Genomic DNA, 71,492 nt, shown 5'->3' on the forward strand with positions numbered 1-71,492 from the left:
ACCAGAAGGAGGCTGAACAAGACTGAATCTCAGATTTGTCTCCGAGCCATTCTGCCTACACATTCAAAATATATGCAAATAACCATAATTTGGTGAGCAGAGCAGCTGACATGGGGAGAGGCTGAAGGAATCCCCTTGCCCCCTCCAGATCTGATTTTTCCAGTCGCCCACAATGCTACCAAGGGTATGCACTTGTCAGTTTGGGGAAGTGCTTCAAATGTCCTCTTAGCCCCAGATTGCCCCACTGCTGACAGCAAATTCTTTCATGGACTCTCATCCAGAAAGCAACATGCAAAGTGCATTCATTAATCAATTGATACTGTCTTTTTGGCAGTACCTGCCAAAACCTAAATTGTATATACCCTTTGATCTAACTATCTTTTTCTTGGGATCTATCATACAGAAATTCTTACACATGTGCACAAAGATATTGTACAAGATGTTTACAACATTAATTCTTATAGTAAAACAATGTAAATAAATGAAACATATTCTTAGCAGATAGTTAAATAAATGATAGTGCATCCATACTGTGAAATACTCTGCACCTGTTATTAAAAGAGACAGGATGTGAACACTCACTAAGATAAGCTAATTTAAAAAAGCAAATAGCATGTTAACTGGTATGAAAAATTTCTAGAGACTGATTGCAAAACAATGTGAATATACTTAACACTGCTGAAGGGTACACTTAAAATAATTAAGATGGTAAATTTTAAGTCTATTTCACTACAACTTTTTTAAAAAGTTGCAGAATAATAGGCCTAATGATTCCATTTATACTTGTTATAAGAAATTTCTCATCTGTGTTTACAAGCATATATTTTATGGACAGGCCTTCAGGATTCTTTTTCTTTGTGGCCTTCCACAATTTATGAGAAGCACCTGGTAGTTAAACCCCATGATTGTTAGATCTTCTGATTCAAACAGCTCCTATGTTCAAACTGCAAGACAAGACATGCTACTCTCAAGGCTACGTTCTTGCATCCCCCTCCTCCCTGCTGTTTTGAGAACTTAGGGATAATTCACACCAAGGAGTCTCTATCAGTGATGGCGAAACTTTTGAGCTCGTCGTGTCAGCATTTTGAAAAACCCTAACTTAGCTCTGGTGCCGTGTCCCATATAGAAATTTTTCGATATTTGCAACCATAGTAAAACAAAGATTTATATTTTTGATATTTATTTTATATATTTAAATGCCATTTAACAAAGAAAAAGCAACAAAAAAAATGAGTTCGTGTCACCTCTGACACGCGTGTCAGAGGTTCGCCATCACTGCTCTAGTTAGTAGAAAGTTCCCTCCCCCTTCCCCTTTAAACAAACCTCTTTTGAACTCTTCATAACTTTTGCTCTAAACATGTTTCATAGGCTTGGGGAAAATACTGATAAGACACCTCCCTAGGACATCTGCTGGACTATCTCCTGGAAAGGAAACAAGCTATAACTTTTCAAGACAACCCCCTGAGGTCTGCTCAACTTCAGCCCCAAATCCTCCTTCCTTCCTGGTCACCTTGCAACAGCAGCCATTACTCTTTAAAAGGGAAAGCCACCCTTTGTTACTTGCCCTGTATTGATTAGCAAGACACCAGCCCTTTCCTCCCTTGGAAAGTAAAAATAAACTGCCTCTAATCTCTTCTTTTAGTTGTGAATTCTTTGAGAGCCCACATCATGGGACAAACCCTAACTGATATGTATGTAGATAAATTAAAAGAAAATTTTTGTAAAGTTGGATAAAATCAAACTGCTAACGGAGTTATTTTGGGAGTTGACATAGTTGGGCGTGGTTATGAAGAACTTCCACATTTCACACTGTGTGCATATATAATTGTGTATATATAATCACTTTGATGTTTGAGTTCATGAAATTGCTTGTGTTAATGGTTCTTTAGATGCATTCACCATCCAACAGATACTGAGCACCAGCTGTCATTTTTAGAACGTGAAATCAGATGAGACCAGTCTGGATCTCTCTCTCTTCTTTCTCTTTCTTGCAGACCAGCTCAGAGAATGGCCTGCTCTGGTCCCCCTGTGAGTGGGTGAGTGGGTGAGAGGTAAGGCTAGAGTCTCACTATGAGGGCCTTTTCCTTAGAACAGGTTTCTGACCAGAAAAGGAGACAGCTGAGTACCAGAAACCCATGTCCCCTCCAGGTCTTACTATGAACACCAGCTCGCCATGTACCGCAGGCTCCAGTCACAGCTAACCAAGGTCTGGGACAGACTCAACAGCCTCCAGTCACAGCTAACCAAGGTCTGGGTCAGACTCAGATGAAGTCGTGGTTTCTTTGAAAAGCAAACCTCCAACTGGTGAGTTCAGAACCACAGGTCTCCAAATCAGAGAAGAAGGGCTGGGAGAATTCAGTTCATTTTGAAACTAGAGGCCTCCTACCCCGAGGGAGGAAGCTCTAACTATTTGATGAACCAGAGTCCCACAGCTGTGGGGATTGAGGAAGGACCACGGTCACGTTTCACATGGTCTCAAACAGCAGTGGCCTGAGCTAGCGACCGGCCTGGGCTCAGTCTGGCCAGAGCCCCCCACCTACGGGTCCATTTGCATAACATCTGCCGGTACTTGGCATCACGGGGCCTCAGGAGCACTGCTCCCCTAGGATCAGAGCACCAGCGGTCACACAGCGCCTGAGGGACAGAGCCTGAAGGAGAAGAGGACTTGGGGGGGGGGGGGGGAGAGACATGGCAAAGGGGGAAAGCCAGTCCCAGCATTTCACTTGCAAATCCTGGCAGGGGTATTGGATGGGGTAGGAAAGTTCACTGTCCCTTAGAGCAAGAAAATTATGCAAACAAGGGCATTTGCATGGCAGTTCTGTACCACAAGCTCCAGGGGCTCCCAGCAGCACCGCGCCCCCTGCAGCCCCATCTGGAATCCTACAGGCCAGAGGCTTTGGGCAGGAGCTTCCCTTCGGAGCAAGAACTATTCTCTCCAGTGGATGGATGGGTGTTCCAAGGTAACCCCAGGTTGGAAACGCTGGTGTGCAGAAAATAAAAAAGTGTGGAAGCTGGGGTACAGTACAATGTGTATTTGTAACCGGGAAGCTCCCAAGGGCCTGTGTTTAAGACACTGAGTGGTATAAGGACCGTGAACTGGGGTGATACTCAGAGGGGACAGGAGCAAAGAAGCCCTTGACAACTATTCATCCCGATTTTCCAAAGGACCCCCCTCCAATTTCATGTGATGTCCTTTTCTACAGTGATTTGTAAAATGTATCACTAAATGTGATCTAAGGTGTCATTTCGTAAGGCTTCTTGAAAACTTAATGAACTGAAGAGCGAGGGGGGGGTACCCCTGTGTTCCCAAGGTTTGGTTTTGGGGAAGCAAGCCTGCTGAACGAGGGGAATCCAGGTTAGAGAGGCGGGACAGAGAAAATGGGCAGAAAACGTCGAGAACACCCCCAGGGGGTAAGTCAGATTTCCCACCGACAGAGCTGATGGGTGAAAGGTCAGGCTGGAGAGACAAGCAGACAGCAGTTCCAACCAGAAGACAGATGGGGTGAACCTCTAGAGACCTGGAGGAGGAAGACAACGGCCCTACTTCCCTCATTTTCTACCATCAAAACCATCGCGCCTGGCTCTCCGCCTGAATAGCTCCTCCTTCGGCACCACACACCTGCGGTTCTGAGGCTGGTTCTCCCCGCCTTCTCTCTGGACGGAGCCACCTAAGGGTCAGACCCACTTCGCACTCACCCATGTCACCCCAATGCCCTGGAAGCTGGGTGTTGCACATAGTAGGTGCTCAAGATGAGCTGAATAAGACGCTGGCATCTTTACTCTTGGAGTGTGGGGGAAGTCTTCTCGAGGCCAAAGCGCTGACCCTGCTAGAAGCGTGGCCTCAAAAGGCTCAGGGCACAGCCCTGGCATTGTCACGCATCCACAGTGCTTCCCGCCTCCTCAAGTCCCAGGTGGCTGTTTATCCTCAGGTGCTTGGGTGCGAGGAGGACAGGTATTATCCCCAACAAGGCATGGACATGAGGGCTTCATCTGTAAAATGAGGACACCGGGCCCACTCCTTCTGACCTCACTCATCTCTCCTATTTCAAAGCCTCTAGAGCAGTGGTTCTCAACCTTCGGGCCCTTTAAATACAGTTCCTCATGTTGTGACCCAACCATAAAATTATTTTCGTGGCTACTTCGTCACTGTCATGTTGCTACTGTTATGGATCGTCATGTAAATATCTGATATGCAGGATGGGTCTTAGGCGACCCCTGTGAAAGGGTCGTTCGACCGTTAAAGGGGTCGTGACCCAGAGGTTGAGAGCCGCTGCTCTAGAGCCCTAGGAGGCTGCCCTGGGGCCCCTGGGCTGGGATTGGGCACCCCTCACTGTGTGGAGCAGTTTCAAACGGGTCGATTCAGACCACAAAGTGTGCCCATGCCATGGACGCAGAGAAAGGACCAGGCCTCTCGCTGCTGCACACGCGTTTTGTGTCTTGCTGACTAGGAACCAAGCAGGAACCAGGCCTCACACGTATGCATAGTGCATACATAAGTGCCTGGGTGTGTAGTGAGTTAGTGGGTAGGCCTCTTTACACCAGCCTGATGGATTGGATGCAGGGAGAGGAGAGTTCGATGAATTCACCTCAAGGACCCCCCAGAGCTGGAGCCCGGTGTCCCTTCCAAGTGACTGGCTACTCCCACACTCGGCCAGACTCCCCTTTTGATGGCTGAGGCCCCCAAACTTGGGCTTCAAGAGAAAGAGCTGGCGGGGGGGGGGGGGGGGCTGGATTCCAGGGCTGAGGGCACAGAGGCTGCCCCAAGTGCTCCTACATGCCAACTCCAGCCACTAGGGGAGGGGAGGGGGGGGTGCCCAGCAGGTTTGTTTACATCCGCCAGTAGATGGGACTGCCACCCTTGAATAACTGAATTTCCTTCACACCTTGAGCAGACAGACCTACCCACTCGTCATCCACAGCCCTCCACATTTCCTGCCTCTAACCCAGTCAAAGGAAAACCCCAAATTTACTGTTATTGTTTGCCAACCCAACAGTCTCACCCAAGACTCAGAGACAGGCCCTCAGCATAAGGGCAGGGGCAGAGAGCCCGCCTAGACCACTGGCCCTGTCCAAACCTGGGGTTCCCTGTGCCCTCTGGGCACGGCAGCCCACCTGAGGGTGGGACTCTAACCGTGATAAAGGCCACCTGACACCTAGCACCTTACAAAGAATTTAAATTATCTCCCTGAATTTCTCACAATGGTCACAGGGCATAGGAATGTCACCCCAGTTTCATTGAAGAGGAAACTCTACTCAGTGGAGAGGAATCCAGTCTGTGTCTGCCCTTCCCCCACCCCATCCTTAGCAAGAGGACGTCAGATATTTTTTCCAATTTGATTCCCCTCTGCTTAGCTGTGAGGCTTGGCAGAGCCGTTTTCTTCTCTGAGGTTGTTTGCTCTGAGGTTGCTAGACTACCTCAGAGAGCTTTCATGACTGCGAAGATCAGGGTACTGGGCAACCTGAACTGGTGCTCAGTAGGTGCCTACGGGTGTCCCTAGGCCCTCTTGCATCTCACACCACTTAAGGGTGTTCAAGAACCACGCCCTGTACCCCTGCACCCATCAGGCCACAAACATTCCACGCTCATCCCATCTGGGGGTTTAGCAGAAAGAGGTTAAGTTTCCCCTAGAGAAAGGGAGGGCATCAGGGGGCCAGGCCAGCGTGCATGGGGGAGAGTGGAAAGGCAAGACCCGCTCACCCAGCCATCTTCCCCGAATGCCAACTTCAGGCCCATCCTCACTGGCCACAAAAATGTCCTGAGCTGGGCTCACCCAGAGGAGGAAGCAAAACTCAGTGTGAGCGTGTGGGGCAAGAGGTGAGAGGGCTGAGACGGGCGTGGTGGAGCAGTGGCCCCTGGGCGCCCACATCCCAATCCTTGGACCTGAGTCGCCTTCCATGGACAGAGTGCTCTGCAGGTAGGATTCAGGGTGAGGGCCTCCTGGACTATCTGGGGAGGCCCAATCCCATCACTCGGGTCCTTGGGAGTGGAGACTCCTCCCTGGTTAGGTCAGAGAAGAGTGGTAACAGAGGGTCAGAGATGTGCTGTGCTGGCTTCGAGGATGGAGGAGGCGGCCATGGGCCAGGGAATGAGGAAGCCTCTGGAAGCTGGAAAAGATAAGGCCACAGAATCTCCTGCAGCCTCTGAAGGAATGCAGCTCTGCGGAGACTGGATCTTAGCCAGTGAGATCCTATCAGACCTCCGACCCACAGAGCTATAGATAGCACCTGTGTGCTGTTTTAAGTCATGAAATGTATGATGACAGCAACAGAACACTAATGCAGCCTCCCAGACAGCACCAGCTGACAACGCCCTTCCCCCTCTCCCCCCAAGTCCCTTCTGCCACCCTGCTCCCCCTCCCCCAGTTCCTGTCACTGCTGACACCTTCACAAGCTCAATTTCTCTGGAAGCTAAAGCTGACGCTGGTTCATGTGAGCAGTGGTTTCCAGAGGGATGAGTAGTTTCAAGATGGGACCCAACCCGGCTGTCCTTCCAGGAGTCGTGCAGGGACCACCGCCTGTGCCCATGGGTCTGAATGGAGGAGACGTGATCCACCCATGACCGAGGGTAAGGAGGCCTCCCCTCTGGGCAGGAGACATGGTCTGCGGCTAGAGGCTCTCCAGGCCTTGGGATCCTAAGTTCCAGTCCAAGCCCGTCAGCCCGACCTCCAGCAGGTCCCTTCACCCTCTCCATCATTCACTCACTCACAAAGCAGGGATAGCCACCGGCCTCACCTTCACCTTTCCCCACCCCCCCACACCCCTCCCCCCCTCACACACACACACACACAGCTCCGAGGATCATGAGAACACGTGACACTGTCCGGGATGCACTCACTGTCCGCCTGGGAGAGAGCAGTGTGGCCCCGCCACCCCCCAAGTCATCATGTGATCTCAAGTCCCACTCTGGGCCTCAGCTTTTTATCTGTGAACTGGGAGGAATGGGTCACATGCACCCTGAGGCCCCTTCCAGCTCTGACCTGTTTCTGCCTGACCCCTACCTCCCCCTGCTGGAACCTTCAGGAACTACACCCACCTGCTCCCCTGGTCTCTTTCTGAGGATTTGAACCAAATTACTATCACTCACCCTCTTCTCCCTAGACCCCCACGCCAGTCGGCCTGGCTAGGCTGAGGGTGCCAATGCCTGGCTGTGGCTAAAGAGGTGAAAGAATCGTGTGCCAAGAAGCAACTTGACTCCTGATTCGGTATTTGGCAAAAGGGCATGGGCTCCTCAGCCCTTATTGGCACCTCCACCCTGCTCCAAAGGAGAGCAGCACTATACCCCTGCACCAGACCCACCTGGCCAGGCGTCGACAGAGCAGGCGCTGGCTGCTGCTCGCCCAGAAGGCCCTCCTCTCCTCGTCCCCTCCTGTCCCCTCCATTCAGTCTTTTCCCCTCCCTTCCTATTCCTTCCCCTCCCCTCCTCTCCCAGGACTCCCAGCCCATAGAACCACTCTCCACATGTGGGAAGAGGAGAGGTGGGGGGTCAAGGCCTAAGGCCCATGAAAAAAGAGAAAGAAAACCTTTCCACTATTAAATCTGTTTAGTAAAGACAGTTTCGCTCATACAAAACAACAGTTTACAACAATCTAAGCGCTGGACACACCATCAGACACGGAGGCGCTGCAGGCACTGGAGCCCTCCCCAGGGCAGAGAAGACCTGAGTGCGCCCCTGCCCTGAGGGAGATGAAGACTGAAGTATTACCGCCACCCCACCCCAGCCCAAGGGACCATGGCACGGAGGACCTCTCCCCACGCTGCTCCTCGCTCCTCACTGGCCTGGACACGTGAAGCCAAGCTGTTCGGGGTGGGGGCAGTGGCTAATGGGTCGGGGCAGAGTCGGGGCATCTTTGGTGTGAAGACCCCCCACCCACTAGGCCACACAATGGAAATGTGTGGGAGGCCACAAGGGTGGTGCCTTTGCCCAACACCAGGGCCCAGGGCAAAGCGCAGAAGCTGTGTCCCGTATAAAGTGCCCAGGTTCACCCCGGTGAGCTGAGAGGAGGCCTGCGGAGAAATGGCTAAAAATGTAAGAACAATAAGCAATGGGCGAACAGAGGCAGGAAGGGGAAGCAGAGGTTACTCGGTAGATGAGCGCCTCAGAGGACTAGGACCAGCACTAAGTGAGGAGTGGGGGGTGGGGAGGGGGGTCCAGTCTTCCTGATTTGGGCCAGTGCTAAGTCACTCCTCTCCACCTCCCGGACCAGTTAACAGAGACAGGCACGCAGGCCAGGCTCCGAGTCTGGACAGGCTTCCAGGCACCGTGGCAGGCTCACCACAGGCGGGGCGGGACAGGCCAAGGAGGGAGAAGGTTCCTGAGCCACAGCAGGGCCCTCCTTATGCAGCCCGGCCTGTCCCTGGCCCCACAAATGCGCAGTCCTAGGCACACATGCACGGGCGTGTGTACACACACACACACACACACACACACACTCACTCCTATCCGTCTGGCACACTGGTGATGTCGAGGGATCCAGTAGGAGGTGGTGGCATCCTGGCCCCAGACCTCCATGGCCTTGAGCGCCAGGTGCCTCGGCCAGCGGGGAGCTGAGGCTGTAGTGGGGAAACGGGCAGATGGGACGACACAGGGACACTCCCTACAACAGTTTCCACAAATACCCTTTAACAAGAGGAAGGGGTTTGTGGGGAGGGGGGATGAGGAAAGGACAATAAAAGAAGTTTCATAAAAATCCTAAGTCAAATCATGATAAAACTGCAGACTGAGCACAGGTTCAAGAGCATCTGCTCCCTCCTCTGCACGCCCTCCAGACACCGGCCCTCCCTCCAGCGGCCAGAGCTGAAGGCAGGAGTCAGCCTCTCACGAGGCCCCTGCTCCGCGAGCCGAGGAGAAGGGAGGCAGCAGTGGGCAGCCTGTGTCTTCATTTAAAAAACAGATTCAGGTCGAGAGTTATTGCTTGTCCTCCAGCGGAGAAGGACGGGCTGAGCGGTCAGTGAGCGAGGGCCGCAGCCTCCAGGGCCCGCGCCTTCTTCCGCCTCTTCAGAAGCAGAGGGTTGGAGGCATCTTCTATCTTTTTTATCTTGATCTGCTCGTAGTCGACACGCATTGTGGCCAAGGCACTGGTCATCTCCTCCTGGGGAAGGGGTTCCACCAACAGAGATGTGAGAGACATAAGTAAAGGCAGAGTGAGCCTGGCAGGGGTGGCTCAGTGGTTGGGCATCAACCTACGAACCAGGAGGTCGCGGTTCAAATCCCGGGCAGGTGCTGAGGCTCGATCCCCAGTGGGGGGCGTGCAGGAGGCAGCTGATCGATGATTCTCTCATCATTGGTGTTTCTATTTCTCTCCCTCTACCTTCCTCTCTGAAATCAATAAAAATATATTTAAAAATACAAATAAAGGCAGGATGAGGACAACCAGAGCAGAGAGAAGCGGCAGGCTGGTCAGTAGGTCCAGGACCAAAAGCGGCCTCAGCCCTGGGCTGGGTCAACTGAGTCGCCTCCGCTGCTGCCGCTCTCCGAGAGCCCTCCAGGGGCCCCGCAGGAAGAGTCTGCCCCGGCCAGTCATTGGCTGTGTGACCTTGAACAGGTCACTCCCCTCTCTGGGCCTGTTTCCTCATCTGCAAAATGAGAAGATAGTACCTCTGAGGCCCTTTTAGAGACCCAGGGAATAGAGAGCTTGTAGGAAACAGCCCCCCGAGTTTAGGCCGGAACACAGACTCCTCTGCCCCAACCTGGTCAGGGAAGTGGCTCAGACTCGCTGTTCTTGTTGTAACAGAAACCTCTGGGTGAGAGAATGCAGAACCAAATCCTCCCCGCCAGCACCGCCAGGCACCCTGCGCCCTCTCGGCCCGTGGTTCCTCACCTTGACATCCTCCCACCGCTCCTTGTCCTCCTTCAGGACCCGGCTGGTGTGCAGTGGGGTTTGAGGGACCTTTGTTGATTGCTGAGGGGAGAGAACAGGGTCCAAGTGAAACCTGGGCTGGGCAGAGTCCTGGCTAAGCCCTGCCCCCAGGGACAGTCCCCAGAGACCCAGGTCTCTCTGGCCGCCGGCCGGGCTCACCATGATCCAGGGGTGGTTCATGAACTCCGTGATGGTCATTCTCTGAGTGGGCTCTGTTTTCAGCAGGTTCCGGATGAGCATCTTCACTGTGGGGGGGACACAGGGACACAGAGAGTCAGGGCCCCACTCCCTCTCCTGCTCCTTCCCACACACACGCACACACACACACACATGCACACACACGCACACACACACACGTGAACACACTCGCACGCGCGTGCACGCACGCACACACACATGCACACACTCGCACATATGGCTCTTTACCTTCCTCTGATACTTCTGACCACTCTGGGTTGGGAAACTCATACTGGCCCATTCGGATGCGAGTCTTCATGCCCGGAGAGATGGCAAGGCCATGGTTGGAATAGAAGGGCGGGTACCCACACAGCCTGGGCCGAGGGAAGCAGAGAGAGGGGCAGAGCTGGTGTTATTTGGGGGCCCTGCACCAGGAACAGGATGAGAAGCAGACTTCTTGTAAAGGTCACGGGCAAATGAGGACTCGTTGATTCAGGCACGGTACAGAAATTCAGGACAGGGCCCTGATTCCTACATACCAAGTACCCAAACCACACATTTCCCCGCCCACCGGCTAGTTTCCAACCAGCACTGAGCTCTCAGATCCACTAGCACTGAGGGAGGGGGGCGTGCAGGAGATTCCCAGGGAATCCCCATCCAGAAGGGGAATGCTAACCCTCACCTCTTCCTCTCGATCAGAGAGGAGCAGGCTTCCTCCCACCTCGGCCCAGCCCCGACCTGGGGTCCCTCCCGGCACACTCACAGGATGTACATGATGACACCCAAGGACCACATATCACAGGACTTGTCGTACTTCTCTGGGCCCAGCACTTCTGGAGCTGCAAACCAAAGGTCAGTGTGGATGGGCCTGGCCCTTGAATACGCGGATCTACACCAGTTTCTCTGTAAAAGATGCTCCCAGCCCAGACCATCAGCCCGTCATGACGGGACTGTAGCTGCGGGAGGGAGGGAACAGCCATAACCCAGCCCCGGAGCTGAAGGAGGAGAGCAAAGACCCTCCTCCCAGTGGACCTGAGGACTAGAATCTTAAGATAAGGTAATTCTTGGCAAGAGCCTTTCAGACGCACGATGTCCATTTACTTCGACAAACACATTTGAGAATTTATCCTGTGCCAGTGAGCTGGGCGCCAGAGCCAAATCTGGGTGCCAGACCACTGGGCATCTGATGGAGGTGACAGCTCCTCTCGGGAAAGTGCCCATGTGCACAAAACCCTGCCGCGACCTCAGGTAGTGTCCTAGGACACCCCAACCCCAGCCCATCTCTGACGAGCCCTACTCCATTCAGGTCACATGGAACCAGCGCCACAAAGGGCCAGAGGACACGCCTCTCCTGGGGCCTGTGGCTCCAAGGCCGGAAGAGGAGGGTTTGGCAGAAGTTCAGGGGGAGGACGAGCCTGGCCTTCCCTGGACTTACCCACATAGTAAGGCGTATAACAAGGAGTGGTCAACGAGTTGTGGCTGGTGGTTTCCTTGGCAAAGCCAAAATCGGTGAGTTTCAGGATGGCGTTGGGCCTTTTGGAGGTGTATAAGAGGTTCTCGGGCTACAAAGAGAGGCAGAAAATCAGCACTCCTGCATGAGGGCTATCAGAGATCAAAAGGGTAAAGATGACTTCCCTCCCTCCTCGCCCACAGCCATCTGTCGGGCCCCAGTGATCTGCACACCATCAGCCATGACTAGCTCCCTGCCTTCCCGGAGCTTGAAGATAAGAGGCCAATGACAGACCAGCAGTGAATTCACAGGGCAGAGAACCACAGGTGTGGCTGTGCAGTGCTGCCTGAGGACCACAGGGCTTCCGACTGGGTTTGGGGGTTTGCCCAGAGAGGGCAGGCTCTGTGGAGCAGAGAATAGCACCCTGTCCCACCCTACCCCACCCTGCCGCCAGGAACCAGGCAGCAAGGGGGCGGGCAGGACGACTCTGGCACCCTTTCCATGCGCCCTCAGCAGCATCTGAGTTGGGAGGGGGCGGGGTGATGAACCGCTGGTACCTTGACATCCCGATGAGCGATGTTGATTGAGTGCAAATACTGAATGGCCTCACCGATGCTCTTCATGATTTCTGAAGCTTCTGTGGAGGAGAGGAAAGAAAGTCACACAGTGTGACATTAGGGTTGCAAACTCAGCCACCTGAGCTCAGAGGAGGACGGCAGCCCTGGCAGCGAGTGGGAGGAGGCGGGAGCCTCAGCAGGCCTCACCGAGGGCAGGCACTGCGGAAGGTCCCCTCAGTCACCCGCTGCCCTGCCTGCCCGAGGCCTGTCCCCCAACAGACCCTTTCTACCTCTTTCTGTGAACGCCTGGTCTCCTCGGTCCTGGATCCGGCTGAAGAGTTCTCCACCATCCAAGCTGAAACAAAGCCATGGTCAGGTCTCGGAAACACAACCCACCACTCTCCATCACCCCCCCTCCGCCGAAAAATCCATGAGGGGCCTGGGCAGGGAGTGGGAGGCGGAGCCAGAAACAGATCCGCAGGCTGCTTACCACTCCATGACGATGAGCAGGCACTTCCTCCCCGCGTACAGGTTCTCATAGACGTCCACGATGCGCACGATGTGTGGGCACTGGGAGGCCCGCCAGTGCAGCTCCACCTCGCGCCGGGCCTTGGGGCAGTCCTGCAGCATCTACAAGGCAAACAGCCGCCCGAATAACTGCGCTGTCTCAGGAGGGAGCAGCTGGCTGCTGCTCCACATGGGCCTATTCCAAGGCCCTGCCACATGCCAGCTGGCATCCCACCAATGCACCATAAACTCCCCACTCCCACTGACCCCCTACCAAGCCAGTCTCCTTGGCATTTTCCCTGCAGCTCCTTCTTCTAAATGCCGACTTGGAGCTTTTTAGCTCCCTTGTCTGCTCTAAAAGAAACCCCAAATGACCCCTTGGGGCCTTGACAGTCTACCCAACTAAAGGCATAGAGTCTACTGTAGGAGGCAGGCAGCAGCGAGGCACTGAAAGACGGGGATAAAGAAGGTCTGGGAGCAAGACAGACTGAGGAAACCCAATCCAACATGGAGATGCTCAAGAATTTATAAGCAAATTCCACGACCCCTCAACCCCAGCACACCAAATCCTGAGCAAGTCCTTTCTACCTGTGATACTTCATTCAACCAACAGGTGGCCTCGGGGTCAGCGCAATGTATTTAGAATCCAGGTTCCTACGAGGTCTGCGACCTTGAGCGAGTCATTTACCGCACCAAGCCCCATTCACATCCCCCTTCTTTCATGGACCAGCTGGCCAGGGGCATTAAAGGAGCCTGGATCCCACATGCATCTCATGAGTCTCAGGGGCTGAACCTTGACTAGTCCAAGCCAGTCTCCTTATGTCCAGGCCCTTCACTAGTGACTGGCTTGGGAATAAGCCTAAGACGAATGTCGGCCAAGAACTTTGTAGGAGATCTGCTGAGAGGCCTCTTAAAGGGAGCGCAGGGATCATACATCACCTCTCTCACATATGGCACCTGGGACCGAGGCAGTCACTTGGTGCCACAGGGGAACAGCCTAAGAGGATGAACCAACACACTGAGGAAGACAGCCAGGAGAGGTGGCACCTGCCTGGATCCTTGCTGATACCACCACACGTCCCTCGTGGCTTCTTTGTGGTAAGAGGCATCCTGACACATCCCTTTATAAATGGGGATAAACCTGTTGTGAGGATTAAATGAAAAACCCTGCACAATGCCCAGCAGAGTGCCTGGCAGTGCTCAGTAACAGCAGTCGTCATTCTCATTACAGGATGTCTGCCAAGTGCACAGTGCAGATGCCAAAATAATTAAGATAAGGACCCTCGCAGACTGACCAACCGTGGGAAGTCAAGACTAGCGCTACAGTACACACCCAACTTCTTTGGGCAGTTAGAGGGCTGGGGTGGGAGGAGGCAGCAGGGCTAAGCAGGAACTGGACAGGCAGAAGGGGAGGCTGACAGGAGAGGAAAACAGCGGGAATCAGGGCTGACCAAGAGGGAGCTGGGCTGGGGAGCAACCTAAGGCACCTGCTGCTGGAAAGCGGGTGAGGCTTGGTGAGTAGGATCAGATGGCCAAGATGGAGCGGATGAGAGGGGGCGCTGAAAGGCAAACGCGGGGATTTCCAACAATGAACTAGCACTCCTCTATGCTGTGGTCCATGATATGCTCGGCCTTTTCTAATTTTCCAGTAATCGCCATGTTACAGGGTGAGGAAACTGAGGCTCAAAGAAACTGTGGGTCCCAGGCTCAGATTCGGGGGAAGGCAGAGCCAGGGTTGGAATCCAGGGCGGGTGGGTTGCAAAGCCCACGCCTTTTGTGCTGTAATACACTACACGACTTTCAGAGAAGAGATGGAGGCTGAGACTTGTCAGTCTCAGACCGCCAACCGCAGACGGACTGCAGAGGCAACAGGTGCCCAGTTAGTTCAGTCTTGAGCAGGCTAGAGGCAAGGTCCCCATGGGGTCACACTGTCACCTAGTGGCCATATGAGGACACTGCACAGGCCCTGGGTTCTGCCACCCTCAACTTCATTCATTTGGATGGACCAGGAAAAGAGTGTATTTTCCTTTCCCGAGCTCTATGCGGAGTCGCAGGCGGCACTGGCTGCCTTTATGTGCATGTAGCAATTCCACAAGCGCTCAGTGAGCTCCTACTATGGGCCGCACATTGTGCTGGATGTCAAGACCAAATAGAAGGCTCCTGATCTGAAAGAACTCGGGCTGGGGGTGGGGGACGCACTAGGAAGGTGGACAGAAAATACTTAAAACCCACTGAGATAATGTGCTGTAAGACTGAAAAGTTCAAAGGATTCAGGAGCAATCGTTTTCAGAGCAGCCAACCGGGAAAGACCTCTATCGCCCCCTACAGGCACATAGGAGTTAAGGCTCAAAGAAGAAGAAACCAAGTTGTCAAATTACTCAGAGGCAATATGAGGTCATGGATCAATTTCTGGTTACATCATAACCTTGCAGAGGTCCTTACCTTTCTATGTCTGTTTCGCAGCTGTAAGTTAGGGGGGCTAATCCCCACCTGGCCCCCTGCCTCCTAGAGCCATCGTAAGCAACTAATGCAATACTGCCTCTGAGAGTGTTTTGTTATGGCGCACTCATCCCTGAGCCCACAGCACAGCTGCCACTGCACAGGGGCCTCTCCATCACATCTGTGCTGAGGCTGGAGCACGTGGGTTACCAGCACAAGTCATCAGCAGGACTGTAGGCTGGGTTTCTGTCTGTAGCCCGGTGACCACCCCCTGGGAACCAGCTCCAAGCTCTAACCAACCAGAGATATGCTAAGTGAAGAAGCAACAAGGCCAAACCCAAGAGCACGCCCCCCAGCCCCTCCTGAAATCGGAGCACACACTCCAAGTTCCTTTCCTTCTGCCTTAGAAACATTAGTGTATGTGGCACCAGGCACACTCCATCTCCAGGCTCACACACATTTCTCCAGCTGCAGGGGAGCTGATGGACCTAGTATATAACACACCTGGCCTTGGAATCACACACAATGGGCATCCCAGGTCTGCACGTCCCAGCTTGTGTCAGGGAAACCAACCTACTTTTCTAAAAAGGGTGTCCTCATCTGTCAAACTGGATTCAATTTAACAAAATAAGTACATGGTGGAAAGGGTAGCACTTTTCAATTCTAAGAGAAACATAATCAAATTTTCCCATGAAGACTGGTAACGGACATCCAGGCGCATGCTTATCGGAAGTCCCTGAATGGCTATGAAAACCAACGCAAGCAATGAAAGCAAGACCTTCAGATCAGTCAGGAGGGCAGGCTGGCTGACGTCAGGGCAGAGCCGGGAAGAGCCAAAGAGGCTTGGTGGACAGCTGTGGCGTGCAGAGCGCCTGGAGAGAGGAAATCAAGAATGTGCTAATCTGGAGTACAGGGCTAAGTAAAGAACAGCGGGGAGGCGCCTGAGCTCAGCCAGAGAGAAGGGACAAGGAGAGAAAACAGGATTCCCGAGGTGCTAACAGGGCAACCAGCAGAGATGTGGTGGCAGGTTCAACCAGAAGCCAAGAGGGGACCGGGGAAGGTTCCGCCCCTGGGTGTGAAAAAGGACACAGGCGGCCCCTACAGCCCTGCGGGCCTGAATCTGAAGGGAGAAAGTGTCTTCCCAGTAAAAAGCCATACAGGCTCTTGGGCAAGGAATGCCTGGAAGCCTGTGAAGTATTTTAAGCGCATGCTAAACCTGGAACAGATACCGTGACTTCCCTCCTCGCTCCACATTTGCGTCTGAGATTCTCTTGCACTGCAGGCGAGACTGCTGCCTTGTGCTGCATGGGCCCAGCTGCAAGCCCGCCTACCAGTGTGGCAGGGCCAGGGAGCAGGCCACAGAGTCCATTCCCTGGGGGGACCTCTAGGGTGAGGGTGGCAATAACGGAGATATGGGACCTCTCCCAAAATATGGTTCCCTGCCTTTCTGTCTTTGCCAGAACCCGGAGGGAAGCAGGACGGTCCCACTTATCTCCCCACCAATTTCCCCGCAAGCGTCCACACGGGAAGACTGGAGCGTGGTCAGCATCCCAAGCCGAGCAGAGCCAGGGCAAAGAGAAGCCACAGGCCGGGCCTGAGGCCTGCTCACCAGCGAGGCAGACATGAGGACGGAAGGAAGAAGCCAGCCCTAAGGGGGCATCCCCTGCACAAGCTCCACCACCACTCATCCCTTTGTGCCTCAGTTTCCTATCTGTTAAACCCGAGAGTAAGAGTACCTGTCCACATTCAACCAATGAACACACACGTGTTATGTGAGTGACCCAGAATGGTTCCTGGCACATGGTAAGCACTGCACTAGGGTTTGCGATGGTTATTCTGCCCCCCCCCCCGCCCCACCTCCCCCACTATTAGAGTCCCATTGGGGTGGGCAGCTGGAATCCCACTCCTGCCCACCTCATTTAGGGTGTTAGCACTGGGCAGAGCGGGGGACCCAGAACACCGGGAGGGAAGCAGGCTTTGGCATCCTAGCCCTGAGCTGTCCTGCTCCCTCTCTACACCACCTGAACTGGACAGCTGGGGCGGGCTGTACTGTAATGAGGGAGGAAGCCATCCCTTCCCAAGACTGGCCCGGTGCCAAGAGTGATGCAAAAGTCCATCAGACACTGTGTTGTACAAGGCAGCCTCTGCACGCCCAGCCGGTTAGCAGGCGCATCCCCCAACCTGCCCCACATGGAGAGGGCTGAGGCTGACCTGGATGCTTCTCCAGGTAGGAGAAAGGAGGACCTGAGGAGGCTTGCTGCACGGCGATGGCGCAACCTCAGCACAGAGCAGCCGGACATTGGCAGCCTCAGAGCCAGAGGAGCAGGGGGCCTGCTCCCGGGAGTGCTCTGTGTTACTGGGGTGTCAATAGTTGGAATGGGGAACCCTCACAGCCATGCTGACACCCACCCCAAGAGGAAGCATCCTATTTTATAAATAGCAAAACTCAGGCTCAGAGGCACTAAGCGATTAGTTCAAGGCCTTTCAGCCAGTAGCCCGTGGCAGGGCTGGAATATGAACTCCATTCTCACTGCTCCCAGAGCCTCCTGCCCACCACCCATGGCAAGGCAAAGGGCACAGATCTGTCCAGGGCTATGGTACAACAGCTGAAATGAAAAGTGGGGGCTGAAATGGACATATGCCTTAAAGTGCAAACCTTGGAGCTTGAAATTACTGTTAGAATTTTATCCTCAGGTGCAAATGGAGCTTTAAGGATATGTGTGTGTGTGTGTGTGTGTGTGTATCCCAATAGTTGTTTACCTCACCTAGAAATGGCTAACAAGTTGGGTGCCCAGCAATAGCAAGAGATTTATCTACCAATCTATAATCTTTCAGATGAGGCTTCAGAATAATATGTACTAGAAATGGATTCCTAAGTCTCTATTAGCTTCTCAGTCACCATCGTCATTGTCTATTTTTTTCTTTTGCAGCACAAGTTCCAATCTATAATTTCCTTAAATTTATTTATCAAAAAGTATCTGATAGTAAGTGGAAGAGCAAGTTACAAAGCCTTATGTACAGTCCAGTCCTCTATGTATATTTATTTATATCTGAGCATATATATGCACATAGATATACATAGTATGTGTGTATATCTATAACAGGAAGAGCATTCATACTCTGTAACATGTTGATGGTAATTATATCTTTATTTAATGGTGATTTATAATTAGTACATGTACTTTTTAAAGAGGCAAAGAAGCTTAGCTCTCCAAATTTTAATCAGAGGCTGTCATCCACACCCCTATATGGCCAGGGAGCAGCTCGGGGCTTCCAGGCAGCTCTGCCACGCTACTCGGCCTCACCGAGTCTATGGACCTAGAATCTCGGAGTCCTGAGCAAGAAAGCAGCTCCGGACCTGGAGAGGTGGTAAGGAGAATAGAGTGCAGCTGTTCAATCTCAAAGATCTTTCCGCCTACACCCTGGGAAGCTGGGTCCCCCACAGCCCTGTACTAGTGGAAAGGGAGGTGTGAGCTCACGAGGCCGCAGGACCAGGACACAATGTCCTTACATCGCTTATCACCTCTGCCTCCATCCCTGGACCTGAAGCCAGGGAGGGACATGGGGAGGAGACACAGCATACGCAGTACTCGATCTCACCTTCCCAGAATGCCATTCCTCAGCAAAACCTGGGGCATGCAGGATGTGCCACACGCTGGTGTGGGAGGTGCTGGGATGTAACAGAGAGCATGACAGGAAGGCCTGTGCCCTCCTGGGACTTACACTTTAGTGCGTGAGGTACACAATAAACCAGTGGGTGTGTTTTGTGTGTCGTTTTTAAATTGCACATCGTGCTTTGTGCTGCAAAGAAAATAGGGAGCTGCCACCAAGTCAGCACTGGTGGTGGGGAGTCTCATTCCCCAAATTACAGAGCTTCCCGAAGGCTGGGAGCGTGTCGCAGGTCCCTCTTCATCCAGCCCAGCTCAGGCACACAGGAGATGACAAACAGCTACGTCTTGGTTGAAATGACGATTTCCCTCCACACCTACTGGGGGTGGGAGTGCGCCCCATTCCGGAACCTTGCAAAGCTCAGTGAGGAGCAATGGATGGTCCTCCCCTAGAAACTGGTCTAAACATACATCTCACGGATTTGTTTAACCTCAGAAGGTCACCATAATAAAAGAGACACAGAAGTACATCATTGGGGTCCCTCATATTGCAGATATATCCCCAAACACTTGATTGGAAGGTAAAAGCCTCTGCTTGCTACTGACTTTCATTCATGCGATGGGGGAGGGGGAATCCCCACCCAAAACAAAGCTAAAACTCACAACGGGAAATCCAGTTCCAAAAGCCTTAAACAGCCACGCCACTCTGCCCAGAAGATGAGCAAACCTTTCCTTGGGTCCCCGCCCACAATCTCCAGGACTTCCCGGGGCGGCCACACAGGACGGAGGTTCAACGAACAGGCCAGCGCCTTAAAACTCACACTGTCAATGACAATACTTTTTAAATGTTTGCAACACATGATGGGTAAGAGGCTAACTTAACTCCGGCAAATCAACTGTAAAAGATTAAGGATCCAAAATAAAAGTGAGCAAAGAATTCTTATTTCAAAGACAAAGAAACACAGATGGCCAAATGGAAGATACTCGATGCAACTCATTACAAGAGAATGTTTATAAAGACAATGATCACAATTTCACCAGAATGGCAAGATTTCAAAATGTTTGACCAAAAACATAACAAAATAAAATTCCCGAGTTTATGCAAGATTTGGGAAGGAAAAGGCACTCTCTCATATTATCAGTAGGGAAATAAACTAGTGTATTTTTAGAGGCGTTTGGTCATATGTATCAAAACTGTAAATGTTCAAACCTTGGACCCAGCACCTACCCAGCTAGGAAATCACCCTACAGATGTGTTCCTAAGTGATTTTAATGGCAAAAGGGGAACTGGTAACAACCAGCCTTCCCCTAAGGAGCCAGTGGGATGGATGGTGGAGATGCACGCGCCTCGGGCTGCAGGCCTGTGGGAGGGAGGCCGCCCAGCCTGGGGAGAAGGGGTGTTAACGAAGGGCAAGCAGAGAGAGAACAGGACACACGTTAGCTTCACGCTAATGTTCTAATTTTTTTAATGGAACTGCATACACATTATGTAATTGACTTTTAAGGTATAATCAGAAAGACAACAAAAGGTTAATTAATCACAACAGTGATTAATTATAAATGGTGATAAGATAGCTGACAATTTCCTCTTTAGTGTTTTCCTTTTAATTTCCAAAAATAAAATACCAAACAGAACATAAAATACAATCCCATTTGGGTGTTTCGTTGTCATCGTTGTTTTGCTCGTTTTTTAAGGCAGAGGGAGGAAAGATATATGGACTTGTGGATGCTTAAAAATTTTCCAGAGGAATTTACCCCAAAAAAATATGTTAACAGTGTTAACCACTAGGGTACAGTAGATACTAGAGAGAAGACTGTATCTTTTTTCCCTTTTTCTTTCCATTTTATATCTTTCTATTGTTTAAATATTTACCATCTGCATGCATTTTTAATTAAGTCAAGGGTTTACATTCTAACATGCAGTTTGCCTCAGGCCTTAATTTGACCCCTGACCTGGCAGTGACACAGTTACATGTGCCCCAGTGCAAGCCAACCTTCCTGTAGCGAAGGAGGTGAGCAGGGACGGGGAATCCCACACTGGCCACCGGAAGAAGGGCCTGGTGAACTCTAAGTATGAGGGTAACACAGCTGATGTAAAGGCCTGGCCATCTTCCTGGAGAATTCAACCAAAATATGATGAAAAGCTGGCCGAAGGTCCAAACCACCACTCCTGACTTACACGGCCGTGAGCACCAAACACAGCGGGCACAGGCTCTCCGAGTCTGGGGTGGGAAACTAAAGACTGGAGCGCACAGATAGTTCTGCTTCTTCTCGCAGATGATCATGACTTCGAAAGAGAAAGAGGAATTTCCATGTATTCTGCACCGCATGTGTCAGGTGCACTTTATATACAGAAAGTAAGTGATATGCCAGCCTCCTAAGGACTCTGAAACAGTCGACTGCTGGCTCCACATACAGGTGTGACCACCAAGCCCAGTGAAGTTACCTGCCCAAGGCCCCCTGCTGAAAAGTGACAGGGCCAGACTCACACCCAGTTCAGCCTCTAACCTCCCAGTTCTTTTCTTTTGTTTTCACTACAAAGGAGGCTTTGCCAAACCCTGAGCTGCTAACATCAGTTTACTGTTGCCCTGTCCCACGCTCCTAAATGTCTCCCCTGCCTGCTGTGTCCACCGGCCTCTCCCCAGTTACCTGTGAATCTGTAAGCCCAGCACAGAGCTCGGTGCAAAAGACGAAAAGGGCAGACTGCACCTCAGAACAAAGTTACGGGTGGGGCCTGCAACAGTATCCGAGGCATGGCTCCCTAGGACACAGGGCAGATGGGGGAAGAAGGAAGCACACTGAACTCTCCAGTTGGCTTTACGCTAAAACCTGAGTGGCAGGAAGAAAAATGCCACATTCTCTGTAGTATCTAGGTATGACTTTTGAAAATCCAGAGATGGAGAAACTACCAAGAGAAATTAAGTCGGAAGGGGGTCAGGAACATTGCTTCTGGCCTACGCAGCCTCCATCAATTTGACCTCGTACAACCGCTAAAAGCAAATTTAAATTTTTAATTGGGAATGACAAACGCCATCTCACCTTCATCACCCCAACGTAAGGAATAAGATTCCTGCCAAGTACTGGTATACCTAATAATGGGAGGTGAGAAAGTGGAGGAAGAGAAGGCGGTATACACACGCACACACAGACACACACTCACCTATGCATACCCACCACCCCTGAAAATAATTCCACAGTTCCACTCGCCTGAGAGTGAAGGCTAGCCGAGTGAGGACAGAAGGCAAAAGAACCGTAAGTGGTAACATATGGGAGAATAATACATGGTCAAGCAAAAGACATACACCAATCTTCCCTACACAGTTAGCAAAAAGGCCCAGACACAAGACAGAGCTGCCCAGCGTGGACACAAGGACATCTGAGAAAGAGATGTCCTGCCTTGCTTTACTAAGAGTTTACCACTCACACAGCCAACGATGCAAGGAAGGGAACTACAACCCTAAACCCAATTCTGACCAGGGAGCAAAGTCTAGTCAACTGTGTAAAAAACAAACAAACAAACAAAAACCCACCACCAACAACAAAAACCCACAAAAATAAAATAACTTTAGTTCACAAAAACAATAATAAGAATACAATAGGAAGTAACCTTGTCATATTAGAGTTAGAAGGAGAGAAGAAAAAACCTGGGGACAAAAACAATTGGTTAGCCTAGACTTCCAGATGTTCACACAAAGGAACAGATGAACAGGGAAATCCCAAAAGGGAATGCATTTTGAAAAATATGCCCTGATCTTTAACACGTGGATTGTGACCATCTAAAGCACATAATCCCGAAAAAGAAACCAGAAGCAGAAAAAGAAAGAAAGAAAAGAAACCAGAAGCAGACACCCCAGATGGCAAGGCCACAGCACAGGCAGCTCTGATGAGCTCCGAGATTAAAGGATGCATCCAAAGACATGAGCAAACTGCCTGTAACCAGGACAGACCCAAGAGAGTGGCTCATGACACAGAATGAGCAGAGCTCGTAGACATGCAGGAACCACAGGAAGAGGGCCTCAACCCTATATGCAAAGCTGAAAGAACCAAGGAAGAAGCGGGCCCCTCACAGAGACAGATTTGGGGGAATGTTCACCTCCAACATGCTCCACTCTTTTTAACGACGAAGGAGAAGGCTCTTCAGACGGGAACAGGCTCCACATGTACACACACATTCAAGGGAAATCTCAAATCCAAGCGAGACCAACTTATAATAATCACCTGAGGATGACTGAGTTAAAAGAGGCCAATCTTAGAAGAATCACAGAAAGAATCTGCAGGTGGTTCCAGAACCACGGTTGGTTCTGAGATGGGCAATGCCCTGCTTTGGGGCAGCATGTGATTCCTCAGCATTCACTGTGCTCCAGGCACCAGACTAAACACTTGGGCATTCCAGGAGGTCACGGCTTAGTCAAGGAAACAGGAACAATATGTAAAAAGAATTGCTGATAAGAAGGACTGCTCAACTTCACATCTGCCTCTGGCGAAGCTCTGGAACAGATCATGAATTGGACCATCACCAACTGGACCATCATGACCTAGCCTGGGTTCCCTGTGAAGCCATGCACACTAGTCTGACTACCATCTTTAGCAGGGTTACTCAGTTGAAGGCCAAGGGTCGGATCCATTGGGGCTTTGACGTCTATAAAAGTAAATAACTCCTGCCAGACCTTTGGGATGACAAAGAAAAAGGGGGTGCGATGACAAAGCATTTTGAAAATACTTGCAATTGTTATAAATGACCAATAACAATGTTATTTAATGGATCTAGGACAGGCTGAACATGCACCAAAGTGAACTCACTGCTCCCCTCACTTGCTCCCCAGTCTCGGTCAATGACAATGACATCACCATCTAGCCAGGCTGTCAGATATAAATCTTGAATCAGTCATCCTCAGCCTCTCTCACTCCCACACCCACTGAAGCAATCTTGGAAAGATCTCTCACTCCCATCTCCCCTTTTCTGCCACTTGCTTGGTTCCCTTTGCTCTTGCGCGTTTTCTAACTGGTTTCTAGATGGTACGCGTCTGTTACAACACATCCTGGGTCAACTACCGAAAAGGAAAATCTGAGTAGGACATTTTCTTCCTTAAACATGTCCATTGGCTAACAGGATAAAACCCAAACTCCTTCATGTGGTCTTCCTCAGCTCCCAGCCATAATATCTGTGCCTTCACCTCCCAACACACCCCCCCTCTACTTGAGCTACACTGGACTTCAGGGTCCTCAAACAAGCCAAGTCTTTGCATCTTTCAAGAACCAAGGCACTGTCACCTCCTCTGTGAAGCCTCCCTGACAGTGACTTCCAGGCAGAGTCAGCCCCTCTGTCCTCGCCTCGCACAGGACTCTTGTAAAACTCCTACTCTGGCACTCACGAGCATATTTACAAGACTGTTCCTCCCCTGCTGGACAGACTGTGCCCCTGGGAGGCTGGAACTGTCTTATTCACTTTTTGATTCCCAACCCCAGGCCCGAACATGGCATCGGGACATACTCAATATTTGCTTGTTGGCTAAACCCAGAGAAAACCTCCAGTGACAAACCAAGAAATGCCATCCTTGGCTTTGCCTAACAGTTAACCAACAAGTTGGTTGAAGGCAGAATAGACAGCAAGCTAATCAAACTTGCAAGTGACAAAAAAAAAAACAACAAACATCCAGTGAGTAAAAATGTGGGCTATAACTAACCCCCAAACAAGGTCATATGTTAGGTTCAAAAAGATAATCTACAAGAGCTTGTGATGAAAGACCTTTCTCAAGTCAGATCCAGGTCACACAGAGGGTGAGTGAGAGCAAAGGTCCTGCCGCCAGCCGCCTGTTGCGTCCCAGCTCCTCCAATGAGCTCACCGTGGGAACCTGAAGTGCCCTAACCTGCTTAGACCTCCTGTTTACTCGAAGATAACACAGAGATAACAGTACCTACTTCACAGGGTTGCTGTTTAGCTAATACTACTACTACTACTACTACTACTACTACTAAAAATAATAATAATAATGGATTTGCCATTAGAATTGTGCCTAGCTCAATAAACTCTACTACTATTTTTCTCTGCTGTTGTTTTGTTGTTGAAAGATACTTCTAAGAAAAGATGAGCTGTAAATCATTGTGGTTAAAAGCAAGGGCCTGGAATTAGACCGTCTCAAGTTCAAATGCCAGCTCTGAGCTTAGTAACTGCCTGACCTTAGGCAGGTATTTCACTTTTTCGTCACTGTCTTCATACATTAAATGGAGCTAATGATAGTATCTGTCAGAGATTTACTACAGCAGTCTTTCAAATGGGGGAAAAAGTGGAGATAAACTAAATATCCATTACTAGAAAAGGGTTAAGTAAATTATGGTATATCCATAATGGTGCATAAAATAATATGCAATTATAAAAAAGAATGAGGTAGATCTATATATACTGAGATCAAAATTTCTCCAAAAAACTATATTCTTTTTTTTTTAATGTTTTTGTTGCCCTGGTGATCTAATCGTCAATAAGGAAAAATAACACTGTTCCATGACCTTGAAAAATTATTGCCAAAACATTAAAAACTCTCTTACTGTCAGTTATAATGAAGGGAATGAAAAAAAACAGTAAAACTAATATTTACCTAGTACACTGTGATAAAAAAAATATTAGAGACACTGAGAATGAGTTTTATTTCTTTGTAAAAACGTTATCCAGTGTGAAGAGCGCTTGCCTTGCCACCTGCGATGCAGATGGAGCATCATTTCTGTGTCTGCAGACTGTCACACTCCTTTCTCAGTTTGGATCAGTTTCCAACGTTTCCTCCTTTGCACTTTTACTGTTGCAAAATAACCTCCAAGAGTGTCCTCAACATGAAGTTTTTTCCCAATGTCACTTCCTCTGGGATTACTTCATCTTTCCCGTCACAACCACTCAAGTCAATGAGTTTGCCTTCACTGAGTTCCTCTGGCTGCATACGTAGTCTTTCTCTTTTTTTAATATTTTTTTATTATTGATTTTAGAGAGAGGAGGGAGAGAGGGGGAAGGGGGAAAGACAGACAGACAGACAGACATCAGCTGCCTCCTGCACATACCCCGACTGGGGATTGAGTCCGAAACCTGAGTATGTGCCCTGACCGGAAATCAAACCAGTGACCTTTCAGTACATAGAAGATGCTTAACCAACGGAGCCACACCGGCCAGGGCTGCATATATAGTCTTGAACGGTGGCAATGTCAACATTCCTACAATCAGTTATTTATTCTATAATTTCATTTATGCTCAGTTCAAATTTCACTTCCAGCATTACCACTTTCCATTTCTTGGCTGACATTTCATCTTTTTGGCCAAGTCCCTCTTCTGATTATCTAATTTTATAAAATGTCACCTGAGTTTACCACTGGGAGACAAGGAGGCAGCACAACCGCACACTTTCCTGTCTATATGTGAAGTCAACAACACATGGGGAGTGGCCCGCCGCAGACTCTGAAAGAAGGAACATGAATGGTCGCTGGTCATCCCAAACATCGTATATTCATGGTGATTTGTGGACTGAAGAGTCAGCAGCAAAAGTTTGTGCTCCAAGCAATCAGTGGGGTAATACACCACGGCAACTGGACTTTAAGCCATCATGTTGAGGGACTGGTGCTATGTAACTAAACTGACGACTGAAATTCATGCATACTGGAACCACAAAAACCAAGGACTGTCTGTACAAAGGACATAATACACAAGTACATCCACTAAAGAATAACACTGGGAAGAGCTATATTACTTAAATTCTTTTCACTAAGGTTTACATCTTTTATTTTTTAACGTATTTTTATTGACTTCAGAGAAAGAGAGAAAATCCATGATGAAAGAGAATCATTGATCGGCTGCCTCCTGCACGCTCCCCACTGGGGATCAAGCCCGCAACCCGGGCATATGACCTGATCAGGAACCGAACCGTGACCTCCTGGTTCATAGGTGGGTGCTCAACCACTGAGCCACGCTGGCCGGGCTAAGGTTTACATCTTAGGAATGGTTCTCAGCCTGAGATGACTTTCCCCCCCAGTCTGGAGACATTTTTGATCGTTGCAACTTGGGGGTCTCAAGAGGGTTGTAACTACGGTCTGCTGGGCAGAGGCCAGGGATGCTCCTAATTCCTAAAAAGCACAAGACGATCCGCCACAACAAAGAATTATCTGGTCCAAAATGCAACATGCTGAAGCTGACAAACCCTATTTTAAACCAAACGGCTTACATTAAGCTATTTTTAACAGTACCTTCCTTATAAGGTGATGGCAATGATTAAGTGAGGTCATGGCAAGTATCAGTAAATAATATTGCTATTATTTATTAATTAATGCAATAAATGCCATTAATATTAGAGGGTCTAGATGACTTCATGCTGAATAAGTATCTTAATACCACCTCAGACTTGTGCTATTTTTTTTTTTTACAAACATTAACTCATTAATGCCAGAGTTCGCATTAATGGCTGCCAAAAAGTTCGCATCACCTTCAACTCCCTGACAGACCAAGTACCTGGATCAAGATAGGAATCCAGACCCAACCACACTCTCAGACCACATCTAGAATCCAGTGCTCACTTCCGGGCAACACATCTGAAAAATTCCAAAGGATCATGACCAGGATGCAGGAGGTCTGAGAATCATGTCACACGAGGAAGGGTTCGATAAACTGGGACAATTAGCTTGAAGAAGAGAAACCCTGAAGGAGTAATTCCAGACCGGGATGTAATAACAGTTCTGAAATTCTACGGGACGGTCAGAGAGAAGAGAGCTCACTTAGACTTGTCCTACTGGTTCCCCACGGTACAGACTACAAGGAGCTGACCCCAAGAGCAGGGGCCTGGAAGGGAGAGCTCTCAACTCCTGGGAACATTCCAGCAGAGGCTGTCAGGTGGGCTCACCAGGAAGTCCTACACTGAGTAAGAGAATAGTCAAGGTGGGCAGTAGGCACTTTCTAACACAGCCGTGGGCAAACTATGGCCCACGGGCCGGATCCGGCCCATTTGAAATGAATAAAACTAAAAAAAAAAAAGACCGTACCCTTTTATGTAATGATGTTGACTTTGAATTTATATTAGTTCACACAAACACTCCATCCATGCTTTTGTTCCGGCCCTCCGGTCCAGTTTAAGAACCCATTGTGGCCCTCGAGTCAAAAAGTTTGCCCACCCCTGTTCTAACACCATCTTGGGTCCAGAATTTGAGAGGGTAGCAGGGCAGAGAGTCGGGAACAAGAAGTAACAGTCTCCTTTGACCCACCAATCCCACTTCTAGGTATTGACCCAAGAGAAAATAGTAAGTCCACAAAGACTTGTGCAAGAATGTTCATAAGAGCTTTATTCGTCATAGCCGAAAGCTGGAAATACTCCAACTGTCCACCAACAGGAAAATGGACAAGCAAATTATATCACATCCAACAACAGAATACTACTCGGTATAAAAAGAAGCAAACGACCTATACAGGGAACCATGTGGACGGCCCTTACACAGAAGAGTTGATACTAATTGATCCATTTATATGACATTCCAGAACAGGTCAAACTAATGTGCAAGAACACCAGAACTGTGATTGCCTGGGAAGGAGCATGGCGGAGCTTACGAGGGTAATGAAAATGTCTATTCTATATCTTGGCAGAGGTTTGGGTTGCACAGATGGAAGCACTTATCAGAACTCATAACTGATACACTTAAAACTTGAGCATTTCACTTTATATAAATCTTAGCGCGCGCACAAAAATGCATGAACAAATATTGAATTCTAATTAAAAGCTATGCACAATGAAATGTTTAGGGTGAAGTGTACTGATGTCTGCAACTTACACCCCAAAAATAAGATATGCTGATAGCCGAATAGGGAGATGGGAAGATGGAGCAAGATATGACAACGCAAGGGGAGTAAAATGCTCATGGCAGAATCTGGTGGTTGGCATATGAGTGTTCCCCACACAAGGCTTTCAAGTTTGCTGCATATCTGACGTGTTTTATAATCAAGAGGGGGAGGTACGAGAGGAGTAACAGCCAGTAGGGAGCACAAGGAGAAGAGGAGGTGGCTGGGAGGTCACGGGAGGAGGGCAGGGAAAGAAGGGGGACCATCTCAGCCAATACAGCAGCCTCTCCAGGGCAGAACTGCAAGCTGCAAGAGGCCTGGCTGACCTGGCAACAGGCGATTTTAGCCAGGATGGAGCACACGTGAGGTTGGTGCTCAGACCTTTGTGGTTGTAGTTCTTGTTCCCATGGGACCTGCTCCATCACTACCCTACTCTGTGCCCAGGACAAGACTCCGCCCCTCTCTGGCCTTGGTACCTTCCCCTGGACTGAAGGGACCAGTTTAGAGGATCCTTAAAGAGCTTTCCAGCTCTGACAGTCTACGCTCACTGCATCTGCGCAAACCACATTTCCAGACAAGAGCCAAAGGATGCAGAGATGCAGTTACAGCTTCAGCGAGCTCTAGCCAGTGTCCTACACACAACGGCACGGAGCTTGCTGTTGTGTCAGTATGTCTTCAAAGAAAGGGACTGGGTACAGCCAGCTCTCAAGTATCCGCATGTGGATTATCCAACTATAGAGCAGCAAACACTGAATCAATGAGCAGAAGTGCCCTCCCCCTAACATACAGCAGGTTTCTGGGACACAGAACATTATGGAAGCCCAAGAAAATTAAGGAGATAAAAATGCACTGATAGTTTAAAAAATCCAATTTCAATGATTTTTATATTATCTACTCCACTATCTCTCCCTCCCCGACCCCCAATGGCATGGATAATTTAAACTGAATTGCATGCATCCTGTTGGTCTTTCTGTGCTCTGATCTATCTACTCTGTAGTTCTCTACCCCAAGGGACATGCATCCTAGAGTATACCAAGTGATAGAAGGCTATGCCAGAAAGCGAGCCAACCAGTTCTAATGCCCATTCTGCAATTAACTTGCCGAGCACCTGCAGACAAGCCACTTGCGCTGCCCCCTCCTCTGGAAAATCTAACATATGCCTAGCCCACCTGAGGTCTAAGGTTTCTTCCAACTCTAAATTCTTCGACATCATTCTCTCCCCCTGGGTAAGTAAAATAGCCATGAAATTTGTTTAGTTTTCAAAAACAAACTTATAGATACAGACAACAGAATGGCGGTTACCAGAGAAGAAGGGGTAAAGGGAGGGTAAATCCCTTTACCCAATATGAAATTGTTATATGGAATTATAATGTTGTATCCCTGAAATGTTTAATGTTATCAACCAATGTTACTTCAATAAGCTTAATTTTAAAATTTGTTTAGCTTTTATATATTCTACTAGAGGCCCAATGCACAAAATTTGTGCAAGAGTCAGCCTTCCTTCCCCTGGGCGGCACCAGCTTCCCCTGGCACCCGGGACCCGGGCTTCCCTCTGGCATCTGGGACCCAGGCTTCCCTCGCAGCCCCGACTTCGCCTGAAAGGACGTCTGGTCTAATTAGCATATTACACTTTTATTATAGATAGCCCTTCTGTGTATAAGATCACCTTTAAACTTGCAATCTAGATGGGTCCAACATGACCCTCATTTTAGGCGCATGGGAACCAAGGTTCAGGAAGTGTAGGATGCTTGCCAAGGGTCCACAGCTGGTCAGCGGCACCGTGAGGGCCAAAACCCAGGCCCCTGAGTAGACCACGCAAATTCCTTGGAAAAGTCCTGGGGACCTTGGGAGCCGTAGGGAGCCCCTCCTATATTTCAGTGCCTGTAACCATCCCCTCTTTCTCTGCCTCACCCATTCAAGAGTCTACGGCTCCTGTCCTCAGATCTTAAAGGGGAGAGGAATATGTGTGTTTCTCAAACCAAAGACCATTACCTCACAAGCCAAAAGCAACTTCTGGCAGAACTTCCTTCCCAGCATTCTCTGGGGGGGGGGGGGGGGGGGAGGGCCCCACCTTTGGGTAAGAAAGAATTCCCAGAATGGCTGACTTGTCTACAAGTGCCCTGAATGCACTCCCGGCAGTGGTGATGCATCCCTGGCTGATGGGGAAGGAGGGAGTCATCCCTGCTCCTCCCCGACTCCAGGTCCCCACCTCCACCCTTACCCAACATCCACCTCAGTGAGCTCAGAGCTTCCTGGCAAGGACTCCCTGGCCTGGGGGCCACAGCAAGTCCTCAGGGGTCAGAGCTGCTGGTCCCTCCTGGGACGCTGGAGCCTGGGAGTCTGCAAACACAGCTCCAGTTGGCAACAGCAGCTAATAATACTCCTGCTTCCCAAACCAAACCCTGGTCGGTCCACCCAGACTTCCTGCTCAAGGGGGACTGGCGGACTGAAGGCCGGATCTGCCCTTTCTACTGACCCAGGCAATGATCGGAGGGGTTGGGTGTGCTCCCCTCCCTTCTGAGTGGCACCGGCTGCAGTGGCTGAGGCCGTGGCTGAGGCCGTGGCTGAGGCCGTGGCTGTGGCTGAGGAAAGGCAGAGAGAAGCCAGAGGAGCTGAGAGGTGACAGACAGCTCACCCTAGTTCCTGAGGACAGACTAATACCCCTCCCTTTGGGAAGGTCAAAAGAGAAAAGGCGGCGTAACAAAACATACATACATGCACACATACAAAGATAGGAAATCCTGGGCGTGTTTTCATGACACTGATGCCTGCTCACACTGGAAGCGTGTGCTCCCCAGCGAGAGTGGCTGATTCCCACCCACATTCTCACGTGTTCCCCAGTGGCCAATTTCCTTAGAAGTCACCGTGACGTCCTGGCACAGCTGTGCCGGGCGGGCGTGAGGCCTGCAACAGGCTCGGGGATTCCCTGGGCCTGAGCCTGCTCCAAGTGAAGGACCCAGTGGGCCCTCCCAGGCCTTTCTCAGGGGGCTGGCCATCTGGGGGACCAATCGTCCATACCCACCTCCCGTCTCCAATGTCCTGACAACAATTCTACCCAGGACTCTCAAATTTTAAAACTCCACAAACTGTAGTAAACCCACATCAAAACTTGAACTCTTAAACTTAAACCAAAATACCTTCATCCCCATTCCCTGAGTGATGGAGAGCCAAGTGCCCTTCCACCCTGGCTCACCTTTCTCCAGAGACCCTTTGGCTGGGAAAGAAGGGAGAAAACACCCTGCCCCCCTGTTTCTCCCTGGCTGCCACCTCCAGGTTCAACACAATCTCCCCCACTGGACAGGGGAATGCAGAGATAAGGGAGCTAAATCTTGCTCCCCTCCACGGCCAGGATTAGCGAGCAGCTGCCCTTGGGATCACCAGCCCCTCCCTTCTGACACGGGGGAGCTCTCAGTAGCCTGGGTCTCAAGCAGGGTTGCCGCTTACTGCTTGTTCACCCCCCACGCTGCAAACTGCCACTTCCCAGGCATGACAGATGTAGCTGCTATTCAGTATTATTCAGTATGTTCAAGTCAGGACAAAAGCCTCCTGCAGAAGCACAAAGCCAGCAGGGATGCAGCCAAGGCCAACTTCAATAGAAGCCACCTGCCAGGGGCCCTTCTCTGCCACACCCCCCAGCATTCACACACACACACACACACACACACACACACACACGCACACCCTCTTTTAAGCCTCTCAAACCTGTGTTGACCTGCAGTCAGGTGAATTCTCTGAACCACTGGACAGTTATTCTAGAGCAGGGGGATTGTACTGCCATTTCTCAGACCTTTTCTGTAGGATGTTAACAACTGATAAGCCAAAAAAGGGGGTCCTGTATATGCCACAAGCACTAGGTTATACAAAGTCAAATAGATTCTTTTACTACAGGACTTCTCAGAGCCTTTAAAATGTTAAAGTGCACTGCAGAATGTTTTCCAGATCTACCTGATCACAGAGCACCTCAGAACTTGCATTCCACCAACACAGTCCAAGACTGCACTGTCTTTCCTCCATGTTCACCAACTCTTGGTACATTGCTCTTCTACCATGTGGAGCAAATAAGAAATACTTCTCCCCTCAGTAAGCTTCCAGTGAACAGATGAATGAACAGGTTCATGAGCGCACACACACTGGTGGTATCCTCACCACTCAAATCAACCGGAGTGAAGTTTCTGCCAGGACCATCGGAACTTCATACAAGATACTCAACTTCTGCACACACTCCAGACAACCTCAGCTATGAATCGCCTGTGCTATGTCACCAAGGACAAGGGTTCTGTCCCAGAGGAGCCAGCTGGTTCATTCCCTCACCAAGTCTCCCCCTAGGCTTCCCCACTGTTTTGCATTTGGCCAGAAGGGTAACTGGGTGACCGCAGTCGATGTACACACCTGTGGTCGGGGAGAGGTCGCCGCCATAAATGTCACACAGGGTCTGAGTGAGCTCAGGCAGCAGTACCACTAATTCCAACAGAGAAACCTAGAAGGAGTACAGGCTGACCAAGCTTGACCAGCGAAGATTCTCACTCAACCCTCCTCCCATCAGGGCCAGACACCAGTGGGCAGGTAACAATGACACTCAGATACGGCATCGATCAGCAGTTCTCAACCTGTGGGTCGCGACCCCTTTGGCGGTCAAACGACCCTTTCACAGGGGTCGCCTAAGACCATCCTGCCTATCAGATATTTACATGACGATTCATCACAGTAGCAACATTACAGTTATGAAGTAGCCACAAAAATAATTTTATGGTTGGGTCACAACATGAGGAACTGTATTTAAAGGGCCAGAAGGTGGAGAACCACTGGCATCGATGGTCAACATTTCCCAGGGTCCAGGCTTTGCATATTCAAGCTACATCTCTCAGGCATCTCTTATATCTGATGGTAGGCCCCCACCTCCAAAAAAGTTGTTTCTCAGACTGACTTTCCTTTGGGTTGGAAATAGGCGTGTGCCGGAGTGTACTTGGGGAAGACCCTTCGGCAGCCTGTTTTCCTACCACGGGCTCCCTAGTCTTTGGGAATGAAGGAGACTCTGGAAGGGTGTCCCCCGCTGACCTCTGCAGAGAGAGGCAGGGCCCCCACAGGAAGTCTCTGCCTCTCGCGCAGCTGCCCTTGCTCTGCAGCCACGGCCTGTTCCTGGCACACAGTGAGATTTCTTAGAACACCTTCAGCAGAGAGGGAGGCTGTGGTTAGCGTCCGGGCACCACCAAGAGGCCGGGGAATTCCTCCTGCTCTGGTTCTGACCTGAGGGGAGGCGGCCTGATGTCAGCTCTCCTCCCACCCAGCAGCATCGGAAGAAAACAAGATGGCATTCCACCAGGCAGCACCCAACTACCTCTACTCATCGCCGCACACAAACTGTGTGCTTCACCGCCTTGGGAAACAGCCCCGTTGATTCCTACTGAATTTCTCTTCTTGTCCACCTGGCAAAAATTAGTCACCCTATAGGAACCGGGAGTGAAAGGGAACATGGACAGTCCTGTCCTGTCCAGACAAGCCCCTCCCTAGTCCCCACGCAGCCCCAGGCCCCACCCCAGAGAGAGAAGCACAAGTCTCTTTCCCGGCCGCGGCTCCCACCACCCAGCCTCTTCCCCTGGACGTCTCAGGGCCAGAGAATCCTTTGCTTTCACTCATTATCCCACTCGCCTCCTCTAACTGGGGGAAGGGCAGGTTGGGTTTGGATGTAGCTGCTTCTGCAGCTGACACTTTAATTCTTGATTTTAAAAACTTTATTGTTTAAACACCAGTTTGCCTTTGAGGCAGCCAAGGCCCCATGCCTGCTTGTTAATTATCAGCTGCTAAACAGCACTTTTCTCGTCACTTTCTCATCAGAGCTGATGAGGCGGAGGCCACTGGGGATACAATGCTGGTGCTGGAAAGGGGCCCGGTGGCAGTCTCATCAGAGTGCCAAAGCAGCAAACAGGAAGGACCCTGACCCACTCCTGTGGGCAGGCGCTGCACCCCAGCTGAACACCCAGGCCTGCACTGGCACCGGGAGATCCCAGCAAGCCAGGCCTTGGCCTCAGGAGCTCAGAGTCCAGCAGGAGAGGACATGAGAGTGACTGAAGTCACATGCATGGCAGTCGTACAGCGAGTATCAACACCACTAGGATAAGAAAGGCAGTTAGATATCCTGCCTAGAGTGGAGGGTGAAACCTAAGCCTTGAAGGACAGCTCAGTGCTCCGAGGACATAAAAGGATGCACAAATGGAAGGCCCAGGAGGCGATGGGAGCCTAGAACACACTGCGGAGGGGGCAGCAGGCATCTCCTGGCAGGGCGAGCGTTTGTGCGCAATGAGGTAGAGGTGGAAAGGAAGGCCAACGCCAGCTTACTTGAATACCATGTTTAGAAGTCGGAGCCCTTCGCTGGGAGGGGAGGCTACTAAGGTCTCTAAACAGAAGTGGAGTTTATGGTCCTATCTGACTGGGAAGGATGGTGGAGTCTCTGAAGGAAACCAGACCAGTGCCCTTGAAAAGCAAGTGCTGGGAAGAGAATCAGGGCCTCTCTCCCAGGAGTGGCAGGCACATGTGCTCCCCAGCAGACGGACACTCCTTGGTGCTCCCTGTCAGGGTCCACGAGAGGTGCACCTTTCTCCATCTCTCGGCCAGGCCTGACCGTCAGGAGGAGCCTGGGGGTGGGGTCCCATCTCTGCATCTCTTGAGAGCCCGTGGCAGGCTGTGCGCTCTGAAAATGTGCCGTGACACCGGGTGGCAGGGAGAGCACACGGCTGTGCCCAAGCATCTGTGAGGCTCGGGAACAACAGTGAGCGATGAGCGATATTACAAGAGCTGGAAACTAAATCTGGAACTTAATAAACATGGATCTTTAACAAGAGGAATTTTTGTGATGGTAAGTTTCTAAAAAGAAGGAAGCTCCCCATCACTGAAGGGATTTAAGCATAGGTTCCATAGATCAGAGGCGGCCAAACCCTGATCATTGTCAGGTAAAAATACACCTTCCTGAATACCACCCTGTAGAGTCTTGAACTCAATTAACATACAAAGAGTGGAGCCCAGAATCTGTATTTTCAAATGTTTGCCAAGGAGATGTTGACAATCGTCCTGGTTTGGGAGTCACTGGGCTAGATGGCCACCGGCCATACACGAGACAAACTAAATACTATTTACGGTCCCTTTCTCTCGATCCTCTGGCCTGAACCTCAAAATCACCCTCAGGCTCTTCTACAAATCCCGCTCCAGCTCAGGGAAGCCTTTCCCACGTGCAGAACGATCTCCTTCAGAGTCAGCACTAAGAGCCTTCCAAGATGATGGAATGTTCTCTGCCTGTGCTGCCCAAAACGGTGACGACCGAGCATCTGAAAGGTGGCTAGTGCCACAGAGGTACTAATTTCATTTTATTTCACTTTAAATAGCCACATGTGGCTATAGTTACCATATTGGCCAGTGCAGCTTCTGTGAACGCCCGTCCACATTCACTGTGGGGTCCAGGCAAATGCGCACATCCTGACTCCATTCCCTCCACCACCGCGGCCTGGAGCTCATCTCAGCCTGAGGAGACCACCTGACGACAGGGAGATGCAATGCAAAGCGAACAGCAGGAAGGGGGAGCTCTGTGTCGGCTGTGCCAGAGGAAGCAGGTAAGAGAACAAAGAGCCTGAACAGAAGCTCAGCCCCGGGGGCTTGGTCCTGCTCTGCCAATGAAGCAGTAACACCAGGAGCCCCCGCAGCCATCACCACAGCTTCCTTGCAGCAAGCAGACCAGACCTCATCCTCAGGGACCGCCTCGTCCCCCAGGGCACAAAAGCTGGGGTCTCAAAGCAGGTTTGCACTGACCCTTTTTGGCTGTACTGGGGCATAGAAATCCAAGAGAGAGGAAAGGAATCTCACCAGAGAAAGTTCCAGACCTCAAAAGTTTTCATCAGGGAACTATATCGTCTGAACACTTCCAAACACAACTGGCTCCCTGCCCAGGTACAGCACAAAGGCCAGATTCAAACCTGACCGAGGACTCCAGATTCACATGTGTGGTCTCCAGCCTGGACTCCTGCCTCCCACTTCTCAGGCCCCTTCCCCAGCATCTGCCGAGACACGTGCTCTGAAGTGTCTACCAAAGAGGGAGGTTCTCTGAGCCGAGAGACAAGGACCTCCTCAACCTTCTGCGACGCCAAGTGAACCCAGACCGACGCGGCAGCAAGTGCAGCCGGGTGGGCGTCATAGTTAAACGGCTGTCACTGTCCAGGAGACGCAGCCTGTCTCACCTGGAGGACAGCAGACAAGATGCGTCTCAAGGCTCCCTGGGCCCAGGCCACGGACGCTTTCTCTTTGGGGAGGCAGCTGGCCTGCTGCAGAGGCCGTCCTCGGAGGAGAGGGACACGGGAAAGCACGCAGCGGGAGGAGGGCTGGAAGAGAGGCGAGGGACAGAACGCACTGTGGGGGCGGGCCATAACCATCCATCAAAGACTAGGTACTTTTGCTGAAGTTTACTGGAAGTTTTCCCCTCTTTCTTGCTCTATAAAAAGAAAGAAAGAAGAAGAAAAAACAACATGTTGCAACTTCCTTTGTCACCGCACATGCTCAGGAAAAAACAGGCCCGACCCATTGCTTCACTTTCCCATCTGCACTAACGGTCAATCGCCCCATCCTGAGCCCCCACTTCTGCTCGCCCAGCTCCTGAGAGACAGGAGCGGAGAGCCTTCTGGCACCTGCCTGCCTCCTGCCACTCCTCCACCCGGGAGGTGAACACACAAAGGATGTGACTCTTCAGAGCAAGAGAGAAGCCCTGCGAGGGCCCAAAGGGGAGTAAAAGTTTACCCTGCCACTGGGTCAGCCTGGCCATTTCCTGTCACTGCCCCCTCCCACCCTGGCTCTGAGCAATGGCAGGCAACACCCCATCCCAGCATGTCCTATCAGCGGAAGACCCATGGGGAGACAAGCCACAAGGTGAGAGCTCCCAGTGACGTGCCTCTGTGCCTCTGTTGGCCTAACTTTTGTCCGCACGATCTCCTGGGTGTCACAGGGGTGAGTCCACGAAGTGTCCCTGTCAGTGCCAGGCTAAAGTGATCCCACCTCTCACCCCTCCAGCCTCAGGGAGCCATCCCAAGACTCTGTATCCTTCGTGGCCAGTCTGTTGCCTGTCTCATCACTTCCCAACACCACCTCCCTGAACTTCTTTCTTCGTGTGTAAAACCTGGAACTGACCACCTGGCCTACCTACCAGAGGTAAAGTCAGCCCTCAGCGCTGTCGGTGGTAGGTTCTGCGACTTTAAGTGAAACAATGGATAATGAAACCAATTTTAGCGTAGGCTGATATATAAACAAGAGCTCAGCTCCACAGCAGCATCTTATCAATGTCATGATGGAACGACGTGATTATTCGAGGACCTGCTGTAGGAACGACGTGATTATTCGAGGACCTGCTGTACCCCTGTCAGCGTGTCAAGTGGGAGTCTGTGTGAAGGGCACAGCTCCGATTTAGGAGGCAGTCTTCTTCACTCCTCTCGTTCCTTATACACACACGTAGGTGTTCTCTCCTCCTCTAAACTCTAACTTCCCAAAGGCAGGGCCTACATTTATCACTGTAGCAATGTGCACAAAATAAGCATCCATAAATGTTTGATGGTAAAACATCAATTGCTAGGTCAACTAAGTACTGAATTATAACGCAGCCACGGAGGAACTATTAGAGGCAGTTCTACAAGCTGTAAGGAGCCCCTTTTAGAGTTAGATACTTCCATCAGTAGCAGCCTCAGGGCTCTGGACTGGCTGTGTTGTCTGCCTGCAGACCCTCCCCCTCCAAATATTTCCAAGGCTCACTCAAATGTCACCTCTGTAGTGAAGCCCGGCCTGAGCCCCTATTTAAAATGTCAGCACGAGACACACACACACACACACATACACACACTCTCTCTCTCTCTCTCTCTCTCTCTCTCTCTCTCTCTCTCTCTTTCTCTCTCTCTCTCTCTCTCCCCCAGCATTCCAGGGCCTCCTCCTCTGCTTTATCTTCTCCTTTATACCTATCACCATCCAATAAGCTGTACCACTGAACTGACTGGTGTGTACGTCTCTCTCTGCTAGAGGATAAGCTCCATGCAGGTAGGATTTGTATTCTGTTTTGTTTTTCTGGCCTGTTTGGTACAGTGATATATGCCCAGAGCCTAAAATAATTCTTAGTAGGTGCTCAATAAATAATTGCTAATGAGTGAATTATTCTGAATGTTTCCTCAAGACTTTTACTTTGTAGTATTATTTTTAAGGATGAGCAACAGAGTGTAAGTAAAACACCTACCACAATGCCTGATACGTAGTATCTGCTCAATAAAGCCTTGTTATTCATCTGGGAAGCCTTTTACAGTGTTGCTAAACTTTCAATAGTGATCTAATGAGGCAGAAGACAGAAGGCTGTTATATGTATCCAAGTCAACCTGCTGTTCTGATCTATCCTTAGGGAGGGAGGCTGTAAAAGTCAGTCTTGGCTCTGCTAATTGATTTTCTTGAGTATAAGTTGCTTTGGCTCTCAGAGGGCTAAAAGACACATAAGGCAAATCCTGCTTAGAATAGTGGGAGGTCTAGTCTAAGCTGCTAGAAATCAACCCCCATTATTCAAAAAATTCCTCTCATCTCAAATAGCAGAAGAATTAAGGGAGCCCATTCTAGGCCAATCCTGCCATCTGAGCCTCCTGATGGCCAGTCAGCAGGGAAGACAGGAGGCAGGCAAGGAGGAGAACACGTGTGTAAACACTGCTGAATGGTGAATGAATAAAACTACTACAGCCAGGAGGAGGTGAAAGAACCGTGGCCTGCAGGCAGCAGCACAGAGAGGGGGGCTCCCAGGCCCCAGGCTCCCTGGAACCTGGCTGATCACCTCTTTCACAGCATCTGGTTGTCTTCCCAGTAGTGGGGTTGCAACAATAACTGAAGAAAGCTCTTCAATTTGGGGTCCTTCCGGATCAAGTCTCGGTCCTTTCATTTACAAATGAGGAAACGGAGTGGGCCCAGACAGGTCCTAGGACTTCCTGAGGACAGATCTCTCAGTTCTGTTTCCCCTGGAAATCTGGGGCATGGAGTTGAGGTGGCCCCACAAGGTCCAAACCTCTAATCTCAGTCCCGGCAACGTGGTGTGGACCGCTGGTCCTCTTGCAACACACGGAAAGGCCAGCAGACAGATCACTGTGGACTGCATCTGTGTGTCTCTGCTGTGTCTGAAGCTAGCTAAGAGATGCCAAGAGCTGAGGGAAAGCTGGCAAGCTCCACAGCTGTTCCTCCCTTGGTCTAAGTTTCCTGAGAGGCAGAAGGGTTCATCTCCACAGCCGAACAGGAAAAGGAGGGGCTCTGGAACAAGGAGGAGAGGAGAAGAGGCATCAATGGGAAATGGGGTCAGGGCCCTTACAAGAACGAGAACTCTGTTAGCAGAAGCAGAAGGTGCCAGCTTGAGTCAGCAGATCCGAGTGGGTGGAGGGAAGAAATGCCCAGAAGTCTCTTCTGAGAGTGGCTTTTTAGTGGACAGGAGGAATAACAGGGACAGACACTCCCGGGGACCTTAATATACACCAGAGTCAGTCACACAGAGTCCGGCCTAATATTGTCCTTTTCCCAGAACCTCCTCTTCAGCCCTGAGGATCGGGACTAGTACCTTATATTTGTGTAGGGAGCATCCACTGTTAGTCAGTTATCACGCCTTTATTAGGCAGCAGGTATAATGCTCAGAGCCAAAGTCCTCTATGAATTTAATAATGGCATTCAGTCACCACATGGAAATAAGAGGATACAAAAGTAATGAAGAGGGAGGTCTTCAAGGAATGCAGAATCCCATGTCTAGCGGAGCCCCTTGCACATGGAGAAAGACATTGAACACGTGCAATAAAGGTTTCCAGTGTCCTGGTCAGGTTGGCAGGGAGGGGTGGGGGACCCGCTTCCGGAGTGAAAGGCTTCGGGAAAGCAGCAGCATCACGAAGCTAGGGAGAGAATAGGGAGATACAGATGGGGCTGGGGCACAGAGGCAAATGAGCTACAGATGGACAGATGGGATACACACTATGACAAAGGGGAGGGGCTAGGGAAGAGAGTCCTATTAAGGAAACAGCATAGGTAAGCCCCTTAATTTTTTTTTTTTAAATCGAGGTCAGATCAGGGAAGGATTTGGAAATCTCCTGTATTCTTCAGGCAAAGGGAACCCACTGAAGGGTTTAAGCTGGGAAGCTACATGATCAGAGCTGGGCTTTCAGCAAACTAATCCTCCATGTACCCCAAGGAATTGAGGGTCAAAACCTTCCTTCCATGGCTGAGGGTCCCCACCCCCACCCCACTATTCTCTATTCCATCTTTCTCCAATTACATTTCAAACCCAGCTTTGTGCTCTTTTGAAAGCAATGAAGGCAAGGTAACCAAAATAACTATGAAATCAGGGGACACATGCAAGGGGCACCCATGCCCCTCTTCTTCCTCCCTAAGAGCACAGCCCGGGGTAGGGGACACGCAGAGCATGAAGTCCCTGAGAATCCCACAGGCTCTGTGAAAAGAATGCGATGCTTGTGAGCCTGGCAGCCAGAGGGAATAGTATAAACCTAAGCCTTTACAAAGCAGGCTACTACACATGCTCAGTGAGTCCCTGTGGCCTTCCGATCTAGGTGCTGTAAGGAGAGAGGTGCTGTAAGGAGAGAGGGCGGAAGGTACAAGATGACCCCTTGCTGCCCTCACCAGCACAACAGAGCACAGAGCTCCGAGCTCTAAGACACACAGTCTCTTCCCCCGTCACCTGCATTCCTGGAATGCTCTAAGTTCCACACGTGGCCTCAAAGGCACAGGGCTACCCTCTCCCTGCCCAGCCCCACGGCCCTAGAGCTCTGGAGATTCCTCACTTAGAGGGGATTCCCTCCCAGGTTCCTGGAGGCCGGCCTTCAGAACCTACCAGCCTTCCTCTAAGAATTACAGCCCCCAGGAAAGGAGGCCCAGGCCTGGGGTAGGGAGGAAAGAGGAGAGGAACAGCACCGCTACCCAAGGACAGGGGCTCCGTCTGTCAGAGTTAAAAATAAACTCTTAGCAATTTACACCCAACTCCTCCTCTACAGAGGCCAATGGGCCTTGGCAAACAGATCTCTCCCTGCGGAGGAAAGGCGGACAGACAGGAGGAGGCAGACATGGAGACACGGTCTGGCCATGTAACTCTAGCTGAAGGCAAAAGTCCTACCTTGGCTTCTGTCACTCTCCCCACTCAACCTTCTCCCAAATAAACCCTCATCTCAGAACACAGACACAGACCCTCCCCCTCCTGTGCTATGGTTAGCACCAACACCTGTCCAAGGATTAGAAAAATCAGAAAGAAGAGAATTCCCAAGGCAAACATTCTGCCCAGTATCCACCTACCCGTTGAACAGGTGTCCCAGCCACCTGAGCCCCTTTCCTCACCTCCTGCTCTAGGTCCCCAGGACCCATGGGTGCCAAGGGAAGAGGTCACCTTGATGGACCTCAATGGAACAGATCACCAATCCCCATTACCACCGTCAGGAGGAAGATGAGACCCATGCTCTCTGGAACCCCTGCAGGTGGCTGCGCTGGGAGAGCCAGGAGGTCACGGCCTGACGCAGGAAGGGGGCCCAGCCACGGCCTCTATTCTTGGAAGCTAAGGAGATGAGGTCACACTTGTGAATGTGGTAACTGGAAGCCCCAGCGCTGCAGAGGTGGAGAGTATCGCTTAGCAACGGTCAGGAGTCCTGGGGCAGGTAGCAGGCTCAGTCCAGGGCAGCAGTGAGGGCTGGGGACAGCCACAGGCAGGCCTCTCCGCCTCATCCCCACACACCTGCTGGCAGGGAGCTGTTTGCAGGTGGAGCTTGGAGGGAGCCAGAGCTATAGGCAAACAGCGGAGAGTCTGATGAACTCTGATGAACTCGTCCACCCGCCTCCGTGTCTCACCCTTCCCCTAGTGGGGAGCAAGCAAGGCGGCTCCCCAGAGCCCTTGTGCACATGCATACAGCTCGCTACCTGGACAAGCACCAGCCACGGCTCACTCCCAGCATTCAGACCACGGTCTGCTCCCAAACTACCTACCCAGCTCAGGCTGGGAGCCAAGCGGCAAATGGGGAGGACGAGAGTGACAAGAGAGAAGTTCAGCGTGGCAGGAAGAGCTGGGACAGACACCAGGGCCTGGCATGAGGGTAGACTGCAGCAGTGGCAGGTTTATTTTTAGCTGCTGGGACAGAGGGGCTGAATCCAGGGCCAGAGTCCTGGTTGCCTTGGAACAATATGGATAATCATAATGGCAGCCAAGTGACCAACTCAGTCACCTGCCTGAGGAAGCGGAGGGGTGCAGAAGGAGCCCCCAGGAACACAAAGCTGGAAGAGCTGGCAGGTGTATTGCCAGCAGGAGACCTCCCCTCCCCAATCTGAGACTAGGAAGAGTTCACCTCTGCTTCCGGTTCAAAAGAAGCATCTTCATAGAGAAAAGCTAAACAGAGAGAAGGCCTGGCCAGAGCAGTTCCCTTGGTTCCCTTCATCTTTTCTGAGACAAATAAAGCTTCCAAGGGTGGCCATGAAGCTGAGCCTTTGGTCACCACTCTGCACCTCAGACAAGTCCTGGAGGGCACCAGAGACGCCTGGAAACACCCCTTAAAAGTAAGATACCCTTCCTTCTAGCTCTTCGGGAAGCTCGGGTTCCTAGTGGAACAAACACACAGCCCGGCTGGTCTGGGGAGGAAGATCAGTTACAGACAGGGACTGACCTTGAGGCCATGTCCCAGCCTCTCCTACCTGCTGGATGGCGCAGTGGCACACAAAGGTGTTTTCTGGGTCAGAGAATGAAGATCCCAAGAATTCTGTACTGCCCGGCTGAGCACAACCTCATCGCCTTTCCACTGTGTCTCTTCTTCCTCCCACCAAACCTGATGGCCCCGCACACAGGACCCAACAGTCCAGAGCTCCAGGCCTGAAACTACTGCTTAGCCTTGAACACAACTCACCAGGCACCCGCCTCTCCTCTTCCTTCTTCAGACTCCTGATCTCACTCTTACCCAGTCCTTCGGGAAGGAGTGGCAACTGAATGTAAATCCCAACTTCCCATCAGCTCTGGGAATCAGTCTCCAACTCTCACCTCAGAACAGGCCTAGTCCCTGCTGTATCTCTGAGTGAAACAGAAGACACACATATGGATGGACGCAGCCACCCGGAGGCAAAGCCTGGCAGGACACTGTGCTAGATTACAGCCTCACTCCCTCCCTCAGCAGGTGCCCCTGCACCACCCATCACAGAGCCATGTTTGGCCCCATGACTTCAAATGGGAAAAGGGTTTCAGACAGGAAGAAAAAAAATTCCCTTCTCCACCAGCGCACAACGATCCTTCTGATGTCAAGGAAGTGGATTCACACCCCATGGACTTACACAGCCCATCCTCTCTAACTGAAACACGTCTGAGTGTTCACACGGCCAGGTATGGGTCCCTTTACCAGCTGCTCAGTGAGGGTAACTAACTGGACACAGGCTGTCCTATCAAAAAGGCATCCATGCTGGCCCACATACTGCTGACGGCCCGGCATGTCAGCAAGCTATCCTGCCCGCCCTCAGCCTCTTCTTCCAGGGCAGCCGTCCACTGTCCCACAATGCCAAGTGCTCAAGGAGCCACTGACAGCCTGCCTGATACGCTGAGGCCTGGAAAGTTTAACTGACCTGCTCAAGGTCACATAACTAGCTAGCAGGACACAAAGACGAAGTCTATTTTTTCCCCCTTCCTAAGCTAGCACATAACCCATCACAATGGGCTCATCTCTGGATATTTCCATCCATACATACCTTAAATATAAAATATCAGTATTCCCCTAAAAACTAGGAGATCTGATTTGGTGTGCATCAAGCTGCCACAGCTGTGGTCCCTTCTCTTTACCAGTGTCCCATTTATAAGGTGACCTGCGTTGAAAGATCCCAGTGACTGTCAGTGGAGCTCGGTTTTGCACTGTCAGGTCTACAACCCCAGCAATACTGCCTTTAGCTGGTCAAGCAGAGGTCCCAAGACCTGGCTCTTACCCTGACACCAGGTAAGACCTTGGACATACCACTCAATCCTTGTGGACTGGTCCAGCCTCTTCCTCCATGGGATGGAACGAGTCAAGGAAGATGACAGGGCAGTCAGCTCTAAGGTGCTTCAAGGTATGGGTCCCTTCAGCACTGGGCCTTAAATCATTACCAAGAGTGGCTGCAGCCCCTTCAAACACAAAGAACAATTCTGCTCTGGCCTGCCCGCCCACCCACTCTGGGGCACCTAGGAAAACGCAGTATAGGGAGGAGGGGAAAGAGAGCTCACTGGGCCCTTGGAAGGGCATGAAGAGGAGAGGGAGCAGGAAAGGAAGGCTCTGCCACAGACATGAAACCACGGGGAGCATCCTGGGTCAGACCAAGGGGGGATGGGGTGAGGGCACCTGGGAATCGTGCAAGGGCTCAGAATCAGATGCCCGTGCTGTCCTCCCCTCTGTGGCTGACATTCCTCCTGACACAGACTCCATAATGAGCAGAGCTTTGGCCCCTCCCCCAACCCAGGATTGGGCCAGGGATTAAGTCTGCCTCCAGCAGTCCTGAAGCTTGGCTCCTCCAGGCCTCACCCTGAATCCCCTGCACCTGCTTCTTAAGTGAAACCATCACCTGATGGCCCAACTCCTCCGATCCCAAGCAGTCAACACATGGTCATCACGGATACCAATCCCTCCACCCTCCTGAAGCGGAGCCCCTACATTTCCCAGACACCCACCAACACCTGGTCCCGAGGCCTGGGGCTTTGCTCCACCCTCCTCCTTCCATAAGCCCCTGATCCCAGACCTCAGCTGAAGATTATGTTCAAGCTCCACCAAAGCCCAGAATTCACAAGTGAAAAAGGACCATGAGTCAACCAGCTTTGGTCCTGCTCAGTGGATGCCAAGCGCCCTGCTGCAGTCTACAGGGGCCAGAGCCCCAGGAGAGGGACAGGGCCTCTGAAAACTGCCCTCGAAAAAAGCCCCAAGCCCCAACCTGAGCAATTCCTAACCTTTCTTTATAACATCCTGCTCACTTACTTCATGACCCTCAAACACTTTAAAACCTGCTTTTAATAACAAGATGGCGCTTAGGTTCAATTCTGAGATACCAGCCCCACTTGCTCCCTACCATCTGGACCTTCTGCTCTCCCCTCAACTCCACTACCCAGAGCCAACATCACCATCACCTCCTGCAGGTCTACTCCTTCCGATCCTCAGCTCTTCCGATCCTCAGATTCCCGATCCTCACAGATTCCCGATCCTCACAGATACCCGTGTCAAAGCTCCTCTATTCCCAAGCACACGATTTAACGCCTAGACCAGCAAAGTGCAGTGGGACTTTCTGCGGGGATAAAAATGTTCTTCGGAACCGTTCAATTCAGTAGCCACTGGCCACATGTAGCTCCTGAACACTGGAAAGGTGGCTAGCAACTGATTTGTTTAATTTAATTGAGTTTAATTAATTCTAATTTTAATAGCCATGCTTGGCGATTGGTTACCACATTGGACAGTAACACCCTAGACTTCGTTTGTTAGTTTCACCTTCTCCAAATCGGTTTCTCGACCCCCCCCCCCCAATTTTAAGGCCACTTGATATGTCTGTGTCCTCCATACAACACATAGGAGGATGCTCAGTGAACTATGAACTACCTGTAACCATCGTGAATGTAAGAGGCTGATCTGGTCAATGAAACTTGCCTCACCTTCTGATCCTATCCAGCAAACCCGTCTGGACTCTGCCCATCACCCAGCCACACTCCCATCTTACTCTCCAACAGGTACGCATGAGGTGTGCTGGGTAAGATCTCCCTGAACAGTGGGGATGTGGGAGCTCTGGCCTTCCCTCTGACAGTATGCAGACCAGCCATGACAGGTTCACTCAGCTCCCCTCCAGAACACCAAAGGCAGCCACGTTGCTGCCCTACGCGATCCGGGGCGAAAGGATGCTGGAGAAAGGAAAGGAGAAGACACACCAAGCGCCCTGTTTTCTCTAACCCAGTGGTTCTCAACCTTCTGGCCCTTTAAATACAGTTCCTCATGTTGTGACCCAACCGTAAAATTATTTTCGTTGCTACTTCATCACTGTAATGTTGCTACTGTTATGAATCGTAATGTAAATATCTGATATGCAGGATGGTCTTAGGCGACCCCTGTGAAAGGGTCGTTCGACCGCCAAAGGGGTCGAGACCCACAGGTTGAGAACCTCTTTAACCTGTGCAATGGAAAGGTAAACAGAGATAAGTTACGACAGCATCCTATATTTTTTTAAGCAATAACATGTTTCACCTAATCTGAGCCACAGCAGAGAGGGACAACAATGCCAGCTTTAATTAAATTTGTTCAGCTAATAACCAAGAGTCACCATGACACAGGGAAGCAGGAAGCAGCTGAGGAACTGCATAGGGAATACAACCAATTACTGCTCAGGCGGCTTGAGACCAGGTGTCCCTATCAGAGAAACAGTTCATAGGATTCCTATATTCTTGTACAAAAAAAAAATAATAATAAATAAGATTTTTATCGAACACTCCCTAAAAAAGGAAGGGAGTGGTGAAAGTGCTTGTTGCCATAGATTCAAAACTCATGGAGCTGCTGAGTTGGTTTATAAACTCCAACTTCAGGGATGACTGCTGAGAAATACCCACCCAGCACCCCCTCACCCAGTCCAGCAGGTCCTGGGTGACAGTGTAGCTCCTCATGGGGCAGCAGACAGTCCCAGGTACTGGCCTGCTGAGGGCACTACAGTTACAAAGTGTGAAGAGGCCTGAGACCCAGAGTCAGGTGTCCTGGGTTCTAACCCTGACTCTGGCCAGGTGCATGGCTACCTTACCTCAAGCACCTCTTCGCTCTGGGCCTTACTTTTCTCATCTGCAAAATGAGGGGGTCAGATCAGATGACCTCTAAATTCCCTCTGACTCTGAACTCAGCAGAAGCAGCCAGGAGAGAGGGTGAGGTGAGGTCATAGCACCCACCAAAAGCTTTTACATGTTAGATCCCTCGGGTGGAGAGAGAAGCAGCAGGGCGGGCAAGTCGAGACTTACATTTTAAGCAGTGAGTTCACTTAATCAGGCTAAGAGGTCACAGACCACAGGCAGGGAATAGGGCATCTGGACAGCCACCACCTCCCTCCCATCAATTCTCAGGCGTCAGAACCTTCATCAGAGGCCCTGCTCTCTGCCCCAAGTCCCCAGGAACGGTGTGACACGCTGTGCAGGGTACAGGTCTTTCCCTTTTTCTGTAGGCACCATCCCCATGGGGCAACCCCTCCTGCCCCTGCCCCACCCCCATCTTCCTCCCTTGCTATATAATCAAAACACTCCTGCTTTTGAAAATCACTTCACTACTCAGCACCTAAGGTTGAGTTAATCAAGTGTCAAGATCTAGAAATCTCTTTGGTGTATGTCTGGCACAGGATGCTTTGAACCAAATTCCCCCACAGCTGTAATTATGTGTTGGCCAATATTTGGATATGGAAGTGCTGTTGACACTGCTGTCAGTCTCTGAATGCCTCATCCCTGCTTTCTTCCTCTGTTATTAAGCTTTTCACAAAGATGTGTGGGAAATCTACAATTTAACAGTTGAGTCAACTTGTAAGATCTGGGAGCAGACTACCTGTCAAAACAGACTCTGACTTCAATCTTCACCCCTTCCGAACCCGAGAAGGTAAACGAGAGTGTTATTTAAAACACTGCTGGGTTGTCCCTTTCTTTCAGAGCTATTCAAAGAGGTCAATGTCCAAATCCCTCTCCTATTAATTACAACAGCAATCTTAATTGCCACCCAAAAGCATTTTAGAGGATGGTTGTGTGTGCCCATTAAATAGAAAAAGGAGCAGAAATTGAGAGCTTTTGTTCTAAAGTCTCCATACAATATTCCAACTTTCCAAGAAAATGAACAGCCAGTGTCCACAAACTGCTGATGGGGGAAGGCAGATGGCATCTCAGAGGAGACAAAACTTTGCTGGAAAGAACCGTCTGTCACTTCCTCAATGGTACAGGTTAAATGTGGTCAAACAGTATTCACTCAACTGGACTCCCCAAGGTCAGAGCCGTGGTCAAACAACCCCTCCCCTCCCAGCCCCAGTTATGAGAATGGAAAGAGCGGTCTAAGGCACAAAAAGTACTCAAGTGTCCATGGTGCTGATATATTCCTGCTCCCACCGTTCAACTCTAAACAACCTTCAGAAGCCCACAACACCACCTTAAAGTAGAAACCAAAGAAATCTTGACAGTGTTGAGCTTGTTGAAAGCTCTCCCCCAAAAAGGAGGATGAAAGGAGCAAGAAAAAATAATTTATAGAGGCCTAAAATCTGGAAATTGGACATTCTTGCCCGCTCCAATCGTGAAGTACATACCAGGATTCTATTACATCTAATTATATATTCCAACAGTCCCACCCTTAACACATACACATCTGAGTTTTGTATTAATAGCTGAAATGCAGCTAGCAGTGTGTGGGGGGGGGGGGGGAGTGAGGAGGAAAAGATAAATATAACACAGGAAGTAATTTTCTCCTCCAATCACTAACACCCCCCAGGGGAAGTCGGGGTGATGTGTCACCTTAGAGATGCGGTTTGATATGAAAACCCTCTGAGCAGACCTTTTAAATGCCTCTGAACACTGGCTCCCACTGCACTGGGACGACACTGGGGACTCATCCATCTCCCCAGACCCCCAAGCCCATTCTGGTTAACTTCTGAAGTCGGTATGCTCTCTGAAATCCCCATTTTCCTCCTACCACACCCCCTCAAAAAAGAAAAAAAAGAGGTTGGGTTTCCCCAGTTCAAGGATAACGCTCCCTCCCACTGCCCACCAATGGCCCATGTCCAGGACTCGAGGGGCCACCTCCGATCCGATGTGCGGAATCCGTACGGGGCCAAGCGTGGTTTCCAAACCCGGTTTGCAAAGATCAATGACGCTATGGAAACAGCCGACGCCGCGCCGAGCCTGCTGGCCTCCCATCTGGAGCCTCACAGGCGCGGAAGGTAGGGTAGGAGGGCGCCTGCTCTCCGATCAAAACAATCCCTCCTTCCCGGGGGGGGGGGGGTTGGGGGGGGGGTCGAAGGGCGGGGGGGGGGGGCGGGCCAGGGGGGCGGGAGGTGGCCCCGCGGAATCCCCAGCCTCGCACGACCTCCCGGCCGCGCTCGCGAGGCCCAGGGAAATGAAATCACACATTCCGGCTCCCAAATAAGGAGCGAGGCTAAACAAACCTCCGAGCTCCGACTTCTCCAAACCAACCGACCAACCGGCTCAATGAGTAATGGGTCTTTTGTGCCCGCGGAAAGAAAGGAAGGAGGGAGGCGAGGATGGGGAACCGCCACCCCGGGAAATCACTTCCTCGAGGCGCGGTGAGAATTTAGCAGAAGTGGTCCCGACGCCAACCGTTCGGCCCCGGCTGGATCCTGCTCCAACCCCAAAATGGCAGAGTCCCCGGGAGTCCCGTCGAGTCCGCCCGCCGCTCACACCCGGAGTGACCGGAAACGCGGGGCCGGCAGCGGGGTCGGCTCATCAGACCTGACCTTCCCGCTGCCGGCGCCCTGGCCGCGCGCTCGGCGCCCTCGGCGCCCCGACCCCCCGCCCCGCGCGAGGCCCGGACGCCCGGCCCGGGACAGGGTCGGCGCGATCAACGCTGAGCGATCCTGCGCCGCGGCCGCTCCCGGCCCCGGGGTGGGTCCCGGGGAGCTCCCCCGCGCCGGCCCGCCCCTCCCGCGGCCCCCGAACCTACTTTCAGGGCGAATTTCTCCTGCGTCCTCTTGTTGAAGATCTGCAAAACTTTCCCGTTGATGCCCAGCCCCAGGACCTGCGTGGTGACCTTGTAGTCGTCGATGATGGCGTTCTTCTTGATCTGCAGGCTCGACTTGACGTGGAACTGGGGAAACTGCTGCGGGGGCTGCGGCGGCGGCGGCGGCTGGGACGGGGCGGGGGGCTGCGGCGGCGGCGGCGGCGGCGGGGTGGGGAACAGCGCCGGCGGGGTCTGGCCCTGCGAGTTGGACAGCATGGTGCCGGGAGACGCGGGCGCAGGGGCGGGAGGGCCCCCGGCCGCCCCCTCCTCCGGCTCCGGACCGGGTCCCCGCCACCCCCCGCCCGGCGACAAAGTTTGCTCCGGGCTGGAGCCGGCTTCCCCGGCCGGGCCCGGCTCCAGGCTCGGCGGGTCGCGGGGCTCCGTGGGTCCCGCCGTGCTCCGCTGGCGCCCACCGGCCCTGCTCCCACCCTCCCCCCGGGGGCCTGGCGCTCGGTGGAACGCGGGACGGCGGGGGCCCAGCCGGGGGGGAAGCGGCCGCGCGACAGACTACCCTGCCCGGGGGCCCGCGGCCGCGTCACAGGCTTGTCTACGTCCGGGGCCGGTCCTTAAAGGGGAGGGTCGGAGGGGCGGGGCTGGGCGGAGGGGCGGGGCCGGTGGGGGAGGGGCTGGCCTTAAAGGGAAGGACAGGAGGCCTCCGAAGCGGGGAGGGCGGGGCTGGGGGCTGGGAGCTGGGAGCTGGGAGCTGGGGGACCGGAGCCTGGGAGTGGGAGACCGAGACATCCTAGTTCTTCATTAACCTGGGCCACGCAAAGGGAAGAGGGAGGCGTACGAAAGTAGCTGCACAGTCCAGATAGAAAACCCAGTTTTCTCCCATTGTCTGGCTCTTGGCAGCAGCCAGTTGGGAGATGGGGGTGTATTTTGAAGGCGAAGGATGACTAGGAAACATGGGCTGGATGCGACCTCAGGGCTGGAGGCCATTCCTCGTAGGAAGAGGTGTGCAGCAAATCTTCACTCTGAATTTTGCACTTGTTTTGCTATGTCCTCTGATTTTTTTGCATTTCTTTCCTCATGGATGTATTGTTTATCCGTAAATATTTAAGTAATGTTGAACGATTTAGTAATTATTCCTTTGAACATTTGTTTCATGGCAATTCGCTTTAGTCCTAGCCGGTTTGGCCCAGTGGATAGAGCGTCGGCCTGCGGACGGAAGGGTCCCAGGTTCGATTCCGGCCAAGGGCACATGCCCCGGTTGAGGGCTCAATCCCCCACCACCACCACCACCACCACCCTGTAGGGGGCGTGCGGGAGGCAGCCAATCAATGATTCTCTCTCATCATTAATGTTCTATCTCTCTCTCTCTCCCTTCCTCTCTGAAATCAATTAAAAAATATATATATGACAGGGTGGGAAGAGGATGTCTTGAGAAGCAGACGGCCTGAATCCAGGGAGCTTTACCAGGACTGCGTGAAACTGAGCCATATAGCAACACCTTGTCATAGGGCTGCAGAGAGAATTAGAAGGCAAGTGTAACAAATGGGAAGGTGCAGTGAGTGGGTTCTAATGTCCAATGTGGAAAACTTAGACCCTGAACCTTACAGCCCTGAGGAGAAGAGGGTGTTTTTGAAGAAGGGACGTTCCAGTCCAGGTTAGCCCTATATCTCTGGGGAAGAGAATGAGGATCTAGCTGGGCCTGTAGTGTGTGGGAAGGGACTGGGGAGGCCATAAATATAAACGGCCAGAAGGCCTCTGTACACATTTCTGGTGGGGTTTGCAGATGCTCATTAAATACATCCCTACTGACCTACTCCCTCCTCTGACCAGCATAACAGTTGAGAAATAAGACAAAGGAACCAGACGGGTGACGACAAAAACCTGATATTAATTACTGATAAGGCCAAATTAGAGAACAGGGCATGACCTAGGACCACACTTGGCCTTTCATATCCCCCACCCCCACCCCCGACACTATCGAGCCCCCTTGTCCAGGGAGGCCCTGCTTAGGAAGAAAGGGAAAAGGGGACATCCGGAAAATAGGGGCCCTTCGAGGCTGAGGCAAGGCAGGAAGTAGTGAAGGGTGGACTGAACAGGACTCCCTCCGTGGGCCAAGGAGAGAAACAGCTCCCCTGACACAGATATTTGCTCTTTTCAGGCAGAGTTCATGTGGTACATAAATTGACTGAGGACAAGGTGCCACGCTCAGCCTGGTGGGGGCGGGGGGTGGGGGGGCGTTAATCTGCGGGGAAGAAGACAGGCAGGGAGAAGCGGACAGCATCGGGAGAGGGGCACAGACACAGGTCTGGAAGACCAGGCCGAGGGGTTCGCCCCTGGCAGCAGGAACCGGAGCTTCCTCCTGTGCAAGAGGATGGATGTGGTTAGACAGTTCCCCAAAGACACAGAGACTGCCAGAGGCCACAGAGATTGGAAGACACCTTTGCCTGGTTCTGTGTATTGCTGTCACCTCCCCAAGGACACTGGGGAGATGCCCACGGACTGAGATAAGGGAGGACGCAGGCATGGGGGAGGGTGGAAACCTCCAACTGCTCCGTTGTCTTTCTCAGCTGATAGGAGGCCGCTCAGGGCTCTGAGTTGGTCTTTTTCCCTCTGCAGAGGGTCACTGGGGGCTTCCTGCTGCTTGCCACTGAGCTGTCACCTGCTTCTCTGCACAGGGCTAGAAAGACAATAAGCTCTTTTTGCTTTTACAGAGGTGGCCGGGCACCATGGAAAGAGAACAGAATGTAGAGACAAATGACCTAAATTCAAGTCTGTCCTCAAATTGTGAGCAAGTCATTTCTTCTCTCTTTGCACCTAAAAAAAAAAAGAGAGAAAGAAAAATAATAAAATCTGTTTTAGGGCTAAGTGAGAATGAAACGAGATGGTGTTTATAAGACCCCTTCATAAACTATAAAGTATCATGAAACAGTCATTATCATTACCGAGGCATTGCTGGCTTGCTCTTCCGTTCTGTGCCCACTGCCTGGGGATCTGCCCCTGGTACCAAAGCTGCCTGCCTACCTCGCTGCGGCTCTAGGAAATGTGCTGAAGCCCAGTGACTTAGGAATAACAAGACAGCTGAAACCCCAGCCGGGGATTCCTCCTGGAGTTACGTGGGCTGGTCAGGCCTGCGGGCATACAAGGACTCTAAGGGCTTGTATAGAGATGACATAAACTGCACGCCAGGCCCAGAAAACACACACATGTATAAACACAAATACATAAGCGCAATGTTACTGACATGTGACAGACGCGGAATAAGTGTGTAATGGATGAATAACCGGGGAGTGAGATGGACGAAAGAAAGAAGCACGAGGCAGGAGATGCAGAGCCTTAAGTTCCATTCCAGGACTAATTAGCTATGAAACCTCACGAAAGCCCCTTGCCCTCTCAGTTCCCCCTTTGTCATCTGCAGAACAGTGATAATAACATTGGTCCTGCCTACCTCGCAGAGCTACCGGAAGGATTAAATGAAATATTTCCCCTCAGGACACAGAAGTCCAAAGTCCCGGAACATCAAACTCAACCATCTGTAATGAGCTACTTGGACAGTTTTTCTGGATATGTGCAGAAGCCCTTGAAAAGTTAAAAGTCTATGAAAATAGAAAATGCTATTTTTGTCTGTTATTTGCATGCAAACACATATGTCATGCAAAATTGTACACATAAAGACAACTTAAAGACCTAAAGTACATAGGATTGGGTGAATTATAATCCTTGATTCATGACACACTCTCATCATTGGATCACTGGCCCATCTATCTCTGCTTTTATTTATTAGTTATTGCTAATAATGCAATAATCATCTGCAAATCCACTACCTAAAATTAAAGTCACCATTCCCTTGCTTTCCTTTTGTTTTGCTAATGTTTGCATTTCTGCATTTTCTTTTCTTTTTTTAAAATATATTTTTATTGATTTTAAAGAGGAGATTAAAAAAAAAAAAAACATCAATAATGAGAGAGAATCATTGATTGGCTGCCTCCTGCATGCCCCCCACTGGGGATCGAGCCCACAACCCAGGGCATATGCCCTGACCAGGAATTAAACCGTGACCTTGCCAAAACAGGTTTGGCTCAGTGGATAGAGCGTCGGCCTGCAGACTGAGGGGTCCCAGGTTCGGTTCCGGTCAGGGGCATGTGCCTGGGTTGCGGGCACATCCCCAGTGGGAGATGTGCAGGAGGCGGCTGATCGATGTTTCTCTCCCATCGATGTTTCTAACTCTCTATCTCTCTCCCTTCCTCTCTGTAAAAAATCAATAAAATATATTTTAAAAAAAAACAAAAAAAAAAAAACCATGACCTCTTGGTTCATAGGTCAACACCCAACCACTGAGCCACACTGGCCGGGCCCCTTGCTTTCCTTTTACATAGTTTTGTTTCGTAAGGGCACATTAAAGGCATAGGTGTCTGACGTTCATGAGAGATGAAAGTCACAGTGTGTTAAAAGAGAGCTGGATAAGGGTGACTTTAGCAGCAAGATGAAGTTCAAATAAGGAAATACCTTGTCAAAGTTTCAGAGTATTCCCCACCTTCTCATGGTGGGGATGATGATGATGATGACAATGAGCGTTGAATGCCTACTCTGAAGCCAACACTGTACTCAGCCCTCACCTGCATCATCTCATTTAAATCTCAAAAGAACTGTGGCAGATTGCTAGTTGTTTGCGCCAATCCCCATTTCCCCCTCTTTGATAGTAAAGAAGCTCCGATATTTAACTAAGCATGTGACTGGAATAAAAATGACATTTCCCAGCCTCCATCGCAGCTAACTGTGCTCATAAGCTTAAGTTCAAGCTCATGATTTGTAGATGGAAGTGGCTGAAGGGGAGAGGTAGGGCCTTCTTCACCTCCTCTCTTCTCTTTCCTGCCGGCTGGAATGAAAATGTAATGGCTGGAGCTTGAGCAGCTTTCTTGGTTCATGAGGTGGAGGCCACAAATTGAAGATGACGAGCCAAAGAATAGAAGGAGCTTCGTCCTAGGAAGCATGCATTCATCTTATCAGCCCTAAACCACTTACCCAGACTTTTAAGAAAGAGAAATAAATCTCCTTGTTATAGTAACTGATGTACTTTTTTGCATCATTCACAGACAAACCTTATCCTTACTGTACACAACCTTGTGAAGTATGTACTGTTATCTTCATGTATCTCTTTTATTAATGAGAAAACCGAGTCCTGGAGAAATTAAATAATTTTCCTAGGGTCACACAGCTAGCAAAGGACAGGACCCAGTTCTTGCTGACCCAAAGTCCATGCTCATGCCCCCCACTCTGGATCCTGAGCAGACATATACCCACCTATTCTTCTTGACGTCAGAAGTATAGTATGCGCCATTTCTGGGCAGAAATAGCCTAAAGAGCTATGAGCTATACTTTCATTTTAGATAAACTTTAAATCTCCTACATCCCAATTTCCATTAATCCTCAAGTAGAAGCCTGTGTTGATTTGAATGTCTGGGTTATATTGTAGGACAAATCACCAACCCATGACAACCTCTCTTCTCAAAATTTTCCCCACCCTGGCTTTGCACCATCAGGCAGTGAAAAGGTTCTGTTTTACTGTGATCAGACCTTATGAATGATGACAGAGGCTAGAACTCTCCTGAGGTGAACTTCCTGGAAGTTTTCAGATGGCGTACCCTTGATGAGATAGGGTTATCCATAGGCTGTTGGATATGCATTTGCACACAGGGAGGGCGGTCTTTGTATCTACTGCTGCTACAGCAAACAAAACGATGCAGAAGAGACCGTGAGTCACGGGAAAACTCTGTCCACTGAAAACTCACACTTGGAAAGAAAGATGACTTTAGGCCGAGGAGAGAGAAGCAGCCTTCATGTCATACACTAATGATTCTTTCGTGACATGAGAAATTCTCCAAAACAAGAATGACAGCTATATAAGAACCATTGGTCACAAACATGTCTGAAATCTCTGCAAGTGCTAAGGTTTGATCCATAGGAAGAAATTCTCCTCAACGCAGGTGCTGTCAGCAATGCACAACCCAGAGGACCGTGCTCCGCCCCCACCCCCACCCCAACCTCAATGCCCTTTCTGCACCCCATCCTTTGACCATGTAATACCACAGCGGGGAGCAGCTGGAACAATAGGGAAGAATGGGAATGGAAAGAGAAAGAAGGAAGTACCCAAAGGGGAACAGAAACTTAGCTTCAGCACATCAACAGACATCACTTGGTCCAAAGGGACTACAAAATGGGACTCTTAGGACTACAACATGCCTAATCATAAATTCTGTGGCTTAGGATGGGAACCAGAGGGAAAAGAAAGAAGTCATCCGCCATAGCTAAGCTGGCCCAAGGTTACTGTCCCTGTTTAAAAGCTCTGCCCCTCCCGTCCAGCCTATACCTGCCATGGCCATTGCAACTCAGATGAGTCTTCAGCCTGGAGAGTGAATTGGGGAAGGGGGAAAGGGGAAGGGGGACTTGCCTCCAGGAACACAACGGGAAGGGTCATTCGGTCTTTGCCTGGTGACCTAGTGACCGTTGGATTTTCCCCCCCTTCATCACTTAAGTGAATGGGAGGGTAGGAAAGCTAGAGAAAAGGTGTAGTATGTGTAGAGTGTGTGTGTGGAATGGGTAGTGATTCCCTAAGGGTATAATGATAAACAGCTTCCTATGAGCATATAATTTTGAGGCAGCAGAGCATGGTGAAATCAACCCCTGAGTTCAAATTCCTTCTCCACCACTTATCACTGCAACGCAGCCTTCCCTTTCTGTAATGGAGGGGCGATGCTATTCCCTAGATTCAATGCACAGGCGACAGTTTGCACGGTTAACGATACATAGTCATTGGCCTCTGCAAATGTGAGCTGTTATTACGTAATAGGTACTTTCAAACCAATCTTCTCCTTCCATCTCCTCCACAAGGCTATAAGTAACGTTATTTCTGCTATTCTGGTCCTTGAAAACACTCTGCCTCACAAAGGTTGCATGCCTGGCCGGAGTCATCACACGGGGGTGGGAAGAGCTGGAATTCAGACCCTGGCTTTTTCCACACGTCAGAGTTCATGTTCTTAAGTGCCCTTGTACGAGCCCATCCCAGCCTGTGCGCGTGGCTGGGGAGAAAGAAGCAAACAGACTGTGACCTGCAGCTTACCCAGATTCCAAAGACTCGCTCAGAGAGTTCAAGGCCATGACTGAGATTCTGTTAGCATTCGTAGCTGGGACCCCAGCGTGCATAAGCTTTTGAGGAAAGGACCTAAACATGGAAGGCATCTGTGGTACATGTTACGTTTTTGCTTTTGCTCATTCCATGGCAGGGGTAGGAACCAGTATTTCCCCCTACATTCCTCATCAGGTGATGAACACTGCTACCTTGTAGAGAGGGAAAGGACCTGTGCAAACCACTGCTCTCTCTCCTTCCTCCAAACACCACACCCACCTCATTGTACAGACTGGTAGGTGCGTGGCCTTAAAACCTGAGACTCTCAGACCTTCCAGGGCCTCACCACACAGAGGAAGTTCTTCCTTTGTGTGACCCATATAACACAGGATGCAGGCAAGTACGCGCCTGTCATTCTGAAAGCTCGCTCGGTGATGCTGGTGAGGGGTCAGCCAACAGTGCTGGGTAGGCGTCTGCAGCCCCCTCCAGCGGGGCCGTAGGTACAGGGGAGAGTTGGATGTATTGAAAGAGAGAGGTTGGCATGGGGCCAGCCTGAGACCTGCACATGCCTCCCCACCATCCACCTTGTGCCCCCTTTTATATCAACCAACATGGACTGAGCACCAATTAGCACCAAGTACTGTGCTCGTGTGGAAAGACCCGAGGCCCCCTGGGCTTGAGTGCCTTATATACATAACGTCCATTTTGTCTTTTTCGTCGTTTTTAAGTGTACAGTTCAGTGGCATTAAGCACATTTGCATTGTTGTACAATCATCACCATAGCCATGTCCAGACCTTTCCATCTTCCCACACTGATACTCTGTATCCATTAAACATAACTCCCCACGCCCACCTTCACCACCACCACCCCCAGGCCCTGGCACCCACTATTCTACTTTCTGTCTTTATACATCTGACTCCTCTAGGAAACTCATGCATGTGGAGTCATACAATATTTGTCCTTTTTAAAAAATATATTTTTATTGACTTCAGAGAGAAGGGGAGAGGGCGAGAGAGATCGAAACATCAATGATGAGAGAGAATCGTTGATTGGCTGCCTCCTGCATGCCCCACACTGGGGATCGAGCTCACAACCTGGGTGCCCCCAACAGGGAATTGAACCATGACCTCCCGGTTCATAGGACGTCACTCAATCACTGAACCTCGCCGGCAGGGCCTTCTCCACATTTTAGCTAACACTTGTTATTTCCAGGTGTGTTTTTTTGGTTTGTTGGTTTTGGTAATAGCCATCCTAATGGTGTAGCCTTGAGAGGGTGTAAGCCAAGGTGTTCCAGGGCTCAGAAACAGAGAAGATTCATCAGAAAGTCCAGCCCCACTACAGAGACATTCGGCACAGACATCTAAAGATGGGCAGGAACCCTCCAGGCAGAGGAGACAGAGGTAACAATGAATGGGGAATGGAGCGAGCTGAGGAAGGGCATGGCCTGGTTAGAAGCAGCAGGGAGTCAGCATGGGCAGGAATGTAGGGTGTGTAGGGAAAAGTGTCAAGATGTGAGGCAAGAGGCAGACTTCAGGACTAGAAATTCCACTAAGGCCTCGGCCTTTGGGCATTAGGGAGCCATGGGTAATGTATGCGAATGTGCCTGGCAAACTTCAACATAGAGCGTACATGTAAGACTTTAGAATGAAAAAGAGAGAGATGTGTTTCCCAAAACAAAGGTGGTACAGAGCGATACACAATGCCTGGACAATGGAGGCATCTTCTGGCATCTTCCAGGGAGGGTGCTGGGTCCCCAGGGTGCTGACCCTGGCTCATTTCCTTCCTACTGGCTCCCAAATACACAGGCAACCAAGCAACACAAGTGGCCTGCTCCCGTTGACCTCTGCAGTGTGTGTGTGCGTGTGTTTCAGGGGCCAGGGGGGCTCCTGCTGTCCATTAGATGAGAGGGACCCCACAGGGCAGCAGGGCCATCCTACTCCCTCCTGGACCATTGCACTCACGTGTGTGCCCTCCTAGTGCAAGAACCTGAGTCACTGAGACACAGGGGAAATCTCAACCCCGAGCAGCCACCTGCCTCTGACAGCCGCTTCTAAGCCTGAAGTCAGGCCCCAGCGAGGCCTCCCCAATGCAGATGTCTCACTGTCCCTTCTGCCGTAAGGAGAGGGACAAAGGACTCTTCTCTATGTCAACATGTAGGAAATTGACAAGGTCACAGAATTCTTTTTTTTTTTTTGAGCCTTTAACACATTCACATGATACAAAATGCAATAGCCCAAAGGAGATACAGAAAACTGCTCCCTCCCACCCTAACCCCCCCGCCACCCAGTTTCTCATGTAACTTCTAGAGGTATCCCAGCCAGCCCAACCTCTCATCTCCGAACCAGCAGGGACTGGGTTTGGGCTCAATCCCAGGATATTAGATCCTAAACTTAGGAGGCCAGCTGTCAAGAGGAAAGTCCTGGCCTGGTCAGCGTGGCTCAGTGGTTGAGCGTGGGTCTATGAACCAGGAGGTCATGGTTTGATTCCAGGTCAGGCCATATGCCTGGGTTGCGGGCTCAATCCCCAGTAGAGGGCTTGCAGGAGGCAGCTGATCAATGATTCTCTCCCATTGCTGATAGCTCTATCTCTCTCTCCCTCTCCCTTCCTCTCTGAAATCAATAAAAATGTATTGAAAAGAAGAAGAGGAGGAGGAGGAGGAGGAGGAGGAGGAGGAGGAGGAGGAGGAGGAGGAGGAGGAGGAGGAAGACGGAAGCCCTGGACCAGCCATGCCACACGATGTCAGTCCATGGGCCAGCACCAAGCTCTAGTTCATCCTTTGCTCTTGGTGCCTGGCATGCAGGTGTCCTGCATCCCAGGAGTGTGAGGCTTTTGCTTCCCCTGGCACCTGTGAGGGAAGCATACAGTTCCTCACGGAGCGATGGAAAGTGGGAGCTGACAGCTAAGGGTGGGAGCTGGATGCAGGAGTAGGGAAGAGAGTGGGACAAATCCTACAAAAGGAGAGATGGGGGAAGATGCTCCCTGGCTGAGTGTGAACCAGGAGGTCGAATCTGGGGCGGGCTGGCTGCTCGCTTGTGTCTGCAAAGGCCCTGTAACCCAGGCGGAGAAAGCCGGAAAGGTAGCACAGGGGGGCGTGCGGGCAGCCTTCCCGGCCTCCCCCGACAGGTCAGGGCTGAGCAGAGCAGTTTCTTCAGTGTTGGTGTAATCACAGCTGCCGGCCGCAGCGCTCTCACCCACGTCACTCCCCAGGAATCTGGTTCTTGTTTACTACGAAGCCGTGCGGTTATTACAGAGCGAGTGGCCCTCCTCCAGCTTCCCCGGAGAGCATGTGGAGGAGCCCAGCGCTGGGAAGGGGGAGCGCTGAGTGGGAAGAGCAGCAGCTTCCGGGACCCTGCCCCTCCCAGGCTCCCTCGCCAGGACAAATTGGAGAAGGAGAAGGAGAAGGACCTGCTGGGACTCCCAGCACACCTGGGACATGCCTTCCTAGAAAGTTGGGAGAAGGAAGGACAGGGTAGCAGAAAAGCATATGGAGGAGAACAGGCCCGGAATAGCTCAGGGACCAGAATGAATGGGATTCTTGTGTGCTCTGCGCTGTGTTAAGAAATCAGAGAAACCTGAGCAGGGAGTGAATTCAGCCTCTGAGGAGATTTATATTTTGCAAACATTGTATCCAGCCCGAGCAACTTGCCCAATGTCTGTCACAGCATATGACACATCGTTTTGACATAGTTCTGCTGAGTAGATGGGTTGGAGGATGGCAGATGGCACCCAGAGAAAGAGAAATAAAACTCATGATACCAGCTCCCACTAATTGAGCATCTATTATGTTCCTGACATGGTTCTAAGTGCTTCCCATGTGTTAACTCAATCAGTCCCCATAACAACTCTACAAGGTAGGTGCTACTAACACATTTCCAGGCGTCCAGACAAGGAAACTGAGGCAGAGTGTGAATTTAAGTAACTTGAAGTAAGGACTGGGGTGGGGATTTAAATGCAGGGAGCTGGGCCCTGAACAGTTTGGCTCCGTGGATAGAGCGACAGCCTGCGGACTGAAGGGTCCCGGGTTCAACTCTGGTCAAGGGCACATACCCGGATTGTGGGCTTGATCCCCAGTAGGCGGAGTGCAGGAGGCAGCCAATCAGTGATTCTCTCTCATCATTGAAGCTTCCATCTCTCTCTCCCTCTCCCTTCCTCTCTGAAATCAATAAAAATGTTTTTTTAAAAATAAAATAAATAAATGCAGGAAGTGAGGACCCAACCCTGTCTTCTCAGGCGCCATGCTCTCCTGAGCAGGGAGCAGGGCCAGCTGGAAAGGGACCACCCAAAGGCAGACAGCTGCTGCCGCGTGGAATAAAGCTCTGTCTTCGAGTCTTTCTTCTTCCATCAATCACCCGGCGGTGACCTCATCTCCATCCCAACCCCTGGGGGGCTGCACTGGACCCCGATTCTAGGCTCCGAAAAATCATAATGAGACGGACACGGTTAGGCTTTTCCCAAACCAAAATTCCAATCACCTATGAATTTGGCTCAAGATCTTGGCCTGAAAGCCACAGAAAGGCAGGGGCCCAGGGACCAGGACAAGAGCCCGACCTCCCACGCTACCTCTCTTTGCTGTCCCTCCTTGATGCCTTTTCCTCTTCTGTCCCCTTCGTGTCTTTCAGAACAGTGTCCCCGTGAGGAGGCATTTCGGAAACACCCGCTTGGCTCCTTACTCCCCACCCCGCTGTCTGCTCCTTTCTTCCTGGGAAGTGGAGCTGGCAAGGTCGTAGGACAATCAGGTCGGTTCGCTGCCTTTCAGAGTTTCCAGAGGCCCGAGGTGCTGCGGATGGAAATAAATGCCCACGTGGGATCATTACTCTGGCCCTGACGCCTGTGGTCTGACTACCACTTACCCATCATCATCGATTCCTGAGAAAGACAAAGGGTGTGAATAATCAGCCCAGCGGACACGGAGTGTCAGGCGGCCGGGCCAGAAGGGAATACACGGCTCCCCTGAAGGGAGAGGGAAGAAAGGCCGCTGGTCCAGGGGACGGGGACAAAACGGGCTCCAGAGGAGACAGGTGTGTGGAGAGGAAGCCATTCATCACTGGCTGCTGACAGCCGAGGAAGCTCTCTTCAGGAAAGGGGGAAGGAAGCAGAAAGGAAGGACCCGGAGGCTGTCACATGGAGGAGGAAGCATGGCATTTGAGTCAGGTTGAATGATCACAGGTCCTGGAAACTAGCTATTTAAGGGCATTTGTAAAACACACACGCACGCACATGTGTGCCACATGCATGCACGCACGTGAACACACACGTGAACACACAGTTTTCTTTGGCTGGCTTCTTCGCCTTTAGGCCTGGCCGAGGGGCTGGGGCCAGGCTTTATCACTGGGCCTTTTAGTCAGTTTCACTTCCTGTTTCTCATGCTGAAAGCATAGTAATCATCATCATCATAATAATAAAGCCACTGCCTTGCCTTTGCCTGCTATTTATCTAGGGCCTCCCAGAAGTGTGTGTGAGTGCACAAAGTGGGAGGGGGACAGTGCAGTTTATCTATTCTATCAGTCAACAGCTGGGGGTGGAGACAGGCATGGAGGTGGCGGTGGGGGGTAGGAATTAACAATGGAAATTATTAACCTCATAGTTTTTTCCAAGAGGGGGAATCTAAATGGGTTGGTAGTTTCCCCCAAATGGGTGTGCTCACCCTACGGATGTTTGCATATCTCACCCCTCAAGGTCCTCCAAAAATAAATCCTCCCAAGACCTTTCCATCCTCCAACCTGCCCCAATCAAGGAAGTCCTTGTGATTCGAGGCCCAGAAGGTTTAGGGGTAATTTCCTAGAGTCCCACAGCAGGTCAACAGGAAATGTAGAACCAGGCCAGGCTTCTGCTGCAACCTTTCAGAGTTGTAACCAAGAAGGGAATTTCCAATTGCCTGGGGGAACTTGCAAAGTAGTTAGGAAAAACCACAACTATTTCTGCTAAGGAAAAAATATGCAGTCCCTGCAGACTGCAAACCCGAGGACAATGAGAGAGAGTTCGCTCTTTCTGAGAATGTGCTGGGATTAGGATCTCAGATTAAGAGGGGGTAGGAGGAGCCGCCTCCAGCCTCCAGACTTTGGTCAGGAACAAGGGTTCACGGAATGGAGGTGTCAAGCCAGTATTTTCATTCTTTTAATTGCTAGTGACCAGCTGTACTCGAGGGACAAAGGTGAGCCCTCCACAGGCTCTGGGGGCTCAGAAGGGAGTGGAGAGAAGTGGGGGAGAGAGCCATTATCCTGATGTCCAGAGTGGCAGTCTTCCTGTCGATCCTGCCCTGCCCTTGGGGGTCTGAGGAGAAGGGGAGGGAGGGAGGACTACAGGAACAAAGAAGGCAGGAAAAGAAAAGAAAACCACCCCAGAGGGACCCTAATTAATTGAGTTTAAAAAAAATTTTAACAGAAAAGAAAACCTTCCTCTCAGGCACAAAGACACACACACACACACACACACACCCTGAAGCATTGTCTAGCTATATGGAGGATGAGAGGATGTGATCTCACACCTTCATTCATTGTGATATTTATTATTGTTGAATTATTTTTCCCTAAAGTGCAATCATAAGCCTGGGCCTGCATGGTGAGTGACGGGTTAGAAATGTGAAAATGAAAAGTGAACTGTGATCCTGTGAAAAATCAGCCTCGGGCTGTCGAGTCTTGCGTCAGTGCAGGGGGTGGAATAAGAATAATATCAAATGCTTACATAGCAATCCCTATGTGCCAGACCCTGGTCAACACCCTTCATATATACTTGCTCAGCTCATGCCCACAGGAACCCTGGGAAACAGGCTGCTGCGACCAGGAGATTATCATTCCTATTCGTTTCAACCCTGTCCTGGCATTCCGGGGCCTATGGGAGGGATAGATGTTTAGCCACTCACCTCTGCCTCTCTTCCCAGCAGCGGCGGGGCCCAGGCCTGGCTACGTGGTTTGCAGGACCCAGTGCAAAATGAAAATGCAGGGTTCCTTGGGCAGAAGAGAGCGGTCCTTTCACCCATCCCTCTCCTCACGGCCCACATCTGACTGGCTGGCCGTCCCGCTGATTCTAGCTCAGCACAGCCTCCCGTATCCTCCCCTCTTTAGCGTCTCCCTGCCACTGCCCTAGTTTTCTCTCACCTAGAATATTCCAATAACTGGCTAACAGATTCCTTGCTTTCAACCCCAGAGTGTCCAAATCAGTCCTTCGCTCTGCTTGCTACACTTAGGCTTTTATTAGTTTGTTCCAGGGCTTTCTCTCCCCCGATTGTAAGCTCCTCCAGGTGGGCTCTCTATTCCCACTCTCCCGTGCATTCCTCACTAGCCCGGAGAAGAGCAGTGTGGGCCCTGTGGGTACATCTGCAATGCCTCCTTTGTACATCTCCCCTTTTCCTTTAGGCCCAGCCTCTGGGAGTCTCGATCAAGAGAGCACATAGCCCAGCCAGGGTGGCTCAGTGGTTCAGGGGCAATCCATGAACCAGGAGGTCACACTTTGATTCCCAGTCTGGGCAAATGCCAGGGTCGTGGGCTTGAGCGCCCCCAGTGTGGGCCATGCAGGAGACAGCTGCTCAATGACTCTCTCTCATCATTGATGTGTCTATCTCTCTCCCTCTCCCTTCTTCTCTGAAGTCAATAAAAACATATTTTTTTAAAAAAAGAGTACACTGTTCTTCTATTGAAATTCCAGAGGAAAGTATGACATCCAAAATATGATGGCCCAGTGGAAAGACAGGAAGACCTGCCTGCCCAGGAATCAATAGGGGTGGTAACGGTGAGGAGCTGGGGATGTGTCTTGCTTGGCACTGTAGGCGTGGGCTTACTTGGCCCGACTTCAGAAAGGCGGAGAGGCCCAACGTCCATAACTGTCAGTGCCCATCACAAAGTGGCCGGCAGCTCAGGGTCTTGTTTTAAAGAGACGGCCTTGACTGCTGCTTCAGGAAAGAAGCCCCAAGCAGAAATGCTTGAACTTGACAGTTTTCAAAGTCTTTGTGATGCTCTGACCTCATTTGAAGAACAAACTCAATTACCTTGAGTCCAGGATATGGCAACCGCCCACCTCGGGGAGGATGCGTTCCGCCAGGAGCCAGCAGTGACTTAAACCGGAAAGAAGCTAACCGTTGCATCATGAGACTGAAGGAAGGTGATCTCAGGTTGGCCGGCAGCTCCGTGAAGTCATCAGGTCCCAGCGAGGATCCAGGTCTTGCCATCCTCACAGCAGGCTGGACCTCACCTTCCAGCTCAGCTCATCCCTTCCCTGTGGCAGGGAGACTGGAGCAGCTCTAAGCTTCACCTCCCCCAACAACATGGTTCAACAGAGCAGAGGAAAAGGCAAGTGTAAAACAAAGAATCCAAACAGAACTTGACATTCTAAGGGCGTATTTTCTCCCATGACTATCTTATTTACCAAGAGAAAACATATTTCCCAGAGAACCTTCACAGATTTCCCCTCGTGCCTCATTGGCCATCAAGAGGCCCTAGGCCAGGGGTAGGCAACCCCTGGCACGCGTGCCAAACATGGCACGTCAGTAACTTTTGCTGGCACACGAAACCCTCTCTTATAATCTTCCATTTACAATTTTTTTCTTAATATTGACTTTTTTATTTTTCAGATAAATTCAGTGTAGATGCATCTTAGATAAGTAAATAATTTTACATAACAAGTTATCTTAAAGACCATAGACATGTATTGACCAGAGAGGGGAAGAGCAATTTCTATGCCTCTGCCTTAACTCTCCCTGCCTTCCTAGATCCGACCAGTGTTTTGGTTTCATCCACATATGCTTGTGAATCTTTGTCCTCAGTGATGAATTTTGTTAAGTCTCGTAATAGTAGTAGCCTGACGGATGAAAGTAGTAGCTCGTGCATATCTCTGAAGGTCACGAAATATAAACCTGATGTAAAATCTGTCATCAGTGATGCAGCAGCAAAAGTCCCACTGATAATATCAAACGGAGTCATAAAGTTTTCTGTCGGACTATCAGTGTACATGTATACATTAAAAAATAAATGTATTTTTCATCATATACTGTGTTTTTGTCACTCGAATGAATTTTATTATTTCTTCAAGGTTCTTCACATACATACACCTTAAGATATATCAAGTAAGAGTAACATGTTCTCAAAAATTAGGGTTGGCACACAGAAGAATTTGAGTCAGAGATTTTGCTGATTTGGGCACGCACTCACAAAAAGGTTGCCCACCCCTGCCCTAGGCCCATCCAAAACCAATCCTGGGATGAAGGAAATGGGATTCCCAGGACTTGTCCCCTGAGGCAGGGAGGAACTTAACACACAGGAAAGAGGAGGCTGATGGTTTTCAAGTGGGTAAGTGACAGCATGTCCCACTCCCACTCAACTGACTCTTCCCCTGACCTTGTAACATGTTTAAGCATCCCTGGCCCTCCACCCTGCCTCTTCCCACATTTACCCATTTCTCCTCTTCCCTTCCCTAGCAAACTCGCTGCAGGGGCTGTGTGACTGCATTGTCTACCTCCAGGGCTTCACCTCCTCATCGCTCCTAAACTCCTACACTTGACCGAAGTCAGGCTTTTGTCTCTGCCACTCCTCCATCTGCTTCTTGTCTTGGCTCACTCCCTCAGTTAGATCCCTCTACTGGGTTCGACATGGTGCACCATCCCCTTTTCCTCAAAACTCCTTCTCACCTTGTTCTCAGGACATCACAGCCCGAATTCTATGTCCACATCCCTGCCCACTTCTCAGTTTCCCTCGATGGCTCTTCTCAGCCTGACCCTAAAATGTTAGGGCATTCTAAGGCCCCTCCTTTGACTGTCTTTTGACTGTCTTCTCTACTACTTCCCAGGTTTCAACTGCCAGCTAACTGTAAACCTATGACCCCCAATTCTACAAGTCCAGCCCAAACATTTCTCTTGGATCCATACCTACAGAGGATTCTATTACTAGGTATTCCCAGACACCTTAAAGTCATCATCTACAAAACTGACTTCATTACATGCGTGTGTGGACACACATGCACACACACACACACACACACACACCACTTCACTCAGCTGCTCAGAGAAGGTACCACTATCTGTCTGGTTGACAAAGACCAATGCTGGTAGTCACCCTCGACTCCTACCTGTCTCTAAACCCCAATGCTCAATCAGTGGCCAATTCTTGCTAATCCCACCTCCCCACTGTCAGTTTCCCTCCTCTCCATTCTCATGCTTCTTCCCTGCTTTAGGCACTCGTCATCTTTCATATGAATTATGGCACAGGCTCTTACCTGGCTTCTGGTCTTCCTTTTCCCAACCCATTCTTCCAATGTTGCCACAATAGCTTTTTTTAAATGCAAATCTGATCACATTACTCTAGACCTTGGCTCCTCGGAACCTAGAGAAATGGGCCAAATTCCCTAGTACAGCACATGGGATCATTACCGTCTTGGTCCCAAAGTCATGAGCACTGCCTTTAAAAGTTTAATCTGTAAGTGTTGTGTAGGTTAGATAGAAGAGGGGGTGGGTGGGGACAGAGAAATTAGTGAAGAGACTATTCTAAAATCCTGTTTTTACTATTTTTATGTTAAAATATATTTTTATTGATTTCAGAGAGGAGGGGAGAGAGAGAGAGACAGAAACATCGATGATGACAGAGAATGACCCACCAGCTGCCTCCTGCACACACACCCACTGGGAATCGAGCCCACAGCCTGGGCATATGCCTTGACTGGGAATCAAACCATGACCTCCTGGTTCGTAGGTCAGCGCTCAACCACTGAGACACAATGGCCAGGCCTAAAATACTGTTTCTAAATCTCTCCCTCAGGTGTATAGATTTGGTAAGCCCATATTGCCCCCAGACTCCTTGAATGTACACATGCCCAATGAATATATATTGATTTGAAATTGAAGTGTATTACTTTTCTTTGGGTTTTAACTTTTCCAACTCCTTAACATGATAGACAGGGTCATACAGCCCATAGACCTCAGCCCATAGATTTCCACAAATTACTTACCCCATGGCCTTACCTTAGAATTTGGAGTTGGGAATAAATGTACCAAGTAGTTGGAATGAAGGGGTGGATGAAAGGCCTTTGTGGGGAATGATTGATAGAACCTGGTTACTATTAAAATTTGGATGCACACAGTAAGTCCTAGGTCCTCTGGATGTCCTCTGGCCCAGGGGAATGTAGCCAAGTCCTTGGATTGGGAAATATTAAGACACATGCAAACCAGTTTAGAAAATGAGAGGTGTGGCCCATCTGTATTGGGTGGGAAAGGAAAGAAGGGAGGGGGCATATAACATTAATAAACCAATCCCAACACCACATTCAATAAGTAGAAATAGGAAGGCTCGGTTTCAGATAAAGGCCAAGTAACATTCCCCTTTCACATTTTCTCTGTGTTAGAATCCCAACTTCAGAAGGCCAAGGTCAGAGCTCAGACAATGGGAAAGATCCTCTGTTTTAGGATTGGACAAAAAAAAAAAAAAAAAAGGCAATAGGAAAGGGAACTGGAGTTGAAAATGAGAAAGTAATTTCTAGGGATGCATCTGTGAGATTCTGTAGCAGGTGGAAGGGAGAGAGACCTCGCATAAGTGGACTTCCAAGGTGAAGTGCCTCAGGTACGTTGCCTCATTCAAAATTTCACACCATAAGGTAAGGATTATTGTTCCCATCCTGTGTATTAACAAAGAAAAACCTGCCACATATACAGTAAGCAACAGAGCCAGAACTTGAACCCAGAGATCTGTCTGACCCCAAAGCACATCCTTGTCACCTCCCTATGACCATGAGCAGCCAGCCAGAACACCTCCCTTCCCAGGAATAGTGATCTCTCTGTCCAGATTCATTCATTCATTAAACAATTTTTATTGATTGATTTTAGAGGAAAAAAAGAGGAAGGGAGATAGACAGACAGACAGAAACATGATTCTGTTGTTCCACTTATTTATGCATTCATTAGTTGCTTTTTTTTTTCTTTTTAAAAAATACATTTTTATTGATTTCTGAGAGGAAGGGACAGGGCGAGAGAGAGAGAAAAACGTCACTGATGAGAGAGAATCATTGATTGGCTGCCTCCTGCAGGCCCCCTATTGGGGATCAGGCCTGCAACCCGGGCATGTGCCCTTCAGTCCACAGGCTGATGCTCTATCCACTGAGCCAAACTAGCCAGGGCCATTAGTTGCTTCTTGAATGTGCCCTGAGCAGAGACCGAACCCACAACCATGGCATATCGGGTTGCTGTTGCAACCAACTGAGCTACCCAGCCAGGTCTCATTAAACAAATCGCAATTAATGTCTATTATATGTCAGGATTAGCTGTGATTCTAATGTTTTGTAGATGGGTATTCAAAGGGTCCCTAGAGGTCCCTTATAGCTACAGAATTAGCCACAGTAAGAAACCAAGGCAGCCACAGCTCCCTGCTGCCCAGGCCAGGGAGGGCAGAGGGAAAGCCAGCAGGAAGTCTGAGGGTCAAAATGGACTCCAGCAGTCTCTCTCAGGGTCCTGTGTTAAAAATGAGCCCAACCCAGGGTTTCTGCTGGGGATGATGAAAAGTTCTGGCGATGGTTGGTGTGATGGTTGCATAACATTGTGAATGTACTTTTACACCATGGAATTATACACTTAAAAATGATTAACATGGCAAATACCATATTATATACATTCCAGCACAATTAAAAAAATAAAGGTACACTTAGCAGCAAGAACTCCTGAAAACAATTTTGCAACATACCGTACAACACTGCTCCCAAATGTACACCTACCCAAAGAACTAACCGTTCAGACCATGGAGACAATTCAGTTCATTTTGGTTTTGAGCTGTCAGCACAAAAGAGAAAGGAAGGCAGGAGACAAGGAAGAAGAGAAGGAAAAGCTCCCTTAACTCATGTGTGGAAAGAGTCACGGCCAGGTTTGAACTGTCTCCCTAACGAAGAACAAGAATTTGTTCTTGTGACTTGCTTCCCGCCGGTAGCATCCTGTGCTGGATAGAGTCACCGTGCACATAAAAGGACTTTCTGGTAAGGTGTCTAAAAAGAAATTAAAATAAAAAAGAAGTCCTGGCCGGGTAGCTCAGTTGGTTAGAGCATTGATTGACCTGATGCACCAAGGTTTCGGGTTTGATCCCCAGTCAGGGCACATACAAGAAGCAACCAATGAATGCATAATGCATAAACAAGGGGAACAACAAATTGATGTTTCTCTCTCTCTCTTTCTCTTTCTCTTCCCCCCTTCCTCCCCCTCTTTCTCTCTCTCTCTCTCAAATCAATCAATAAAAATCAACCAATAAATAAGACTGTTAATTGAGAACAGCAACAAGAAAATAGGCCCAGCACTATGTCTTCCCAGCCTGAGGGCCACTCTGATCTTCCCTGGGCGCTGAAAAGGTGACTTCCCCCCTGGCCAAGCTGGAAGGAGCCTGGCAGGCATGAGAGCTTTCAACAGGGAAGACAGCCCCAGCAATGAGACTAACTGGGTCCCAGGACCAGGAGCTGCCTGCCCCCCCCCCCACCCCACCCCCAGTCCTCCCCACCCCCTGCGCTTCCCCATGCATACAGATACTCCCCATTCCAAGTCTGGGACTGCCCACCCACAGCACTGAGGCAGGCAGTGCCTGTCATCTCCACGTTACATATATGGAATCGGCTAGACTTGAATAAAGATACTCAAACAGGTCGTTGCTTTTCTTCCGTAGAGCAAAAAGGAGAAGTGACTCACGCGATGTTCTCCTTGGAACCAGGCTCCTGTTCAGAGCATAGCTCTAGTGCTGTTTCCACTGTAATGTGTCCATCCATATAATTGAAAGGAGCTCCTGGCTAAGGACCAGAGCTGCAGTCGGGAGAAAAAGGGGGAAGCTGGAAGCCTGGACTCACAGTCATCTCCTTTTTGGAGCTTTGGGGGAGAAACTGCCATGGACCCAGTAAGGTCTCTAGAGGGTGAAGAAGCTGCCCCTGTGTAACTTTATCCTGATCCTCACCACCAGAGGGGGCCGTTGCTCCACATCGGTGGTCTTTCTGCAGCGCGGAGCAGGTACTTGCTAAGGGTGAGAGACCCCCTAAGGCCATACGTGTCCTGTTAGCTCTCCCCTGTCCAAGCACCGCCTGTCAGGTACTTACAACTGTCACTCTACTGTAGATAAGGAAGGCTCCGGGGGATCATCTGGCCCCAGGCAGCTGGCTGTTCCCCACTCTTAAAGGGCTCCAGAAATAGATTCTCGCACCTCGCTTGGCTGCTGCGACAGGCTGTCAGTTTGGGCTGCTGGTTGCCCACAGCCCCAGAGACGAGAGCCAAGTGAGGGCAGATACCCCACCCCCACCCCACCCTGGTAACTGTGCATCAGCCCCGGTGGAGGGAGCAGGGGTTTCATCTCCTGCCCAGCAGCCCCGGG

General features: G+C 50.6%; 1 protein-coding gene across 1 annotated transcript; it reads right to left on the reverse strand.

Moving 5' to 3' along the window:
• Nucleotides 1–8,676: 8,676 nt before the first annotated feature.
• Nucleotides 8,677–50,634, reverse strand: MAPKAPK2 (MAPK activated protein kinase 2). Its single transcript, XM_081112559.1, has 10 exons — nt 50,060–50,634; nt 12,532–12,671; nt 12,332–12,396; nt 12,042–12,121; nt 11,470–11,596; nt 10,798–10,873; nt 10,284–10,408; nt 10,017–10,102; nt 9,819–9,899; nt 8,677–9,089 (listed from the first exon to the last, which is right to left on the reverse strand). Exons 1-10 carry the CDS (start codon nt 50,330–50,332, stop codon nt 8,946–8,948), a joined length of 1,197 nt encoding a protein of 398 aa, XP_080968685.1. The 5' UTR covers nt 50,333–50,634; the 3' UTR covers nt 8,677–8,945.
• Between the last annotated feature and the right edge of the window lie 20,858 nt (nt 50,635–71,492).

The sequence above is a fragment of the Myotis nattereri genome (assembly GCF_964212035.1).
Source record: "Myotis nattereri genome assembly, chromosome: 18".
Classification (NCBI taxonomy): Eukaryota; Metazoa; Chordata; class Mammalia; order Chiroptera; family Vespertilionidae; genus Myotis; species Myotis nattereri.

What these genes read in the sequence shown, in the direction of transcription:
- MAPKAPK2 (XM_081112559.1), bottom strand. Translation starts at nt 50,332, where the DNA reads ATGCTGTCCAACTCGCAGGGCCAGACCCCGCCGGCGCTGTTCCCCACC. An exon ending in GTCAGAAGTATCAGAGGAAG is followed by an intron (nt 10,103 to 10,283) that starts GTAAAGAGCCAT and finishes TCCCCCCCACAG; the next exon opens with TGAAGATGCTCATCCGGAAC. An exon ending in AGCGGTGGGAGGATGTCAAG is followed by an intron (nt 9,090 to 9,818) that starts GTGAGGAACCAC and finishes CCCCTTCCCCAG; the next exon opens with GAGGAGATGACCAGTGCCTT.